At 40.3% G+C, this 71,885-nt stretch overlaps 2 protein-coding genes across 4 annotated transcripts; one reads left to right on the forward strand and one right to left on the reverse strand.

The window, feature by feature from the left end:
- The first annotated feature begins 1,209 nt into the window (after nucleotides 1–1,209).
- FBXO25 (F-box protein 25) lies at nucleotides 1,210–28,256 on the forward strand. 2 transcript variants are annotated; one of them, XM_065730781.1, is made up of 11 exons: nucleotides 1,210–1,262; nucleotides 5,298–5,441; nucleotides 10,529–10,638; nucleotides 11,721–11,770; nucleotides 12,604–12,696; nucleotides 15,610–15,703; nucleotides 16,310–16,494; nucleotides 18,171–18,353; nucleotides 20,147–20,290; nucleotides 24,728–24,754; nucleotides 27,259–28,256. In XM_065730781.1, exons 2-11 carry the CDS (start codon nucleotides 5,305–5,307, stop codon nucleotides 27,346–27,348), a joined length of 1,113 nt encoding a protein of 370 aa, XP_065586853.1. In that variant the 5' UTR covers nucleotides 1,210–1,262; nucleotides 5,298–5,304; the 3' UTR covers nucleotides 27,349–28,256. The 2 variants fall into 2 exon arrangements, with proteins under 2 accessions (XP_065586853.1, XP_065586854.1); XM_065730782.1 differs by lacking the exons at nucleotides 1,210–1,262; nucleotides 24,728–24,754 and adding an exon at nucleotides 4,744–4,803.
- Nucleotides 28,257–36,920: 8,664 nt separating this feature from the next.
- Nucleotides 36,921–59,689, reverse strand: TDRP (testis development related protein). Of its 2 annotated transcripts, XM_065730788.1 has the most exons (4): nucleotides 59,480–59,689; nucleotides 47,919–47,978; nucleotides 39,316–39,419; nucleotides 36,921–37,561 (listed from the first exon to the last, which is right to left on the reverse strand). In XM_065730788.1, the coding sequence occupies exons 1-4, from the start codon at nucleotides 59,588–59,590 to the stop codon at nucleotides 37,216–37,218; spliced, it is 621 nt and encodes a 206-aa protein (XP_065586860.1). In that variant the 5' UTR covers nucleotides 59,591–59,689; the 3' UTR covers nucleotides 36,921–37,215. The 2 variants fall into 2 exon arrangements, with proteins under 2 accessions (XP_065586860.1, XP_065586861.1); XM_065730789.1 differs by lacking the exon at nucleotides 47,919–47,978.
- Between the last annotated feature and the right edge of the window lie 12,196 nt (nucleotides 59,690–71,885).

The following is a 71,885-nucleotide window of genomic DNA, read 5'->3' on the forward strand; positions in this document are numbered from 1 at the left end:
GGGTGTGAGTACCAGTTCTGTGGGTGCCACATGAAAGATATGGCTTACAAATGGCTTGCATGTCCACATGTCCCAAAGTTTCTTCAGCCCTCAAAGGCTCTGCACAGTAACACAGTTCACTGCTTGGGCAACATTTAACTAAATCCTTCTCTTCTCCATGTTGAAATGGCAAGCAATGGGATTGGAAGGTGACAGACTTCTACACAGCAAAGTTTATTTAGTTAGCAGCAGTTAAGATGCACTTATGACAGTATTGTTCAGTCCAGTCATGGAAAGGATGACTGTGGGTGGGTTCACCTGTCCTGCTCGCTGTGTTAGGCTGAAGCTGACAAAAGCAGCCAGTGATATCAGCAAGATCATCGCAGCTATCAGAAATAAACAAGGAAATAAGAGACGGGGGTTAGTGAGGCTGATAGTTATGAGAGTGTGTGGCCCCAAAAATGGATTATTTAGGATAAAACTGCCAATATGCTCTCACATTCTCATTCAATGTGAGTCTGGGAAACTCTTTCCAATGATTGTATTGTGGCAAGCATGCTGACAGTGCTGCCTACAGCCTTCTGTGAGGAGCTACTGCCTTTGATACAGCTGTATTTGCATTTGGCACTGGAAGCGCGGCTGCGTTATGGTCCTGAGTGGCCTTCTACATAGTTAAGCTGTGCCTTATTGTTAAACTCTGAAAGGTAAAAGCCTTATTGTCTCTGCTGAGTGCTTTGTTTCTTGGGTTATGCACTACTGGAGCTTATTAGAAGCAAAGTGTTTATTGCCGAAGAGGTATTTGTGACAGTCACCACCGCACATCGCATCCCTGCAGACACCCGAGGCCAGGCTGGATGGGGCCGTGAGCCCCTGACCTAGCTTAGGCGTCCCAGTTCACTGCAGGAGATCGGAGCGGATGGCCTTTAAGGGTCCCTCCCAGCCCAAATCGCTCTGTGATCCTCTGATAAGCTCCCAGAAGCTAGAAGCTGCGTGGATAGGGCTTCCTAGGGCTTTCCCAGGGGCTTCCCGCGGCCCCGCCCCCTCAGCCCCCCCTCCCGCCGGCAAAACATTGACACGTGCACCCCGCTTCCCGCTCGCGCCCGGCCCCCGCCCGCCACTGCTGCCGCCGCCCCCATCGCACCAATGGAGGAGAGCGCTGCCGGGTAGCAACAAGCGCCGCTGCCGGCGGCCAATCAGCGCGGTGCGGGGGCGGGGCCAGCGGGGCCCCGTGTTACTTCCGTCAATAGTTCCGCGGCCTGTGTCCATCGCTCTGCCGCCGCTGGGTACGTGGGGGCACGGCTGGTGGGGGTGGGGGGGGGGAGGGTTTGGGGAGTGGAGCTGCGGTGGCATGGCGTGGGGCGAGGTGGGGAACGGGCCGGTGCTGGGCGTGGGGCTGAGGGTCGGGAGCTTGTCTGGGTCTGGAGTGAGCGTGGGGCTGCAGGAGGGTTGGGGTGAGCGAAGAACAGCAGCAGGGAAGAGGGGTGAGCTTAGGGTGGGAAGCCCAGTGTGAGGGAGGAGCGTTTATCTGTGTTTCTTGAGAAGCAGGTACTGGGTGTGCTTAAATGGTTGCGGGGGAAGTAAGAGGTGGCTTTGGGGTGGGCGAGAGGAGAAGCTGAGGGGTTGAGTTAGTGCTTTGCAAGGTCTGATTTGAGGCAGCCGTTTAACGTGGAGAAACATGGGCGGACAAGTTGGACTCCAACCTCTGAGTCATAGAGGCTGATAGGGCTGGTTTCTGGAAGAACATCACCTGCCTGCAGTGTGAGTTTGAAGGGCCAGTTCCTGCTGAGCTCCTGAAGAGGTAATGTTAGGGTTGTGAGTGAGGGTGTGCTGTTGGATTGTTAGGAAATGTAAGAGCCTTGACTTGTCCCATCGTAGAATCCCTTGAATTGAAAGGGGCCTTAAAATCATATGGTCTTGCTACTGAATAATAAGAGTGGTTTGAGTCATAATTATATGTTCCTAAGTATAGGAATCTATGCACAGGAGAGACTTACACTAGTAGGGTGGCTGAACAATACGATGCCTCACCACAATCATAAATGTCTTTGTGGTAGCATTTACTTTTGTGGTAAGTCACCAACCTTATATTAAACAGAGGTCCCTTATAGGTGGATGGGTGGCTAGGGCATTTAATCTCAGGCTGTACTAAGCCTGACCTACATAGGCTTCTGCGCTATTCTTTTCGTGCTTCTTTCTTGTGGTTCTTGTATCCTCTGTCTTTTTTGCCTCCCATCTGAGGAAGAGTTGTATGATGCAAAGTGAGGAACTCTTGCTCTTACTTGGCTTAGGGAGCAAGTTAAATGCAAGCAATGTCTTCTATTAAGCTCCTGTTGTTAGATAATAACAAAAGAATCATCTCGATTGAAAGAGATCTTCAGGATCCTCAAGCCCAACAGTCAGCCTGACCTACAGAGTCCTGTTACTAAGCCACATCCAGGTCAATAAGACCAGGTTATGTTTCATTAACACTTTTCTTTATGCAGCCTTAATTTTTTTTTTCTCCATGGTAGTTGCTTTGGGAAGATGAACAAATTGCTCAGGATGAAGAGCAGAAGTCCTTTAGAGTGGTGAAGGACCCACACTCCTTATCCATATAAATACTGTTCTGGTATTGCTACTTGGGACACACTCTTGGTTTGTGTGATAGTGAGACTGTGTCTTGGGCTGAGAATATCAGTGTTTTTGGGGGGTGATGAATAAATAGATCAATGTGTACCTGCCTCACAGAGTTGCTGACTTTCTGTAATCTCCCACAGATTGAAGTTTAAGGTAATCTGATCTTTTTAATAGCTTCTTACTTATGACTCTTAAAAAGATAATGTACTGAACATACTAGACACTAGTGATAGGATGAGAGGTAATAGCCATGATTTGTGCTAAGGAGGATCAAGTTGGACATTGAGGGAATGTATTTAGGAAGTGGTAGTCCCAGAGCAGGCTGGGAAGGAAAGTGATGGAGTCACCATCACTAGAGGTTTTTGAGAAAGATGCAGGTGTTGCACTAAATGGTGTGGTTTAGTGGTATGGTTGTGATGAGTGGGTGGTTGGACTGGGTGATCTTAGTGGTCTTTTCAACTGTCAGTGATTCCGTGTGGAAGAATTGTGGCTCCTTGATATCCATCTTAAGTATAGCTTTCCTAGATCTCTGGAGCAGGCACTGGAGATCTTTGTGGCTGTGCATGTGGCTATCACTATTTTGAAAGTGCTTAATGTCATTATTTGAAGACAGATGATAGAGAAGTTCTATTCTGCATTGAAACCTTCCAAAAATGACCATCAATTTTCCAAATCATCCTGAAGGACTGGAAAGTAGCCTGCTTTAGAGCATGTGTGTGCTGAAGCATGTTTTTTTGAATGCCTGAATGGCTCCATGGGAGGAAGTTATCATGCTGCTGGTAAAAGTGCTGTGTGTAATTTAAAAGTACCTTTTTCCAAAATTCAAGAACTTCCAAAACATACTAACAAGCCTCATCTGTTAACTGTGATTAGCTTTGGATTCCTGCTGCTGCCATCCTCTAGAACGAAGTTTTCTATGTTTTCTTGTGTTGTTTTCAGAAGTTTTTTTTTTAATCCTACCCATTAACTTGTAAGAACGTGCACTGCCCCTTGCTGCAAGTGTATTTAAGTGTTTATTTCCTTTGCCCAACAATCTTTCTTTTTATCATTCTTCAAAATTGTACATTTTTTCTTCAACCTATTATCTCTGTAGTGCTGAATTCACGCTATTTTTTTTAACTTTTTGGGGATGATGGGGTGTACCTATAGTAATGCTTAATATTTAGACCAGATCTGCTGATTATAAATGGTTCATTAGCTCTGTTTCTGTAGACATAAGTTCAAAATTCTGTTTGCTCTTCTGCTATTTTCTTGGAAAACCAACAGAAAGATACCATATTTTCAGGTGAAAAACACTTGCTTATGTTGCTGGGCATTGAATTACCTTAAGCTATGCTATTTTGAAATGTACTCATGGTCACCAGTTATTTAAACAGTTACTGTAGAAACAAAAAGGTCTTAATTTCAGTGTAAAAGGGAGGTGTTCTAAACAAGTGGGTAAAAAAGCAGTTTATGATGATTACTAAGTCACCAACAAGGTAGGGAAGAAAAAAAAACCACAGGAGTGAACAGTGTTTGTGGTTGGAGGGAAGGATGTGGTAAGCTTTGGAAAGGATTCCTGAGCGATTCAGAGGAAGGCTGAGATGTGAATAGCAAGAGGACTTTTATCAGTGCCAGGGGCTAGATAGCACACCTCATTTTGTGTAGTATGTTGTGGGGTGTTTCTTTGCTTTGTTTTTCTTTTAAAGAAAAAGGTCTCTCTCAGCTTGTATTTCATGAGGTTTTTTTAATCCTCCTGTTTCTTCTCTTACTTTAACTAGCATTTTGGGTGGGTGCTGGTAAGGGGTGCGAATGGGTATATAAATTCACAGTGATGTTTCACTGGTCTGGCCTTATATTTTTCAACTTGAAGAAATGCTAGAAAATGCCTTATGAATAAAGCTGTTGGTTCATATTTGAAACATCTGTTAACACAACATTTTTTGCCCTGAATGTTCTGCATGTAAAATCTGTACTTAAAATGAGTACAGCATGTATATGATGAATGGGGCGAAGATGGCAAAAGGTAGTCAGCTCAGATTCATTAAAGTGTAGAAAAATGCTTTCTTCAAATTCTTAGCATTCGTGTGCTAGAAGTATCTCTCTTTGAAAAAGGGTGATGAAGGACTGTATTATAATATATCTGCATTGACTTGCATTTCTTTCTAGGAAATTCAGTGGTTAAGAATTGGTGCTATACTGCAGTCTCCATTTGTCCTAAGTATCCAAGTAATAGCCTAGTTAGGGAGATAACCCCGTAAAAAGAAAAAAATACCTGAAAAAATACTTGAGGAAATGGAAATGTGCATCTTGGCATTTAGAAGTCTTACAGGAGAAACACTGGTTTGAGCTAATTAGACTTGAACACCCATTTAATAGTCAGGTCTGAAAGATTAGTAATTTGAGTCCTCTGTAATCTGCTCTGCCGTGGCTAATCTTGCTTGGTTATCATCTCTTCTCATTGACTACAGGAATTAATTCCCCTTATTCTTGAAAGAACTGTGAAGCCTACTTCAATCTAACAAATGCTGAAGTACAAGAGGAATGAGGTTAGGGAATCAAAAGTGTACTTGAACTGTTGAATCTGTTTAACAGCATGTTCAGCAGAGAACTGGATTTCCATGGTGTGACATCTATGGGTTTTTCAAAGTTAAGAGAACTGACATAAATATTGCACCTTTTGTTAATAGTTCAGTACTGCACCATCTTCTTGCTCCTCACAGTAAAGCCATGCCATTTTTGGGCCAAGACTGGAGATCCCCTGGATGGAGATGGATTAAAACAGAAGATGGATGGAAACGGTTTGAACCTTTTGGAGCTGCATTTCAGAGTGGGAACAGTCAGCTTAATGACATCAGTCATGCTGTGTAAGTTATAACTTCTACAGAATCACTTTTTAATTTAAGAGCAGGTAAGAAGGCAGCAATTGGCTTGTGGTAGGTGATCTCTTCATGTATGTGACACGTACAGATGCAGCTGTGTGGCTTGTTTATTCATTTCTCTTCTGGAGGCTGTCTATCTTTGTCACTACTTAATGAGTTGTTTATTTTAGGCAGCTGAATCTTGTTCTGTGTTGCTTAGTTGGGCCATTCTTTCTTTTTTAAGATTAAAGCAATATCATTAAGTTGCTTAATTCCTTTCAAGGTAATACTTCAATGCACTTGCTGCATTTGCATTTCTGTTGATTGTGTACTGGATCAGACCTATTTATGGTAGTCATATACTGCCTTTGTTGTAAAAGCATGACTCATGGTGGCTTTATGGCAGTCACCTATCGCTGTGTTTGTCCATATATGCCTATGCAGAATGCATGATAACTATATTAGGTAGATTGAGAGGGAAATAAAGTAATACCAATGGCAGATGCCCACAGGCTGGTGTGATAGAAATGGTTTTGTCCAAACAGATTACTGCTTTGTGTCTTTGCCAAGAAGTACTTTTTAGGGATAACATTCTTGGTTATAAATTCCAGCTTAATGTGCTCATAATGAGAAAAGGGAACATTCAGTATTTTGCTGTTAGTCCAGTAAATGATAAAGTGATCTGATCTAGTGGGAATTTACTGGCAAGCTAGAACTTGCTCTACTCATGCACCTGTGTTTTCTAAATTTGTAAAATGAACCTCAAGTGTAATCAAGCAGTGAAGAATTACTATTGAGCTTGTCTCACAGAACCACAGAGAAGCTGAGGTTGGAGGAGACCACCTGGGATCATCTAATCCAACTCTCCCTGCTTCAGGCAAGGTCACTGAGAGCACATTGCCCAGTATCACATCCAGGTGGCTTTTGAGTATCTCCAGAGCAGAGCAGACCACAGCCTCTCTGGGCAACCCATCCCCCAACACACACACGCAGTCTGGCTGCTGTGAATACAAAAAACATTGCCTGGAAGAACTTTCAGTAAATCTCTGAAGAGAAAGTTTCCTTAAATACACCTGGACAATTTTCTTCCTTTTTTTTCCAGAAATCTTTTATAGTTGGAGTAGAATGAAGTTGAATTTTGATGCTTACTTGTACAGTTAATAGTCACATTTTGTGGGCTGCTTTAATGAATGTTTGTCACATATGACATCAGTGATAGTCATTTTTGTGGATATCATTGTTAATGAAGATTTCTGCTTTTCTCATCTTGATAGTATGTTGATTTTTGTCTGTGTGTTCCTGAGTATTATATAGTGTGTGCATATACACACACATGCAGGATCTTTTCTCCAAAGAACTAAATTGAATTTCTTTAAGCAGAAATAATCAGTTTTTTTAATTTTGAAGGATCTTACTGTTAAACTCAATTGTATTGCTAGAAACATATTTAAATGAAGTGCTTGAGAAGTTACAAGATTACTGAAGTTCAGGATTAAGAAAAACCAACAAATTTGAAGGGACTGGCTATGAAGTTCTGTGGATAAAAGTGTTATAATCAGAGGTGTTGTGTAATTTGAATGTCTTAGGCTTGCTTGCCAACTTGTCAGAATCCCAAACTTGGGAACCACCCTAGTCTGCAACAGATGGCCTCATCTGTAGTAATTCCCTGGTTTTCCATCTTATGTGTCTCCTACTTAGCAAAGCCAAACCACACTATATTCTGTAGTCCTGTTTGTCACTTTGGTGTATGCAGCTTAAAATGTATCTTGCACAAAACTGTAGTGTTCAAGTTGGTACTTTTTGGCATAGTACCACTACTTTGGAGTAATCTATCTACAACTTGAGAGCTCTGGATCTGCAAGTTAACTTCTTTTGCTAAATGCTGATTAATATTTATACAAAATACTGGATAACTTAGGTAGGAAAGGGTTTCTGGAAATCATCTTTCAAAGGCTCAACTCAAAGCAGGGACAGCTGAGGTTGGATTGGATAGTCCTTGGTGTTTGTGGTAGTTCTCATCTGATTCTCTAAGTGATTTGTGATGTTTGTGAAAGTTCTGTTAGCACTGAAGTCCTTAGGTCTCAGTCAATCTCAGGTAACTTTATCATTTGATAAATACACTGTAACATTGTTTGGTACAGGCATTTAACTCAGGGATTTTCTATACCTAGACAGGCTTAGAGTGTCTCCATATATAAATGCATGACATGAAGGCATTCCTTCTTCTGTGAGAAAAGAAGCAATGGGATGAGGAAGAATAGCTGCTGCTTAGATAGCCTGCAAAGTCTTCTTCCAGCCCAGAAGTTTGTTAAAACAATGTCATGAAACTACATTATTTTTGAAAGAGATAATAAAGCATGCCAGAATTTTATGTGGAACATTGTGGTTTATGCTATATGTAGGACAGAAGGCACTTTGTTTTTAGGAAACAAACTAAGAATGATTTCTATGAAAAAGCTCTTCAAGACTTAAACATAAGAACATCTATAAACTACAGTATTAAGTATACATTTAAATCCTTTCATGTTCAGTCAAATGTTCTGTATGGTGGTATGGTGACAGTTTTAATTTAAGTTATCATACATGTAGTGGCATATGTAGCACTTGATAAAGTTTCTTTGATTTTTTTGCTTAGCTGTAGCTTGGTGGTTGGGGAAGCAGGAGTTGGTATTGGGAGTGGTGAAAAGGCTTTGTTGCTGAACAGCCAGCTCTGTCAAATTTCTTAAAGGAATGCAAAAAAAAAAAAGTAAGAAGTTGCTGGAGACATGCCTGTAGTTCTGTCCTGTTCTTTCTGATAGCTGTGGGACCCTTGCTCTCGTTCCAGTAAGAGCCTGGAAATGCACGAACCCCTTATATTTTGCCAGGAACGGTGATAGTTATGGATGCATAGAGCAGAACTCCGCACAAAGTGAACAATGATTCCTCCTTCACAAGGAGAGGAAGCCTCATACAAGAAAATCCTTGGAGACGCTCAAATTTTCATCTCTAAAATGACATGAATTCCTGGAATGTCAAGTGTGAATTTGAGTAACAGGCTAACATGCTTGAAATAGCCCTCTTTGTAATTCCTCGTGTTAATTGACTGCTCTTATTAGACTGACTGCCTTGCTTGTTTCTCTCATACTAGAGGAAGTGTCTAGGAAGGAGAGAGCCTTTAAATAACTTCAGATAGGTTACTGCTCTAAATTGCTTTCCAGGGGCTATTTCTCTCCAGGAACAGAAGTAGGAATTGTGCCAGATAGGCCATCTTTAGAACAGGAAGGTTTTTCTCAATGCTTCCTGCCCTGCTTGGCCCACTGCACTGGGTCAATGAGAGTGAGTGTGTTTCTGTTCTGCCTGAACTATATGGCAGAACACCAGCCTGGATCTCTATAGCTTGTATGTGATGTTAGGCTGATAAAGCTAGAGGCTTTACCAGGAGTGCTGGGTTCTATTTCTAATTCTGCAAACAACTTTTCACGTGATGCAGTGATACAGTCAGTGCTGAAACTTACTTGTTTTAGTGATCATAGAATCATAGGGGTTGGAAGGGACCTCAAGAGATCGAGTCCAACTCCCAGTCTTAAAGAGATTTCTGTTATGAAAGCTTTTCTTGGGGGGAGGGGGGGGGAGAAAACAACAAAACAATACAAAGCCCCCCAAACTAAAAATAAACAACAAAACAAAAGCCTGAAAGGTCAGAACACCATGTAATCCAGTGTCAGTGTTCTACTTGTATCGGTTGCCAGTTTCTTATCTCCAAACTCTTTCACTGTTTGACTAGTTGTGATATGTGGCAATGTTGCATAAAATATTGAAATACTGATATTTATGCTTGAAAAGCATCCAGACATGAACTAAGCTCTCCGTTTGAAGTGAGCTCTACCTGTATGTAGAGGCATGTTTATATTTACTTTTTCAGGGTATAAACTTCAGATGAAAATTCCTATTTCTGAGTCTCCTAAACTCACATATCACTTAACTGAACTGATTAATAAGAACAATTAATAAGAAGCTTTTTGTGTAGTGTTTAATCATTCTTAAAAGATTATTCAAACCTGAAAACTTCGACCCTACAAGCTAGTATCAATAGACTAATATAGCTTTTGCTATTTAATGCTTTAATACATGTTTCTTTCACATAAACCAGTGAACTTCACTTCATTAGGTTTTTGCTGGTGCATTTTGAACTTCAAACTGATGTTGCTAAATAAATTCAACAGGAAAATCCTGATCTTTTTGAATGGGAAAAGTGCTTTCCTGTCGAAAATGATGAAGAAAGAAGTCTTACAATTAAACTTCAATATGCTATGTCCTTACTTACAATTGTTATCTATGCAAGACTATTGCCTATATGTAAAATGCATGCTCATTATCTATATTGCTGTTTCATATCTATGAAAATGGAAAGGAAAGCCTTAACTGTACGTAGCACAGCTAGAATTTTTAATGCATATGAACATTAGAATGTAAGCTTATCCAGAAAATACAGTTGTCATAGTGAGCCCTCAGTGTCAGGCTACATAACTCACTCTCAGGAGTGGAAAAAGTATAGCTGATTGTCCCCTGGAGGATGTAGGGGTCACTGCACAGTTCTTGACGCCCTGTAAGTCAGTATGGTGATGCATACATCATGGACAGTGCTGTGGTCTGTGTGTTCATTAAGAGATTTTCATTATTTTTTCACTGAAATTGGTAGTTGTTAGAGATCTCTTTGCTGTCTTTTTGCCCTAGATTGGTTGTGTGGAAATTTTGTGCTGACTTTCACCTGTGTGCTGCAGTTTCATGTCTTGGTCCATGTCAAATTGTGACTTCTGTGTACTAGAACTTGGCAGGCATCCAATTGATCAGCTGTCTCCTCCTTAGTCCTTCCTAAGTACTTAGGAGGTAATAGCTTTGAAGAAAATACTTGTATCAAAGTGATTAAATGTATGCAAAGCTCAACACAATGGGAAGAAAACACAGCAGCATATACCTTGAGAGAATCTGCTTTAGACCTTCAGATAGAAAGACAGGACTTTTTATTTCTACCAGGCTTTTTAATGTAGAGAATTATAAGCTGCATGCAGATTAAGTATTCAGTTATTGCTGTTCTAATTATGTCTTTATTTCAGTATCATAACTGGTGGTGATGATGAAGAAGAAATGTATGCTTCTGAGGATTGTGAATTTGCAGCCAAGAAAAGGAAGAAAGATCACTGTAGGAATAACACAGATTCACAATGTAAGGCTGAGTTATTTTCTTTTATTTTAGATTGTTGTAGGTTCATTCGTATACATTCATCTGTAGGATAGTCTTCTAAATTATGTCTACCTCTGTACTGGCTACAAGTTCTTGTGTCAGGAGCGATGCATCTACATTGAACTGTGGCATTTGTCATCTACGATAGGATTTATGAAGGTTCAAAGGCAATTCCCACATAAATCTATGTCTGGTTACAGAAATAGCTCTAGAATTAGTTCAGGAGTAAATGTTTCATCATAATGCTTTTGATACGGATTTATTTTATTATTTTACTTACTGAAAATCTCTTGATTGAAGTGTCAGTTACTTTTGTTGATTACTGTTTTTTTTGACACAATTGTTTCGCATTGTGAGTCTATGTCCTCAACTCTTTGAAACAGTGAACTTGACAGAGTGAGCAGAAGGAAGAGAAATTGATAGCAAAACTTCCGGAGGCTTCCAGTGTGTTGATCTTGAAATGATTTTCATTATTTGTAGCTTCTGAAGTTAACAGATTGTCTTAGAGAAAGCTGAAAGCATCCTCCAGCTTGTCTGGGTTTAAAGTATTTCAGTATACTTTGGTGGTTATATGTAAGAGAACTTCTACTTGACAATGCATCTAGACTTCTGAAAGCTGAATGTCATTATAAATGGCTGTTGTGGGTCTTGCATAGTTGACTTCCCTGCAGGATTCTTCAAAAAGATAAGTTAGAGAAGTAGAGCATTCAGTAATAAAAGCTGTGTATTTCTATTCCTTCCTGTGCTAAGAAGCTTTGTGAACTGAAAAGTATTGGGGCTTGTAAGAGAAACTGACTGTTTTTGGTACATAGTGAGAAGTTGTGCTACATTTGCCAGTAGTCCCAACTTCTGTTTGATTTATAATGTTTTTTAACTTCAGTGTGTTTTTAAAGTATGTAACTTCTGAACATTTGTAGCCATTCTTTTCAGCTCTGGAAAAACTCCCTTCACCAAAATTGATGCACCTTCTCTCTTATTAAGCATTTTATTGAGAATGGTCTATTTTCTCCAAAGCCTTCCTAGAAGGCACTTCAAGTCTAAAAATGCTTATGTTCTTACTTCAGGTTTTTATCGTGAAAATTGGATTTATGTCCATAAGGAAAGCACCAGAGAAGTAAGTCTTGCATGCTCGGGGTCATCAGTCTGTACAGTCTTTGTGCTTAAATGGCAACTCTCACGTACTAAAAAGAAAGTTGTACTTGAAAGTTGCTCTCTCTTCATTGGTAGCATAGTAATTATGACAGAGAGACAAAGGCAGTAGCAAAGTCACTTAAGTGACTTAAGTGGGTCATTCTGGTAAATGTGTGGGAACTCAGGTATAGGTTTAGGATCGCTCATGCCAAAATAAACTGCCTTAAAAGCACTCTTTGCTATCCTTCATAACCTGCATGTTGGGATAGTTTCCCCTCCCTACTTGTGCAAGTGTTAATGTACTGGTAACATGTGACTATTTGCTTGTGTTTCTTGACAGTTCCTGGGGTGGACAAAATATTTTATTTGAATTAACTTATTCTTGTGTTCTGATGATTGACTATCCACTTTACCTGTTTTTCTTTTCATCCTTTTAGGGAATGATTACTTATTTTTCTTAAATCTTCTGCACAAATAGTTAGTGGCATACAGCCATCAGACATTATCAGCACTATGACCATGCAGGAACAGAATAGATTCCCAGAACTCTTGGTTAGAATAATGACTATGAATTTATTGTCTCACAGTAGAGTAATATTGCTAAGGTATCTGATAGTTCCAAATAACAGATCTGGTTTAATTCCTTCTACAAGAAATTAAAAAACCCTCTTCAGGCCAGATATATCACAGTTCTAGGAATGTGGTATATGTATCTTTCAGTTCCATGCAGTGTTTTTCTATGGATGGTGAGAGTTATTTGTTTGGGGGGTTGTTTTCCGCTGTTTGCTTTTTTCCACTTCTGGTGTTTTTCCTCAGAGACATGGCTATTGCACTTTGGGAGAAGCTTTTAATCGCCTAGATTTTTCAAGTGCAATTCAGGACATCAGAAGGTTCAATTACGTGGTCAAAGTAAGCTCTTCATCTTATACATTTTCCTTTACAAATGTACTTGCTGATATATGTACAAAAAAAAGCTGTGCTGACAAGCTTGTGTTAATATCCTGTATGTATATGTAACTTACACTGCATAGAACAACTGGACTTTTACTTTAAACTGGTATTTTTTCAACTGTGAAACTTGGTTTTATTATTCTGTGGAAGCCTGTAGCTTGAGAAGGATGATGATAGCCAGTGTTCTGCTGTTTATTTACAGTGAAACACTGGTAGATCCAGTTGCTCTGTCTTGGTAGTGAAATCTTTTTAAAGGAAAATAGTTCTTCTACAAACAGAAATAGGAAGACATTGTGCATCTTAAATATATGGACTGCTTTTAAAAGTAGCAGTTGCCAAAACAATATTTGATGTGTAAATATCCTGCAGTTTCTTCTACAGCTTCTTAATAGTGTGATTCCCTGTACTACTGTTTTGAGTGATAGACATGATATATATGTGTTCACCTTTGTATAAATCCCATATAACTTATTTGTATTCCTGTAATTTTATTGCAAATCAAAATCATCAACTTCAGGCCACTATGTTATTAGTAAAAGACAAGAATCATGACATGAACACAACATAAATATTCTTCCTCGTAAACACTCATCCTCCCTATCTCAATTCTTTCTTGGAAAGACAGGTGTAGTCTTGGTTTCAGATGCTTAGTTTTCAACTTAAGTTTAGATAAATCTTCTCCCTTAACTTTGTAGATGCCTGCCCACCAGAAAATACTTTTGTGAGATATTGATCCTTCTTAAGCCTTATTTTTTTCCATCTCACTTGAGGTAGTGAAGTGTCTCACACTGAGTTTCCTTAGGAGCTGGGATGGACATGAGGACTGGAGTTCAGCTCCGGGGTGTGCCGGCTTGTGAAAAAATGTAGCACTTGAAAAGTATTTAGAACTTGAAAGACACACAGCATCACTGAGTGAGCATATCAGGGGAACACTTAACTATAGGCAATGGCATATTTTGGGAGGGAACATGTTCTCTGCCTATACTTGTGAAAGCAATTGTATTATATCTCCAGAAAAACAGGAGCTGTGGAACTGAAGGACACAAAGCAAAAAGAAACTGCTTCTAGGCTAGTGGTTAGGATGCTTGCCTGTTTTATTCTCCTCCAGTTTTTTTTTTAAGACTGCTGTACTTTAATGCTGCTCTGGGAGCAAAGACAAGAACCTTTCTTTCCCAGGATTTTTCAGCAGCACAAGATAAGAAATGGGAGGTGAGGGGGAGGAACTGAAGATGAATCAGTTGTGAATGGTGACAACATACAACACAGCTATGTGTGTATCACAGGAATGAACTTGTTAGATCCTTGTAGTTGTGCACCTGCTAAAACCATCTTAATCCTTAAATATTAACCTTCACTGAAAATAGTATTTTCATTGAAATCAGCTGGGTGGGATCTTTCTTGTATTTGATCTGCAGTCTGAATAACGTTCTTTAAATTCAGAGGAATGTGTGTACTTGCTTGAATTGGCAAGCTGACAGAGATATGTCCTCTAAACTGTTAATTCAAATTAAAGGACCTTAAAAATACTGAGAAAGAGGTCCTGATGTCTAGTCTCAAAAACTATAAAAATAGATTGTGTTTAAATATCAGGGTATATTTTCTCCTTTCCCAGCACAATTTTTTGTCAGGGAACATGCAGGGAGGCCAGAAGGAGCCTTATTAAATTAGGGAGAGAACAGGTGTAGTCTCTCTTTCTCCAAAGAAAAATGAATGTTGAGTGTAGTGTCAAGTCAGTGTTTTGGAAGTGAAGATACAAAGATTAAGCCCGCCAGAAAATATTTTGTACATCCTCTGTGCTAGTAGTTGATGCTCTCCTATGGTGCATACCTCTGCAAGCTAGTGTTTAGAGTACGGTGTAGGGAACTGCAGTTTCTGCTCCCTACTTTCCATTTCTGATGCGCTGAGAAGTTTTATTCTGAGCAGTGTTATGAATTGCGATTGCAGAATTTGGTATTGCAATGTTTAGAAGCTCAGCACCATCCTAACATTGAGAGCTTTCTTATATTTGACCCTTGGACTTTTTTGTTGTTGAAGGGGCAATCCTTGTCAGCTATTAAACCAAGTCAGTGCAGATGTAAGAATGGAGAAGGGCCCTTCTCCAGGAGTTAGAGCTTGATATTCATGTGCTGCAAGAACTTCATCCACTCTGTTTTCTTTTTCCTCAGACTTTCCCCCTGTTCTTAATACTCCTCTGATTGCAGCATTGCTAGAGAATCAAGTGGGTGATTACAAAAAATCACATGGATGGTTTCTGTATGTTTAGGGAAAGTTACCAATGCAATATGAGTACTGTTCATTCTTAGATTACTGTGGTTTTCTCTACTAGAATGTATGACTTGAATGTAGGACTGATGCAGCAATCTCACTCCTCCCTTTAGGTAAAATAGTGCAATTCCCTCCACGAGCCCAAAGTAGTATAATAGGTCATCATGCCTGAGTTTAGTCAGTGTGATGGTTCACTCAAACTGGAAGTCTGGTACCTGAAATCAGTTCAGAGTGATATTCCTGGCCTCTGAATCTGTCAGGAGAATCAGTGCCCAGCTACTGTGTTGTTTTGGAAGTTCTTTGTGAAAAATTTTGTACAAATTTTCTCCATTGTTTCATTATTTATAAAGACCAGTTCTTACATGTATCATGTGCAAATACAAGTATGTCTCTAGTATTTTGAAAATACACTCAATAAGTTGCTCATGGGGTGCCAGTGGTAATGCCTGAAGTCTCTTGCATTTATCCTTTGTTTTCCCTACTTTGTAGTTCTATTTTTGTGGAATACAATTGCAGTGCTCAAGGCTGTTGTAAGCAAATATATGAGCTGAATGTGCCTGTGTCTTTTATTCCACCTGTCTCCTAACTTTTAATTCCTTGTCACAGCTTTTGCAGCTAATTGCAAAATCCCAGTTAACATCACTGAGTGGTGCAGCACAGAAGAACTACTTTAGCATCTTAGACAAAATAGTGCGGAAAGGTAAACTGAGGCTTTCATAATCTGATTGTTCCCGTGTCCTGGAAATACTTACCATCCAGTTTGAGTAAACTGGCTTCTCCATTACTGAATCACCTGTGTTGAAACATTAGTGAAGTAAAATGCCAGCTAAATTCTGTTCAGAAACTGTTGCTTGCTATTAAATTATGGTCTTTATGAAATGTGTAATCTGTTAGATGATTGCAATAAGTTCAGTAACATGATTGGTTTTCAGTTTGCATGACATGAAGATCTAAAGTACATAGCTGCTTTTGTGTATAGTTTATTTTAAAAGTTATTAAATATTGATCAGTTTTTTTGGCGAAAACCACACCAAATGGAGATATCATGCTGTCAGTTTTCAACAGAAGAAATTACTTCATAAGTTACTTGCTATTGAGTTTATTGAATGCATAATATGAAGTTTTAACCAGGTTTGCTTCTGATTTTTTTCAATTATTTTCCTTGCTCTTGTGGAACAGCGCTAATGAAAGTCAGAGGATGAGGGCAGCTACTTGCACACAAATAGTTATCTTGAGTTAGCTTGGTATTAGCTATACTGGCTTGATAACTGAGATAGCAAAGTTGTATTTGGCTTTGTTTTTCTAGTCATGGAAGACCACTATAATCCACGATTAATCAAAGATCTTCTACAAGATTTGAGTTCCACTCTCTGTATATTGATCAGCGGAGTAGGAAAATCTGTTCTGGTGGGAAACATTAATATTTGGATTTGCCGATTAGAAACTGTCCGCTTATGGCAACAGCAACTAAAGAATCTTCAGATGAACAAGGTATGTTGTTAAACTGTGCTTGTAGAGGGTAAAGAGTATGTTAAACATGGGTGTGTGAATTCAAGTGAACAACATTTCAAATAGATCATAAGTAGATGAACTTGGTAGAAAGCAGAAATTTCTCCAGCATGTGGCTCAAAGTGATAAAGTGATGTGAGTCACAAACACCATGAGAGCATGAGAGACAAGAGAAGCTCACTTTAGTTCACTGTTGTTTTTTCTCCTTGGTTTTGGAGAAGTAAGGAGAACTGAAATGGAAATAGTTTACTGGTATTTTAATGGATAGTTTCCAGTGAGGGCCGTTATAAAGGCTGTACTGCTGTTTTGTGGCAGATGTATAGCTGTAATGCTTTTCCTCATACAGAGAACTTTGTGCTTCTCTAGATGTTCAGGTAGAGCTGACAAAATAAGTTTTTGATTCCAAAGTAAATATTCTAGTAGTAAAAAATGCAAACTTAAAGTGACTTCTAAATATGGACCGGTAGAAAAAAAAACCAGAACATTAAAGTAACAATTCTATGGTGTTATTGGTTAGCACAGTTGCTTTTTGTGAAAGGGGATAATGATTTTAGCATCTGGACTGTGATCATGCAGCTTGATTCAAAGTATGTGGTATAAACTCTTCCAAGCTTTTGTTGGTTTTCTTTTTAAGTGGAAACTTCTGAAGATAAGCAGGAAACGTGTTTTCAGGCTTAACCTCTCTGGGGCACTTCTGGAAGAAATGCTCCAAGGTGTTGCATGTAGCAGCTTTCAGCTTTGGAACTGCTGCATGTGCTGAGCATCTGAATAAGTCAGCAACTTTAGAAAGAAATGAGGAGCCTGATCTCAGCAGTTCTCATATGCCAAGCAACCAAAGCAGGGTTTGAGATGCTGCAGTTGTGGCACTTTGTTCCAGCGTGCTGCTTGCATCTGAGCTGTTCTACATTGGTTGAAGTAACTGATGAGAGATCTTGCATCTGTCGTGTTCACATACTCCTGAACACGGTAGTCCCAGGAATGCTTATAACAGATAATAGCGTGGAAAACCTGGTCTGTGAGATGAATGGTGGTGAAGTAAACAGATGTAACCTAAAGCTTGCTGGAGTGCAGCTGCCGCTGTTCCCTGGCAGGGCAGCTCCACTAGGTGGGGCTGGCAGTCTCCATTGTTTGCCTGGCAGCTGGACCTCCACCAACGTAGGTTCCAGGCAAAAACTTGTCTTTCTTGTCAACAAGCTCATCCCTTAGATTCAATCATGTATGAGTTATGCTTGCCCCATTTAAGAAAGCCTCTAGTGGAGGTGTAGGCTCTTATGAAGAACTTTCTCAGTGCTCTAATCTATCTCTTCCAGAACTGCTTGTGTTATCAAGGGAGCTACCTCCAAACTTGAGAAATGAACTTACTATGAAAATCAGATGCAGAAAGAAGTTTTGTTTTCCTGCTCATCAGTTGTATATTTTGTACTGTGTTCTGTATTCCTTTTGAGAGAAAATGTGCTGTTTCTTAATGAGTGTTGAGAAACTTATCATATAAATCATAATCACTTCAAATTTAGTAATCAAATTATCACATGATTAACCAACGATGGTGCTCAATGGCTTTGTACAAACTAAACTAAGAGCCGAGGTATCTCTAAAGATTTTATTTGTAGTTTTATTGTCAAGTATTTTTTAGCTAAGTCTTCAACTCTTACTTCCAGCAAGTCAACAATGGTGTTACGCTCAGTGATCTTCCTGTGCATATGCTGAGCAACATCTTACACAGATTTTCTGATGGCTGGGACATCATTACATTGGGTCAAGTGACCCCAACTTTGTACATGCTCAGTGAAGACAGACAGTTGTGGAAAAAACTATGCCAGTACCATTTTGCAGAAAAACAGGTAATAATCATTTGCATAAATGCGAGCCTCGTTTGCTGTATGATATACAAATGAAGAAATGTGATCTCCCTTTTGAAGTGTGACAGCATGTGAAAATAGCAATTGTTTTGTTGTGGTTTTTTCTTGTGATTCATCTGAAAAGTTGTATTCAGTGTGTCTGACTTTAGGGTAGCTATTCAATCTATCCTAGGACTCTTTTGCTATACAGTCCCAACTGTGGGACTGCTGTTCTCAGTATCTAAAGTAGAATTTGCTCTACTTCATTGAGGTAGGTGGATGGAATTGATAGCTTTGACATGGAGGTATTCTGACACTAGCAGAGAGAAGTGTTTCCATGTGGTCAGTGATTAGCAAATTAATTATTAATTATTAGTGTAGTAGGAAAGGTAGTGGTAAAGAAACTCTTACAGTTGACTTTAGTAAGAATTTTAGTAAGAAGAAAGGCTTTAGAGTATAATGGAAAATGTGGCCAAAGGCAAATGGAGGGAGTGGGGGGAAGCTGAAGCGTAATGTAACAGTTGAATGTATTTTGTGGTTAAATGAAATGGGGTTGTTTGAACATTGGCAACAGTAGTCAGGGAGGAACCTGTTACACTAAGATAACACTGGGGGAAACAAATCATTTAAGATTTCAGCATAATGAATATAATGAAAAGTTCTGAGCAGTGTTTTCAGTGTGTTCCTAAATATTAGCTTTTTAATTAAGTTACTATTAAAATGAAAAAATATATTAAATCCTGCTTTCTCTGTTGAAGAATGTGGTACCTTAATAGCTACAGGGTAGCATTAGATTGCATAGGAGAGGAAAATCAGTACTTTTTGTTGAACCATTGAAACAACTGCAAAGACTTGTTTGGTATCTGAAAAGTGCTTTTGGGAAAAAGTAAGAATTTCACACAGAGAAACCATTAGGAAGCAAAGTACAACTGAAATCACAAAGGTGGTGCTGTTGTCCTCCATAAGACACTGTTCTTGTGAAAGAAAACTCAGTGTATTAGCAATAATCCAGGCTGAGTAGAATACAAAGTCTTTCACAAATACTGTTGTGCATTACCTACTTCCTGCATATGGATATGCCTTCAAGTAATCCATCAGTCACTTTGATCATTGCTGTGCTTCTGGAAACTTCATAAAATGTGGAAAAAGTACTCATTTACATCCTCTTAAAGATGAAAGGATTGTTTAATATTTACCATCTTAACAAAAAATCCCCAGTCTTTGATAAGAGAGGAAGGAATGGCCCTAAGCTGTGCCAGGGCAGGTTCAGGTTGGACATTAGACAGGATTTCTTCTCAGAGTGGTGGAGCATTGGAAGAGGTTGCCTGGGGAGGTGGCATGGTTGCTGTCTCTGGAGGTGTTAAGGAAAAATGTAATGCTTAAGAACGTGGTTTAGTGGGCAATATTGTTGGTAAGTGGGCAGCTGAACCAGATGATCTTAGAAGTCTTTATTTTTTTAACCTTAATGCTTCTCTGATTCTCTTTCCTGATGTGTTTAAGTATGAAATTAATTTGTGCCTCTAAATATTGTTATGCAGCTATTGTCAATAATTATAATCACTGAGTTAGATCAGCTGTACATGACCTACTTTTTCTTTGCAAATCTGTATTCCTATTTTTAGGTTAAACATTTTTGTGGCTAGATGTCTTGCTCCTTTTCAGAGATGTATGATGTCAGATTACTGACTTCAAAGAATTCCAATTATAACATTTCAGTCTAGCTTCTTTTCTTAGTCCTTTACCTGATGTGACTGTTCTTTAACTATTTTAAAGGAATGTTTTAATTTCATGTTCAGTTTTGTAGGCATTTGATTCTGTCAGAGAAGGGTCACATTGACTGGAAGCTGATGTACTTTGCACTTCAGAAATACTACCCAAAAAAGGAACAGTATGGAGACACCTTGCATTTCTGTCGACACTGTAGTATTCTGTTTTGGAAGGTAAGATCTTTTAAATAGATACACAGAAATTGGTTCAAACAATTACTGATGATTACCTGAAAATGAGTCTTAAGATCACCTTATCAACTTCATGTGAAATGTGATCAGACAATTCACATGTAACTTTAAGTAACACATAAAGCTTTCATATGAAATTAGTATTGAATTCCAGACTTACTTCTTTATTTAGCATTGTTCTCTTGATATCTGATATCTTTAGTACTAAAAAATTGCAAGGAAATCTGTCATGTGGAAAGAGCTGCAGTCAGTGTTGTCCTGAATTTCTTAATATTATGCAAAGTTGCTGAGAGATTGTATGATGTGACATTGTTTATGGCATCTCTTTCCTGATGATGGCATAGCAATCAATGCAAGTGTGGAATAACTTATTCCTATAGTGTTCCTGCCACGTTGATGTAAAACTTGAGTATCTTTTGTAGTCTTGCTGCTGTCCCATGTGGAAACCCTGAGGAATGTTTGGAACTTGATGCAGAGTGCGTTTCATGTTGATCTTGATGATGACTGAACTGTATATTCTGTCTTGCCCTACAAAAATGAAAATCATCGTGCATTTTCCTATTTTGCTCGTGTGAATTGACAGTTCTGCTTTTACTTTGTTGTACCATTATTTATCCTTTTCATCAGTCAGGTGTCTTTAATTCTGCAGCTCAAAGACCACATGCAGGTAGTGCAAGTGGGCAATAAGGAGTAAAAAATAGTTCAGGAATCTTAATCTTGAAATATTCATCTTCTAATTGCACAGGAATTAGTTACTCCTGTCCTCTTCCTGTTGCTTATCAGTGTTAAGCTTAATTTTCTGTATAAATAATGAGGCTGCTGAACAGGATAAGATGCACAGAAATAGCATGGTACTGAGTATGTTATTTTAAATTCTGGATATTAAAGGAGCCCTCCCAATACATTTTAACACATTGCTCCATGTGTAGGGCATGGGTGTCCAGCCTTTTAGCTTGCCTGGGCTGCATTGACTGAAGAGCAGTTGTCTAAGGCTGTGTATGTGTAGGTAACCCTGGAAGTTAGGTTTGATGGCAGTAGCCTCAGTTCTTAGTGAGTGATCAAGGTCCTCATCAGATTATTGGTGAAACTTTTCTTATCTTTTAAAAACAGTTGTTTACAAATGTACTGCCAGAAAGCAATGATGTGAATGATTGTGAAGCAAAGGATTTTTCTTAAGGCTTAGAACAACACATGTCAGCCAGAAAGACACAATCGGATTTTGAGTTAAATATCTGATTATATCTCTATATATTCCATTTGAAAATTCACAGATATATTTGTGTTAACTGAAAATGGAGTAGCAAAATACCAAAAAAAAACCTATTTTCAAACTGTTTTTTCACAATTGAAAGTATGGCTGCCTATTTTTTGCTCTTAATAGGAATGCATTCAGCCAGTGTACCAAAACCTGTAAACCTATTTGCCTTGAGCTGGCACTGCTCTGTGCCCTGCTTTCAGCTCAAATAGGGTTAACAACACAGTGCTGTTTGGCTGTTGCTGAATGATAGCTTTGCAGAGCTGCTGCTATGGTGGCATAGGGCAGGGTGTGGGACACTGTGAGCTGTGCAGGTCCACATGCAGCCCATGGGTTGGATGTGCCTGATGTAGGGTAAAGCCTTCTCTCTGAAAGTAAAAGCTGTAAAGGTTAGCATATGTTATAAATACAAATAGTGGGCATTTCTGGTATCAGATTTGTTTAGGTTGTCAGGCTTTGCTGTCTAATGCTTTCTACAGTACATCTGACTCATTCTGATCTTGGCATAATTGGGCATACAGGACTTCGTGGATCACCAAGTACTTGAAATTGTTTAACATCAGAAATCATGTGATAGTAAGAGGCAGTGAAACTTTGCAGACAGATCAGTTTACCTTGACTGTTTCAGTTCTTTGCTGGCATAGTAGCATTTTCTGTCACTCTGTATTTTTAATGAAACAGAGGAGTGAACTGTTAAAGGTACTTTAGTTTCAGGAGTACCTAATGATTGCCTTTGCAATACTGCCTGCCTCATCCTGGAGATCTGGACAATCTGGAGAGGTCTTAGTTACCATGTGGCTATAGATTGCTCCAGAATTATCCAAAACCAGGTAGGTTGGAATTGAATTATTACCCTGAGCATGGAAAGCCAATAGCTTTTTTTTTTTTTTGTGGGATTCACTGATCTGATTCATCAGCAGCTTAGAGGAGGCATTAAAAAGGAGAGTCCAAATGATTTGGGTGGACTGAGGATGTGCTGTGTGAGGAGAGGGTGGAGAAAACCACTTGAGAAGAATGTAAGACCCTGCCATGAGGACAGCCAAGCAAGAGAACAGTTTGTCCAGACAAGTCATGTGTTTTCCACCCTCAAATGTTTAAGCCCTGTCTGGATAGAAGCTCTGAACAGGCTGGTCTGATTGCAGAGCTGACTTTAAGAAGACTGGAGACCTTCAGGCCCAGTTGCTCTGTGAGCCTGCATTTGGTTTTTGCTTCCCTAGGTCTGGGATTCTAAGCCTCATCTCTGTCTTAAAATAAATACTTGATCAGGCTGGAAGATGGTTAAAAACTGATTTCTGCACAGTTGGCAAATTTATAGGAGTTGAAGAGGTTAAATCACTGGTCTGAAAACTAATCCTGTTCACAGTGAAAAGGCACTATGAGAAAAGCAGCACTAATTACACGGGATCGTATGGAGGGAAAAATAGTTCTGCTTCTTGAGTCTCTCTTCCCATGCTCTTTGAACAAGGATGAGAAGCAAAGTGCAGGTGGATGGCAATGACCTGTGTGGTCTGACTACTGTCAATCCCATCAGAATTCTGTGCTAGGTGACAGTATCTCTTAATTGTTCCTGGCTTTCATTCAAGCTTCAGTATCATACTTTATTATGTATATTGTGAAATGAAATATGCCCACCACTCACATGTACAGCTGTGATGTATGCACTGCTCAGCGAAGCTTTTATCTTTAAACACTACTAGATGCATAGCAAAAGAAAAAAAAATTATAAGAACCAGCCCTTCCTTGAAAGAGGGGAAAGTAGCAAGCTTTTGAATCATTAAATAAATGAAAACACTAGATTATTCAGCTTATAAGGTAAGAACTTAGATTCTTTGTTTCACTTCAAAAATCAGACAGTTTTTGCTTTCAAGGGCATTCAGAAGAACCTCAGGCAATGAACTGAACACTCCTCAGGATTGCAGTTGCTTCCCTCCTGATCAAGAACAAAGCAGTACGTTGGAACAGTTGCAGAGGAAAATTCTGCAGGATGAAGATTAGTAGAATTTCTTTTAACTTGGATGAATTAAAGCTAAGGAGGAAAATGAATGCTCTCCGTAAGTTCTTGGAGACAGAAGGGGTGAATAAGTATGGCTGCATAGGGAAATTATTTAAGCAAAGGGGCAGCCTTGACATAAGTTGTAGAAACTAACCATGGGTGAACTTACCCTTGAGAGCTGAGCTTAAGCAGAACCTAAGCAGGAAGATTGTGAATTAGCTATGGGTGGGCTTGTGCTTTGTTGCTGAGAAGAATTTTCATCAGTTTATGAAATTGATAATATAATACAGATTCTGGCAACAAGAGAAGGCTAACTAAGCAACTAAATTTGACCCAGGACATTCTTCTTGTCTTTTTTTTTTTGTGTCCTTTGAGGGGGAAAAGAAAAGCCTTGTGGAGAAAGGGACTGAAGAATAGCAAACTGAATTGGCAAGCAGTTGGATTAGGGAGTTATCTTTACTTTGTTTCAGTATGTTACAGTCATCTTCAAGAGTGCTCCAGAAGCAGCATTTTGAGGCATTTGAATTGCTGTGTTTAAATCTTTTGGCCGTTGTAATGCTTAAAACTGTAAGGAGACTCCTAAATTCATCATACAGAATGTTCTGTTGTAAAGGGGAAGGAATGACTATAAGAAGCACTTCATGTTAGCTTGGAGAAATGAGGATTTGTCCACACTCAAAGTGAACAAAATATGTAGTTTCAATACTCTGGAATTAAGAAGAAACTAATTATGACTGATAATGCCTCTGAGTGCTTTTTACATACACTACTTCTATAGGTGCTACTGTGTATACTATTTCATACTGTGCTATTTGGTTCCACTAGGCAACGTTGCCATTGTGAGTGATTTCTCTCCCTATCTTAGGCAACTCAGTTTATTATAGCTGTCTCTGAGGTAGCTATAGAAGTCAGTATACCTTTTGCTTTATAAATACTTGAAGCTAATACTTGAAGCTCTATGTAATACTGTAATTGTAAGTGATACGTTTCATGCTTGGATTTTAATCTTCCTTAGGGTTTGTGCTGATTCTTTTTCTTTTGGTTCTTCAACTGCTCGTGATTTATCACAAGACAATTTAAGTGGTACATAAACCTTTGCTTCAGTAAACTTTAACTCTGCTTCTTTTACTTTATGGCTCTCCTTCCTGCTTCCTTCTTCACGATCTCAAAGGACTACCATCTTGCTTTGTTACTCAAGGTATTTCTTTTATGTCTCATCTGTTTTCAGTGCTGACTGGTCTGTAACGTGAATAACATGTTCATTTCTGTTTGTTTGGTATTTGTTTTTGTTTCCTTGTATCAGCAGGAGAGCTTTTCTCATGCCTTATTAGATAAGGCAGTGGTGACTTCTCCATTTTTTTGATAATCTTCTTTTATTACTGCCATATGTCATTATTGCCATTAGAACTGGGGGCTGTTATTCAGTATCTAATGAAAGTACAATGTGCCACTGAAACCACTAAGAAACAGGTCTCTTGTTGGTATTGTTTGTACACTCCCTTATGTATTTAATTCAGTATTGAAGTGTGAAAGCAGTAACACAAACCTCAAGAACATTGTTTTAAGCAGAGGTACTAACATGGATTTTATTTTATGTGAAACACTGTAGTTACACATACTCTAATGAAACAGTCACTGTGAAAAGGAAATTCCTTGGATGGGCTAAACAAGATTGAGGAGGGTGAGAGGGGCAATTAACAATGTTGTTTTATCAATGAAGAGATGGTGGAAATAACTGCACAGAAAAGGACTAGCTCTGAAGTTGTCATGGGAGCATCATCATTTGCAGTTGTGATAAAATCTGAGGAAGAAAACAATTACACTTGACAGTAAACATTCTTCCTGGAGTTCTTCTGTTAAAGCTAAAACAGAATTCTAAATTAAGTAGATAAATTGAAAATCAATCTGACTTGAACTGTAGTGAACAGTAATTAGTAAATATATATTTCAAGGCAGAGTCTCTTGTAAAGAGAAATGTACATGAATACAGCACACTTGTGGTACTTCTTAATCCACATCGTTCTGCTACCATAGAATTGCAGTTTCCATTTTTAATAACATAGATCAGTTCCTTGCTTTTTTTACTGAGATTACTGGATCTAAAAAAAAAAACAAACCTTAGGAGTATATATAAGCTGTAAAGAAGGATAAATCCTAACTTTTCTTCCCAGAAATCTAATTCTTAGTGTTCTTTTCCTGGAATGGTAGAAATTTTCATTATAACCATGAAAATATATATTATTAGAGAAGACATTCTCAGCTACTTTGAGAATGTCTTCCTGCCATAGCGTTTCCCTTCCATGCATTCCTCGCTGATATCTTCCCTACGTAGATCAGTCTTCAGGTAGAACTGCCTGTTTCTGTTCTCTCTTTTTTCCCCATTAATGGAGTGAGCAGCTGGCTCTTAAATGATACTAAAGCAAGTATTAAAAGAACTGGAAGGCTGAGGAGATTTCACATGATGTTTTCATATAGTCATTGACATTTTTAATGAAAAAGCACAGATAATAAAATGCATGTGTAGAGTAATTGTTTCCATTGGAAAAGCTGAGTGTGGTTTAGAACTCAGGCTTGGCCTATGGCACTTCAGTATTGCAAAGTCCTTGGAAGGGAGTATGGCATCTTCCACAGAAACTTACATGAGGAAAATACTGAACAAGAAATGTTCAATTTCTGGGTTCTTTCCTTCTGTTATCTAAATTGTGCGTAATTTCATTTCCCATGGGAATAAAATAAATGGAGACTGCTGTGATCTGTGATCTTACTCCAGCTTTCTTGCCCGACGTGGTAAATCCTTTCCCATTGGAAAAGGGAGAGAAGCCTCTTAAAACCTGGAATGACAGTTTCTGAGCCTTAGTGTCATTAATCAAGATATCTGTTTAATCTCTATTTAACTTTGAACTGTCTGGGACCTTCTCATTACAACTTGATTGCTTTCTTGTAGGGGGTTCTGTTTAATGGAAAGTTCAGTTTTGCACTTCATGAATTATGATAATTTGAACTGTAAATAATCAGACAATTGTTTGGTTCAAGTTTCCAAGGTATTAAAGGAAACACAAGGTTTGGTGATTTTGTAATGAGAAAACCTTCTCATTTGACATCTTTAGTTCAGAAACTATTATAAAGAAGAGAATTGGCCTTTTGGTGTGCTACAGAACACAATCCACAGGCCTCAACTAATGCATGTACCTTTCCTAGGCTGTGTTAGGGAGGTGTAGTTGAAGTCATCATACCATGGGTTGAAGCTGAAGGCAGCTCCCTTTTTTTTTATTGTATGAGATTCCACATCTTTCCTTCATTTTTTTTTTATGGGTTTAATCGCTGTGCTCTGTAACAAAATGACACCAATGGGTGATGAATATGAGGCAGTTCCTTACTTTGCATGAATTTGTGCATCCTGTCCACCTTGTTACAGCTGCTTGGGTACAGACTGTGATGTCAGCTGGGGAAAGGTAGGAATGAGAGGGGAGGAAAAACCTGCTGGGAAGTAAATGACAGAGCTCCTGTTGGCAGTACTTCTGTTGTACTGCTCACTGAGGGAAGGTATCTGTTGCCCTTCACTTGAAAATTCCAGCCCCTATCACTTTGTTTATGGAGTAAATAGTTGCATGTAGCTGCATGTAAATTTATTTTTTTCTAATTTAAAAGAATAGAGAGATCTTGGCTATGAAGAGAGCTTACATATCCTCCTTCATTTTGCAGGACTCGGGACACCCCTGCACTGCCAGCGATCCTAACACCTGTCTGATGCCAGTATCTCCTCAGCATTTCATTGATCTCTTCAAATTTTGAGATGTTCAGTAACTGTTCTCCTGTGTTGTGCTCATCTTTGTGAGGAGTCGGGCCAGGTGTGTTATGCTCTTCATGCAATATATTTGTTTTGTCGTGGCTCCAAAAGAGGTGGGGAGCTTATCAGACAGGTGTGCTTGGAGTGGTGTTTTGCAGCAGAGGAGAGGACATTAAAAAGCCTTTGAGAAATCTGTATTGATCATTTTAATCTCAATTTTAAATCCATTTTGATGCCTTAATAATTGGTTAAAGTAATGTGAGGGGCACTTTGAAGATCTTGTGGAGTTAAAACTATACTGACAGGGACCAAATGACTTTCTGTTGTTGCTAATTCTTCCTTTCAGCCACTGTTTTCAGAACACTTCCGTATAATTTGCGGCATTACAGAGACTAGGCTAATAATCCCCTTGGACTCAAACCAGGTACCAACAAAGCATTAATCATTGTGAGATAGTGAGCAAAATATAGCTGTTGTTGGCCATATAAGTAGAGGACATTGACCAATTTTTTTACATATGTTATGCAAAAATATTTATTTTTCTTAAGAGGACTTTATTATGTACGTAACCCATCTCAGCATCCTCTGTAACTCAAGAGACATCTGGGGCTACTGGAAATTGACTTCTGTGGTTGTTGCTACAGCTTTCATTTATACCACTCAGTATGTCTACAAATGCAACTGCATCAATTCATCTTCTAAGGAGATGGCATTACTGGAATCTAATGAGAATGGATTGTGTGTTTCTAGACTGTGGCAGGACATGATGTGACAAACTGAGGTTCTAACCTGACTTTACAAGCTGTGGGAAATCCTGGAAACTGGTGTGAGCAGGAGGGCCTTCTGCTGGGTTAATCAGATAATAAATTCCCCAGGAAGCTATTTTATTTGAGTCTGTAATGCAAAAGGAAAAGAGCTTAAAGGTACAGGATAAAAATGGCAGGGATGTGGGTTTTCTTGATGAAATTTAACCAATAAAATGTACAGAAAAAATAAAACTTATTCTATTGTGGTTGCTTGTTCTGAATCTCGTTTTGTACCATGTAATAAATCATGGTTTTTATTACTCCTTCACATCTGTCTTGCGTAGAGATGAACCCATTTGAATTTTTATAATAGGCTCTTCTATAACCTGCTCTTGGTAGTAATTGGTAATGGAATGAGAAAAATGCAAGGAGTTCAAGCGCCATTGCTTTCCAGGGAAGATTGGATCAGCATTTCTTTGTCTAATGGGACAGGCTGCACAAGAAGGGAGTATTTATTTCCTTGGAAGATGATAGCTTTATTCACCAAAATTTCAGTCATACAGTACTCTTATCCACAGAGTTTGCTGAAATGTGAGGTTTTTCAACACAGGGATTTGTAGTTTATTTTCTTCCTATTAAGCCCTTTGCTGTGGTTATTGTAGCTTTAAATTGTGGAGCTGTGCCATTCATTCATAAGAGTGCTGTGAGCCTTGCAGCTGCTGAATGTGCTTAGGAAGTTGCAGCTCCTCTTTACTCTTGCAGATTGCTTTCTTGTTTACAGGAGCGTGTACCCTTGCGGAGTTGGTGAGTGCTATTCATTAATCATTTCTTGAAGATGGTTGGAGGTTTTGCTCTTCATGGACTGTATTGTAAAATCTTCTTTCATGTATCAGAAGCTGTTCCAGTCTCTCAATAATCATCTTCCCATTAGGCCCTTTCCAGTTATGTCTCTGCTTCTCTTGTATGGAGGAGCCCAGAACTGGATGCAGCAGTTAGGGGTGGGCTCACCAGTGCTGAACAAGGGCAGGATCACTGTGCTGGTGTGACTTGGCCTAATGCAGCCCTGGCTCCTGTTAGCTTTCTTTGCAGGTGTTAAAAGCTTTTAACACTGCAATACTGAGCTTTGGAAGTAGGTGCATGATCTAATTAAATATTTAGTGAACTATTTCTTAGACCGGGTGAATGATGATGATGAGCTTGAGTAAAAGTACATGCTGAGAGTTCATCAGCTGCATGAGAAGATGCCTTTTACTTAGGTGGCACAACTAAAAGGCAATGGCAGCAATTTTGATCAATAAAGTGCTTTACAAAGGGCTTTATTTAAAGCTTTTCATCAGATGGTAGGGCTTCACCTATGGTGTACTGATCTTGTTAATCCCTCACCTGTAGTGAAAGAAGATACTGTGACAACCTGAATTTCTCTCAGTCCTTCCCACCAACACTTCATCACATCATCACATAACCTTGAGTGCTGTAACCCAGGAGAACAGTTATGCCTTAAATTAAGACCTTAACTGATGACTTTTTGTCCTCCTCAGCTGCTCGAGAGCAGCTCTGCAGAGAAGAACGTGGGTGTCCTGATGGACAGCAGGTTGGCCATGAGCCAGCAGTGTGTCCTTGAGGCCAAGAAGGCCAATGGTGTCCTGGGGTGCATTAAAGAGTGGGGCCAGCAGGTTGAGGAAGTGATATTCCTCATCTACTCTGCCGTTGTGAGGCCACATTTAAAATACTGTGTGCAATTCTGGGCTCCCCAGTTCAAAAAGGACAGGGATCTCCTAGAAGGAATCCAATGGAGAGCTGCAAAGATGATGAAGGGCCTGGAGCATTTCCCATATGAGGAAACGCAGAGAGACCTGGGTCTGTTCAGCTCCTCTCATCCCCAGCCCTGGGAAATGCGTAAAATTTATTTTGATGAAGGAAGAAGTGAAAATGCAATTAAAATCCTCACTCACGGAAAGAGCTACGTGTGTCACCTGAACAATAAAGGGATTTTGTTGTCTGGAAGGTGGACATGGTGCAGGCAGAGGGTGGAAGGGGGAATGGCAGCACAAAGCTTTGGGACTGTGTGGAAAGCTACAGTATCAGCATTAAATAACCAATACCCAATGCTTGGATCTAGTTGTTAAATTACGGGTCGGAATATTCAGGTGTCAGCCAACTATGCCATTTGCTTTTGCTCACTGTGCTTTCAGCTGCAAGGCCCAGGTCCAGCCCCGTGAAAGATGGGAACACAAATCCTACCTTCTGCTAATTGCAGGAGGAAGGTGACACTGACAGCTTTTAGCACTGTACCTGAGGACAGAAATGGTTCAGAACGTGGCAGAGGTCAGTGCCACTAAGCCAGGGCTTCCTTTGATTCCCGTGGCCCGTTCCCTTTCAGGCACTAATCTGTCAGTGCTTGCTTCCTGCAGGTTCATGTGCCCGTTCCTCTGCAAGTATGAATGAAACATGTTCGGCTTGTCACTTGTTGTGCTTGGTGGGTAGTCATTGTGCCTTCAGCTCAGTGCTGTTCTAACAGTTTCCAGGGCACGCACAAGGAGCTGCTACTTAATTCTGAGTTTACTTGAATAGTTCAGCTTCAGTTTTCAGATGTGCTTTCCACCTGAAGGCTGTTTTTCAATAGTTTATAACAAAGTAATAAAGGAAGAATAATTCACTTGCTAAAGCTTGAGGTACTTCCCTCCCCACAGTGCTAGACCCCATTTGCTGTCAGACAAGGCACAGTTCTCCTTAGCCCATTTACAACCAGAGACTTTTCAAGCTGTAAAGCTGTAGTTCATTTCTTAACTTGACAGTATTCCTTTCCTAGTTTATCAAAGTAATACTGAGCCTGGCTCCATCCTCTTTGCACTCCCTCTGTGAGCATTGATGGGATCCCCGGAGCCTCCTCTCCTCCAGGCTGAACAGTCCCAGCTCTCCCCATAGTGCTCCAGTTCCTTGATCATCTTGGTAGCACTCTGTTGGACAAATTAAGTGTCATCCATAGGCACTGTAGTGCGGACTGAACCTGGAGAAGTCCTTGCTGTGGGTTATGCAGCATCAACCTTCAAGGCATCTCCATCCCTGAAAAGATATCCAAGATTGCAAGGCCTACGTCGTGTACCTGCGTCCAGGGGATACCAATGTTCACTGCAGCCAGGAATCATATCATTTAATGGGAAAACCAAGAAAAAAAATAATGCCAGAAGACTGCCACTGTCTCCACTGCAGGTCCCACTGGATGAGCCGGGAGCTCGGCTGTTGTAGCATAACTTCACTGCCATCCACGTTGGCGTAGCACTTGGCTCAGAAGGCAGCAGCATGACAGCCACGCCACACGGACACGGCAGAACGTGTCAGGAAATGTGAGACAGCCGTGGCTTATCTTTATGTTATAAAGAACCACGGGGATATTTCTTTCCCTCCTCCCAGCAGTGATTCATTAGAACTTCTTCAGCTGTACCAACAGACACGCTGTGATGGCAAAGGATTACAGGCAGCACAGGGCCCAGCTCCTGTTAAACCTCAGTAAAGGCCTGTGAACACACAAAGGACTTTTTTCTTTATATATATAAAGAAAAATAAGTGTCAGACACTAGAATTAGTTGTACCTTGGAAATTGAGTAACAATGAAAATAAGACCTTCATTTTCAGATTAATCCTACGTAAAGCATGACTGAATCTGCCGTATGACTTCTGGCAGTTTGGGAAACCTTGTGCTTCATCCTATCCAACAATAGTTTACTTCCTAATGGGAAGTGATGCTTGATTTGTTTGCCTTTGTTCGTCCTGTCAGATGTTGGCTGCCAAGATTCTGCCCAAATGTTCAAAAGATAAACTGTTTACAGGCATTCAACTGAGAGCAAGTCCGCTACAAATGGGCGCCCGTCAGGGGAAAAGCAGCGGCGATGCGGTCTTCACACCATCAGAGGGGTCATGGCATGTGTGACAAAGAAAGCCCCAGCTGCCAGCAAGGGACAGCTACAAGAACGGAGTAACACTTCACATTACGCTGCAATTTGGACTCAGCATAAGCAAGACTCCCTTCTTTCCTCCAGACAAGACGTTCTCCTCTGTCTTTCCAATACCAGGAGCATTCAGCAGTGTAATCCTGGGGAGAACAGCAAGATTCCGAGGCAAACAAGATGTTCCAAATAATACATGAGAGGTTTTAGGCTGTAAGCTCAGCTGCTCAGTCAGCCTTCCCAACACAGCACGTTGGAGGTACCGCAGAGCAAAGCAAACACCGCCATTCTTTTCAGTAGTTAACAAACAAGTCCTGCAGAGCACACACACGTTTTTCTCTGCAAAGAGTAATGCTTTTCTTTTTTTCCCTTTCCAATTGCAAGCTCGTATTTCAGAATGCATTACTGAACTTTCATTGGTGTTATTTAGTTCTCTGGAGCACAAAAAAAATGCAGGTGCTAGCCACGCTTGTTATGCACTTGATAACAATACAGTAGCTTTGCAGCAGCTCTTAGTAAACACTGGAGACAGGAGAGGAGAGTTTTCTTCCCAAATACAGCACGAATACTCCTTCATTCAGTATCAACAGTCAGAAGTTGTAAATACTGTATGGAAAACACTTCCTTATGTTTCATTTACTATTGTATATTTCATATCATTCTCTATTAATATTATTTTTATCCCCATTTTTTTTTCTTCAAACTCTTCATTGCTTTGCAACAACTGAGGTAGCACTTTCTTTTTTCAGTGTTGTTTTACTGCTGAGTGTGGCCACAATAAATGCAGCTCTGTTCTTTCAGTTCATCTTTGCAAGGTTGTCCTGCCTGCTCCATTCCACGTCTCAAATAGCACATAGCAGTCACACTGCAAGAGTAGATATATATTTTTAAGAGAGACGGACAAAGTAATGATAAAAGACTCTGTGAAGTACCACCAGTGACTAAAGCCTTTTAGGAACTTGTTTTTACTTCTTGACAGAGCTGGTCTTATTTCTCAGGCACTTTCCCATCAGCATCCAACTGGCAGGCATTCAGTCAGAAACGAGCACAAAAATAAACAAGAATGGTTTAGATGTAAAGAAAAAACATCTCGAGCGCATTCATGTTCTCATCAGACTTTCTGTACAGAGATGGGGCATAGTTTCATCAGCTGATGTTTGTGTGCATGAAGAGGCACTCAAAGTTTTGGAAGCTGAGAAACCTGTCAGGCAGAATTCACTTGGGCTGTGCTGACAGAATTTGGCGGCCTCCTTGGCCCACCACAGCCTGGAAACAAACATCTCTCTGCTCCCCCTTCTGCCCAAACATGCAGCTGACCTACCTGCGGACTGAGGTTTCCATGTGGAAGAATTTTTCACCCCAAGAATGACTAAATAAGACAGTCTCTTTCAACTAATTCACCCTCTTCACTAGGAACAGGGCAGGAGATAACGGCTTCAAGTGGTGCCAGGGGAGGTTCAGGTTGGATATAAGGAAACATTTCTTCACAGAAAGAGCAGTGAGGCAGGCTGCCTGGGGAGGTTTGGAATCATTGTCCCTGAAGGCATTCAGGAAATGTTTTACATGTGGCACTGAGGGTCGTGGTGGGGATGGGCTGGTGGTTGAACTGGATGGACTTAGAGGCCTTTTCCGGCCTATAATGATGCTATGAGTCTACAAGCACTTTGCCTCAACACAGAGAGGTGGTGGAGTCTCCTTCTCGGGAGATGTTCAAGACCCACCTGGATGCCTACCCGTGCAACCTGGGCTAGGGAGCTGCTTTGGCAGGGGGTTGGACTCGATGACCTCTAGAAGTCAACTTCCAACCCTACAATTCTGTGATTGTGTTTAGACTGGACTGGAAGGACGAGAAGTTGACATCTACTGGTATCAGCAGCTACACTTAACTTCTGTCACGGTGCAGGATTAGTGGTTCTCACCTCATAGAGCCAGCATATGCACAAGTATTCTGTGTCCTCCACTTTACAAGTGGACAGTAAAATATTAAGGAAGAATCCTGCTCTGCCCAAGCTTTCATAACAGCCAATAAACAAAACAAATACATCTTTTAAACTAATAAATACAGTTACGCAAAACATTTTTTTTTTATCAAAACTATTGAATTCTTCCCAGTACATCTAGGATGCTGTAGCTCTTTAAATGGTATGGCTCACTGGTTTACACAAAGGTCAATCCTTCCTTGGCCACACCCTACAGCAACGTAACTGAGTAACTGACGTCCATGCAGACGGCAACAAATCCGTTTGACAAAGTGGAACAAAAGATCAAAGAGTAACGCGTTTCAGTTCAAACTAAATCTTTATTCATATGGAAAATACTATTTTTCTTTTTGCAAATGATGCTAATAAATAAAAATACTCAGAAAACTTTGCTTAGAGTTAAGTGACTACTTACAGCCACGCAAAGCTTTTAATTCCCGTTAAAACCACGCCAACAATCATGCAGATTGGCTATGAGAAAGCAATATAAACTATATTTTATTTTGTGCAATCTTATTATACAATCTCAATGCTATCTTCTTCTAAACCATTTCACATTGATTGAAATGCAATTTCAAAAACAAATATTAAGGGACATATCTTACACTTATTCCACATATGGAGCTGTGTATATTTTAAGCCCGTAAATGTCAATGTAGTTAAGCATTTAAAGAAGGGAAAAGAAAAGAGGACCCCGTTCTGAGAATTCAGACAAGTTTATAAACACAAGAAAAGAAAAGCTCACACCAGTGAGTTCTCAAGACAAATACATTATCAAAACATAACAATAAATTATATTAAATTTAGTCACGTTCATCCTTAAAACGCTTCCTTTTATTTATTTATTTATTTTCTGAGGAAGTATCATTTGGAAAGCACACCACACCTTCCATCAGTTAAGTCATACCTGAAGTTTACGTATCTCAATTTCCCACTCGGATACAGTTTTGTTTTCTCCTAGATGTCAGCTCCATGAGCACAGTCTCTATCGTAAGTTTAAAAACAAATCAAAATGTTTTGCAGTGAAGCTGTGCATCGAACACATCATCAAGGTGAGAAACAGGCACTTGACAGTATAATGTGCAAGGCAAAATCTTTACTTGTCACAGTATAGTTTCTTCAGGAGGGAAATTAAAAGTTCTCAGCCCACCCTGGAGAGTAAAATACCAAGGGCTGCTAGCAGATCTCCTTCTGGTCTCTTGGGTCAGCACCAACAACCAAACTAAACACCAGCTCACGCCTTTGGCTTAGAGGGTATTCCATTACCTATAAAATGCAGCATACTTTACCAAGAACCCTAACGCTTTCCTATAATTAACCCCAGTGTAAGCACTTGCCAAAGGCAAACACGGGGTTTATTCACAGACTAAATAACTCAATATAAATGCTAACTCTTTCTCCTCTGTATTTTTTAATATATAATGCCGATTTTATAAATACATTTGCCAGTTACAAGATCCTGTTCTGTAGCACAACACTGATGTTCTTCTATACAAAATTAAGAGCAATATCTTCTAACGTTCTATTAAACTCAACCGAAAAGAAAAAAAAAGACAAAAATCCATTTTGCTACATCTCTCTCGAGGCACATCTCAACAGGAAACCCCAAAGAATACCTATGCAGGAACTGTAGGCTGGGAAACCGTTACGTGGATTGGAAGAGAGAGGAGAAACAGAGCACTAAGAAAGCAATAGCACTGCAGTAAGAGAAACAAGGTACAAGCTCAGAAGAGAACTGCATGCATCCCTTTTTGTAAGCATAAGCTTCTTGCAAAAATACGTTTGCAGGATATCTATTAAAGATAAAGGTATACATTTCCTTGTAAAAATGCTGATTTTCTCTCATGTACTAAGCTGATCCTCCCACTGCACTGGCCACACTGCGAGGCAGTCGACACAAGTTTTCAGTCCAGTAACACCAGTTTGACAAACAGGAGAGAAAAGGCTTCTGTTCATGTCTGCCACGAAACTTTTGGTTTGATTGGTTTCCCACGGATGTTAAAAGTAGTATTTATATAGGTCATATAAATGAAATGGAAACCAACTTTGGATCTGACAATGGCTGCACTGCTGATGAGACGATGCTAGAAAGAGGCACTTATCAGTATTCTATGTACATTTCAAATCTCCAGTTTAGCACTTTGCCCCCTTTTACCAAAACTGAAAGTATCAGTAGCAAGAAGACAGAGCTCTGTAACAAAAAATGCTTCAGAAACGGCGTGCATGCACAACCTCGTCATGGCTCAGTTATCCCACAAATGCCAGAGTCTGTTTCAATCACTACGTACAGAGGGAAGAGTAAGGGGCAGCTGACAAATGGTACAGAACAAAACAAAAAATTGTTTGTAGCACAGGGAATAGCTACTGTAAAAAGGAAAATGTTTATCCTTCCGTAAGAAGCAGGGTATCCTCTGATGCAGGATTACACATGCTGAATACTGAGATCTCATGCTGTACCCACTGCCACTTTCCAAACTTTCAGTCATTCCTATTTTTGGCACGACATGCATCTTAAGATCTGAGAAGTTCAGCTTTGTCAAATGACATTCAGTACAAAAAGCTCTGGAAGACCCATGTGACACTGACTACAGGTGAAGTTCTCGTGACGGAAGGAATCACATCGGAGTCGTACTTCCCCATTTCACACACAGTGCACTGTGACAGTTGAGCATCTCATGTGCGCGAGCTGAAGCATATGCTGAGGCTGAAGATTTGGAAAACAGTCTACAAAGTATAAGCATTCTTCCTGCAAGCTACAGATGAGTATTCTTAGTTTAAAAGGAACAGCATCAAAACTAAAATTTTGAGTGACCCTCAAACACTGGGGACAAAACCAGGACCTCAAGCTAGTGGAAGTTCCTACATAAGGCAGTCAAATTTACAACCAGTGTATACATTCACTAAGGAATTACTTTTTTTTTTGGTAAAACCAACAATTGAACAAACTGCAGTCTGAATGTGAAATATAGGCACAAAATAGATTCTCTACTTTTTTCTTTTTTTTTTTTAGTGTGGAAAACATAGCTATTTAACAATGTAATAAGAAAATTTACTATCAGGTGAGCAAAAATTTGTAACAATCTGAATAAAACAAAGTACTGTATAAAGGTGCAATATTGAGCAGATTTGATTTTGGTTTAAACATACAAGTAAATCATGGAACCTTTCTCTTCTTAGCTACGAAGTATTTCCCATCACCAGTATCATTCCAGTTCTTCCCAGTTGTCAGTAAGGTTACCTTTGCTCTGACGTCTAATGCTAACCAGCTTTCCAGCCGATTTGATACTCCACCTGGAACTGTTTCCTGAGCTGGCCAGGTTTGTGTATTTTGTGGAGCCTTTGGTTTCATCTTCCCAGCCCGACCAGGCTGAATAGTCACTTAAAGCAGCTGCTGCATCGCTGCTCGAGTCAGCAGCAGTAATCTGCGGTGGTTCCCAGCCCTCAATCTCATCTGGTTTCCTAGATTGGACATTCTGCTTTATCACCAAACTGTCCCAAAAACCTGGCTTCTTTTCTGACTTCATCTCTTCCTTTAATTTTAGGTTTGTTCTAGAAAATAACAATGATGAGGTGATTAATTTCTTCATTTAATGATGCACGTAACAGTTATTAATAGCATTCAATTAAATTATTACGTTTTATAGGAGTGAATTATTCAACAGAACCAAAGTATCTTGAATTGTATCCAATGCTAGCTCTGCATCTTCACTAAAGAAGTCACTGGTCGTTCTATGACAGCACAGCCATGGACTGTCATCTTCAGGAAAAAACACCTTCCTATCCGTATAAGACTAAGCACTGTAGACTTGCAGTGGGAAAACAGAACTGGATTGAGTATGACAACTTATGATAATAGAGCTCTCCACCCCAACCCATGAGCACAGGCCTCACGAGCAGTGGCTGAGGGAACATTATTTACTCTGGAGGAGACTCAGGGGAGACGTTATCACTCTCCAGAACTAGCTAAAAGTATATCCTCATGGTTTGACGAGCTAAGAAGAAAACTAAAAGGATTACCTACTACCAGCATACAAATTAGCCACAAATAAAACACCCACTGACATATTATGCATATTTCTATTAAAAGAGGTTTTTCCCCTCTAACAAAAGCTTAGCATAAGGAGCTCGATGCTGTCGTATTTAAGTGGAAGCAACAGAACCAATACCTTTAAAAGGGCTTTTCCTTCAGTGAACTTAGCATTTGCAGAACTGTCATCATGTTAAGGCCAAGCACAGACCCCAATCACTATTCTTATATTTCACCCCTAGAGCACCTGAAAAGTTGTATTTTCTCTGAAAGTATCAAAGTTGTGGCATATGGATACAGGAAGACATCCCCAAACTTACAATACATGCAGTTTTCATGGGGTACTAAAAATCCCTCTCCATATTTACCATATTTACCAATTTTCATACCATCTCTGCTCTCTTCACTGGGTTATTTCATTCACACCTTTGCATCTTAATACCAAGAAAACTATACACAAACTGGAGCTGGAAACTCTTACTGATGAGACTCAAAATGACACGAAAATGTACGCAACATAAATATGTTTACATATATTTATCACACATGTACGCATTTATATGCACATAAACACACAAACATACTGAAATGCATCTATTTCAGTGTCAGCTGGAAACAAAACACACTGTGACAAGTCCTAGCAAAACTTCCATGTGGCTGATGAACTGATGAACTGATGAGTGGCACACTTCCTCCTGTTTGTGACCAAGGCAATCAGTGTACAGAGGTAAACCCTACATGTGCTGTAATAGTGAAACTGTCAACCCTGGGATGAGGTCTGTCTGCTCAGACAAGGGCCCCAGCCACAACACAGTATAGAACTGCCCCGTGAGCATTTCAGCTCCAAAAGGGTAGATCTGCACAACCTGGCACAGCTATGTCACTTGGCCCTTCCAGGTGTACACAAGACTTCAAAGAAGGAAGCAGAGCATGTAAAAGGAATTCCTGAGCTCAACTGCAAATTAATCCATAAGAGGAAAGAGGGCCACGGATGCCTCTTTTACTTAGAAACCTTAACACAGCTGAATTCCCTTTTCTTCCTGACATGCCTAAATAGGTTATCAACAGTATCCATCCTTTCCTAGCACAGCATGTTTTTACGAGTGTTTAACTTACAATGAATAGTTCTGAAATGCACATAAGCCTTTCTTTGTGATTTAACTTCCAGGAGCTGAGCATTATTGCTTTTTAGCCCCTTCCTCCAATGTTTTGCAGAGCTATTTTCTGTTCCAGTTTGTGTATTTTTACAGCAGATAGAACAATCAGATTAACTCACCCTTTGGATTTTGGAGACTTGCATCCGGCCAGCAACTGCTGTTCATCATCTTTATTGAACATAGATGTCACCTCCTTCCAACCCCGGAAGCTTGCACCTTGAACCTATGCAGAGAAGTAAACACGCTCATAAATGTGTAGTAATGAATTTAAGCAAAGAGTGCGTGCCAGCACCAACTGCTTGGGTGGCTGATGGGCACCCACAGCCCCACTTCTCTCATGCTGTGCAGCTGGGAGCACGCAGGCTCTCTCCTTTTAAGACTAGACTGGATGACTGCAGAAAGAGCTGCTTCCTGCTGAGTATAGAGTATAGACCTTGCTGGTCTGCAGGAGCTGACAAGTGATGTCAAAGAGCGCAGCTGGGCTCCTGGATGCTCTCCTGTAGCCATGAGCTGCTGGCTGCATGTTCACCTATCACAGATAAGAAGGGTGATAGAGGGAATCTAGGTAGGAAGACATGGGGAATCTAGGCAGCTGAGCAAACACTTAAAGGGGTTTCAGTAGACAGAACTGAACAGTCATTGCTAGAAGGGGTCACAAAAGCCAGAACAGCTAGCTGAGTTATCAAACTCTAGATTTTACCTGCTTTCCACAATTGTTCCTGCTTTTAAACTCGCCCAAACTACACCTCACAGCCTTGCAACCAGAAGGGAGATGGTATGTGTATTGGTTCAGCATTGAGATGTGACACAAACACCACTGGGTGCATTACGGTGTGCTCTCTACATTTATGCCATAAGTTTAACCATCCCAGCAAAAAGATTTCCAACAGTACTAAGGGTTTAAATCCCTCAAAGAAAAAGTTACTGGTTGTTTTTTTTTTTTTGATAATACATTTAGTGACTACAAAATGCAAGCACCCGTGCCCAACAGAACCTAGAACCTGCCTGTCATTTCTTGCAGTCTAGTAAGAATGGCACAGTCTATTACTGATAACCTGATTACATAAAAAAATACAACAGTACATTATGAAATACATAAACAATCAAAAGAAAACTGTAGTTGTCAACACAAGTGAAGGCTAATTCATCACCTATTTTTATGCTTTATTCTTTCTGCAGAACTCACTGGTATAAATTATTATGAATTTGACATTTTAATCAATTACAGATTATAGCTGGTATGCCCACACAGGTGTTAAAAGATGCATGAGAATATAAGTTGAGTGCAAACCAGGTAGGAAAACACAGATACTGCCAACTCCTCTGCCTGCAGAAACCCACAGCTTCCACTATTTAGGAGAATAAAGCAGTGCCCTCTCTGTTGTATGTCAGCCACAGGGTATTGCCATCTCTTGCTCTCCCACCCAACCGTGCTTCTCACCCACCTCCATACTCACTCCTGAACAATCACCGACACTAAAGGCCAGAAGACAGAGCAGGCCCACTTGAGGATTAGCAGGAAGGTCTCATCTAGACTTTCCCACCACTCCATTTAATTTTGCTGGGATCTAAACAAGGATCCAGACTTAACCACAGCTCAGGGGAGCTCTAATGAGGGAGGGCTGAGCAAGAAGGGGACAGACTCTTTAGCAGGGTCTGTAGGGACAGAACAAGGGGAAATGTTTTCAAGCATAAAAAGGATCAATTTAGATTAGATATAAAGATAACAAGCTTTTACAGTGAGGGTGGTGAGGCACTGTTACAGGTTGTCCAGAGATGTGGTTGATGCCCTGTCCCTGGAGACTTTCAAGGTGAGGCTGGGTCAGGTCCTGTGCAACCTGATGCAGCTGTAAGTGCCCCTGTTCACTGCAGTGTGACTAGATGGCCTTCAGAGGTCCCTTCCAACTCTGAGGATTCTATGATTGCATGAATTCGAAGCTCTCACTCATGGGATATGGACATACCAGGCACAGGAAGATCATGTTCACCACAACCCACGGCTCTGCTACTGCTCTTCCCAAACCCACTCTGAAAGCCACAGCTTCCCTCACAGCTCCACAAGAAAAGCAGCTGCTTCTATGTATGCATTTTTTTCCACTTTGAGAACAGAGTACAGGTTATAAGAAAGCTGTCATACACAAACATATGCTATTTTTAATAATGTTAAAAATACATAGCAAACCTCAGCTCTTCAGCTTTCTACCCCTGCAGTAGACTAGCCCTACATACGCTGCCAACAACTGCCAATAGCATCAGACAAAACCAGGCAAGCTACAGATGGTGCCTTCAAACAGATACCTTACCTCACCATGCCAAGACCTTGCACTGAAGCTAGGAGCCTCTCCAAGTAATATATAATGCTTGGAAATGCCATGGTGTAAATAGAGGTCTCACTCCCAGCCTTTAAGGCTCAGCCCTGTTGTCAGCTTTTACTGTTGCTCTGTTAAACTTATAAGTTTAATATGATGATTTCGTTAATGCATTTTGGATTCCTGTCACTGCAATGTAGCTCATTCACAACAAATATTAAAAAAATGGGAATCTCCAAGATCTTAGATCTTGAAGTAGCCTTCATCTTCTGCTACCTTACTCAGGCTTTCCCATTGCAAGCCTCTATAGGCAGGATCCTTTGCTAACAGCTCTTACTGCCTTAACCTTTCAGGCTTGATAAAAGACCCAATAGCTCTCAGTGATCTAACTTATTCGTAAGCTTATCAATCCTCAAAAATAATGGTTCATCTAACATAATAAATCTGCAGATGAAATGATGAAAATAAAACAACCATCCCATTACAGTTTTCAGATGGCAATCTAATACAGAGACAGACAACTGGCCTAACTTAGACTGTATGTGCCTTTAAAGAACAGTGTTGACAAAAAGCCAATTGCAGAGAAACATCTATGCACGCCTATGTTTAATGTAAAAAGGTTATGCCTTTACACACTAACTTTGTAATAAAATCCTGTTAATATCAAGACACATTGTCCACGTTTTTTACCTCTGCATATTTTTACATCTAATTTCACTAAGCTTGATCTGCAGATGACTTCAAGAACAATTACCAGAAGAGGCCCATTCAACATCAAGCAGATGCCATATGCAGGTCTCTAGACAGAAATGTGCAGAAGGCCAGCTGGTTCTCTCTACCTGTGTGTGAATCAGTAACTACATATACCACGTTGTACTTCAGCATCTATCAACTTACACTGTAATGAAGTATGCCCATGACAGATACAGTAAACCTTTAAGATATCCTTCCATCATTTCATTTATTTTTCTAGCTGCTGAACTATTTAAGACAGGGATCTTTCTTTTTGACCACGACTGTGATATAACTGTCACATACTAAAAAAATTCCCTACAACAGCAAGACACAGTTGCTTACTTCTTTACAATTCCCTTTGAAGAATTTAACCTACAGGGTAGAGCTACTCCCAGTACAGCTGGAGTCATTACAATTGTGCCTCCTAGTAAGTAATATTCAGTAAAGATATCCTGAAGTCACTGTTGTCCGAAACTGTGAGTTTGAAAGACATGCAGCAGCTTCAACAACTTTGCAAAGTTATGCACTATATGAAAATAAACTACCGATGCGGTCTTCAAGCATCAAGCCATCTGCAGAAGTTCTGTATTTTGTTTTTATGATGTATCAGTCTACACAAAACTCAAAAGTATTACTCCTAAAGTTTTCAAATATGTCACAGAATTGTAGAATTGCCGAGGTTGGAAAAGACAAGCCCACATTTATAACTGACTAGTTCGTATTCACAAGCTTTTAAAGAACTTTCTCCATGCCCCAATGGAAAAAGAAATAAATCAATATCCAAAGTTCAAAGAAACAGAGAGTCCATAGGGCTGGAAGAGACCTCTGAGAGATGTACCCACCCACGCTGCTCAAAGCAGGGACACCCAGAGCAGCTTGCTTGTGTCCAGCTGGAATGTTGTTCTTTATTTCCCTCACCAGATTAAACTCTACGCAGGCTCTGGCTCTCCTAACCTCATCGTTGCACACTCAGAGAGTGTCTTTATGTTCCCTTTCCATCACTTGACCCTGTTTTCACCTCCTGTATGCTTCTATTGTATGGGTTTTTTTCAGAAACATCTTGCTTATCCACACAGGCCTCCCATCACCTCTGCTCGCTTCCCTGTTTAGCAGGACAGACTATTCTTGAGCTCGGAGGAGGAGATCTCTGGAAATCAAAGCTGACAACACTAGAAAAGAACTGTGTGTACAGTCAAAACTCTAGGTTTAAAACAAAATAAAAACGTAAAAACAAAAGACAAGTGAAATGCCCAGAGGGGACTGCTAAGGACACAGATTACAACTAAGTACCAGCATTGTAACATCAGATGTTAGAAAGCCTAAGCCTTTAGAAGACCAACTTGGATGCTGTGGTCTACTATTTTTCAAAAATGCCCATGAGGAGCAAAGTAGAAACCTCTCAAGATGTCATTTCAGTGCTCCGTGAAATAGGATCACAGGCTGCTCTCATGCTAGTTTGACAGCACGGAGTGCTCCCATCACAACACCCATTCATAAATACTTTCCCCCCAACGTCCATTTTAGGCGTTGAAAATATGCATCACAACGCTCTGTGCAATCTCTTAAAAGGATCAGCAGAAGTGAAATGTAGATCTAAAGTGATCCATCAAAAGGCAAACTACTGAAAAACCATCATCTTCTTCCCGGGCGTTCAGTAGGGTGAATTCCTGCTTATGAAGGCTTCTCTACACTGAGAAAGCTGCCATTTAATTAGTGTATGTACTGACACCGGGAGTACAAGCAGCCACTCCAAGAACATCATGCAAAGGATGCAGTCTGTCCATCCCTAGTCTAACTGCCTGCAATTTTCTCCCCCTCACTGCTATTCCCTCTGCTTTGCCGAACCTTTAGTATTGGTGCCCATCTGTTGGACAGATTCCTGGAGAGAATTTTCACAAGATCTGGTTTATCAGATGCTGCTGCTGAAAAAGGCAGACCCAGCTCATTACCTACTGACATTTATACCGCCTTCCTTATCCCATGGCTTTGTACCCACTTGACACCGTGAAAATCAGGTGAAATTACTAAGCAACCAGAAAACTAAGTCATTTGTTTTTTGCATTCTTTTGGTTAATGATAAGAACCAGCTCAATAAGAGATGCCAGCATCAGATAATCACCAAAGAACATAGAGGTTAGGGGTAACAGAACATTTTCTATAGCAGAAACTACCCTATGAATTCAAGCAATAAAAATCACAGCCATCCATCTTTCATAGAGCCTTGTAGGTACAACATGGCTTCCCTGAACTCACCCCTCTAAGGTTCATTCTGTAATCCCAGCCCTTACAGGAAGGTTTTTCTGTTTTGCTGCCCATATTGATCCAAGTGAATCAGTTATATAGAAACTACATATGTTGACCAGATTTTTTTTCCATCCTTAAACCAAAAAACAGTGAAGAAACATCTATCAACAGCTAACTTGATACATGAAGTACACCAGAAAGGGTCCGCTCCTCTTAGTCGGAAGTCTCCTATAATCTTGAGAAGTATCACTACAAATTAAATACTTTAAGTATACCGGTTTTCACCACACCAACAAATTCAGATGATTGACATGACCCTCAGCTTCCCATACAAGGTAGGCAGGCAATGAGTAATAAACGTGCCATCAAATAGTCTACTGGGAAACAGCAAAGAACTGCTAAAATGACTTTTCAGTTAATTTTACTGTCAAAGGTACATCATTTATAATTAGAGCTCTATATAACGTTAAGAAGGTTCATGAAAAATTAGGCTAAATAGTAATAAATAATACTAGCAGTTATGTACTAAAGAAACAGAACACTCCTAAAAGTAAACTAAAGCAAGTATGTTGCAGAAATATATGTATGCACATATAGATGAATACATACTGAAGAAGAGTAAATTTAACTTAAAATAGTTAACTGTACATGAATGCTGCATTATGGTGGGGAGGGGAGAAGCACAGCCTCAATCAAGTTTAAGAACTATAGTAAGGATTTGGGACATTTCATTAGAGGTACATGATAAACAGCTAACATTTGAAGTGAGCAATTCGAGTATGTTTGAATATCACTGTGACTAAAACAGTATCACTTTGTGAATGGGTAGTAGTACTTGCAATATATTCTCGTTAGACTTTTCTATCTCTTGACTGCTAACCAGCAGGGCTCCAGGGAACAGAAGTCATTCTCTGTGGGCTACAAGAAACCACATAACAAGAGTCTTAGCAACCAAAAAGAGCAATTTTGTGCTCTGTACACCTGCAGTGAGAATCAGCATGTTCAGTGCTGTTGTGTAGTTAAGCAGCTAATCCCTAAAAAGCCTTAACTCAGCATGTATGAAATGAGATTTCCAGTAATGTATGTTTTGGCCAAGTTTGAGTAGACCATCACAAGTATTTTCACACAGGATTGACAACTGGTGAATCAAAATCCTCCAGCAATGTAGAAGCACTCCACAAAAAGCGTGCTCTTTTTTTTTTTTAATGGAAACAAAAATGTATTTTCCTCTCAAACATGACTGAGAAGAAACAACTGTTTGTTCTGCAGCTTTCCTCCCTCCTCTGCTGCTCTGGCAAGATGAGGCTAAAATAAAAAGCCAGGGAGGAATTTTCCATATAAGTACTTTACAGGTCAATAAAGTTACAACAAAGTGTTTTATAATAAAAAAATGTCAATCAGCTTTAACTAAAGAAGTGTTGTTCCCACATCACAGGAAGCCTATTCAGAACATGCAAGAATTCCAACAACAAGGAGTTCAAAATTAAAGAAACAATCCCCTTCCAAATTTGTCTCCCAGATATCAAAGCATTTTCAGGGAGAAATTTCCCAACTTTCTTGGCCTGCAGAGCAAAAATTACTCTGTCCATGAGTGAAATTCCAGAATCTGGCCCTAATGGATTTCCCAACATCTCTAGTATCATTACTAAGATAATATATCTTGTTTTTCCAAACCATTTGTGCCTTTTCAAAAGCTGGCCTGGTAACAATTACAGATGATGCCTCCACTGTACTTCTAATGCTGAAGTTCAGCACTGGGATCAGTCCACTGAGATGTGCTTAGTTGAGGCCAAAGAGTGATTTCCAGCTTCTGCCATTCCCAGTGCACCACCAGAGTGTTCACAGCTCCTCCAATGGAGATGGCACATGGCTTTCAGAACAGCTACACCTGCCTGCTTGGTGAACCACAAAAAGGGAACCAGAAAACTCCAGCATAAAAGCCTCTCACTTTGGGGAGGGCACCTTCTTGCACGAGCACAATGTGAGATCACATTGCAGCCCATGGCTCCAGTCACTAGGACCAGCTTCTGCTCGTGCACCTTCAAGTCCAGGCCAAAGGCTTTTCTGTCAGACTGGAAGTAAGGACTGGCCTAAAACTTGGGGTTTATAATACCATAAAGGGTATCTCCCTAAAGGGCATGCATAACAAATTTGGATTCTTTTTCTTCAAGAACTTCACTGTTCTTCATTATACTGCTTCAACATGGAGACCCATTCATGAAACGCATACACGGAAAAGGCCACACATATAAAAAGCCTTCTATATTAAGGACTCTGGAACTCAGGGGATACCGCTTTACTGACAGCTTCTAAGAAGTCAGAAGAACCAAATAAAACTCAGAAGTGCTTTCAGAAACAATAAAGAAAAATAAGATGAGAAGAATAAGGGGCAGTTTTAGTGAATACATTTTTAAGACAAGGAGATTTTGCTTTGCAACAGAAAAATACTGCAGCTCAGTGGTTTGCCCCCGGGCCTTTTTTTTCCCCTGAAAGCAAGACACACTTAGCAAGTCTTCCTGAATGACTACAAAATGGACAAAAAAGTTTCAATATAAAATAATGTCAAGATTCTTTTCCTAAACATTTATCACCTGGCATAAAATAAATAGCAGTTTATGTCTCCAGAATGAGGAATTACTTTTTTTTTTTTTCTAAAAAGAAGGAAGATATAGCACAATTGCACTTCTATTTTCAGTGAAAATCATGCTGCACCTCAAGGAGAACAAAAAAGAAGTAACAGAAGCAGATGTTCAGCTTATACATGTTAATGTGAAGTATTCTATTACGCTAATGACACTGTTTTTAAATGCTTTTCTCTATACCTATGGAATTTCAAAACAAGCTCTAGCATATCATAGCGACTTTCAGTTCTTTCATCTTCTATCAATGTAGTTTAAGAACATTAAAAAAAAATCTTGGACACATATCAAGGTAAAAAAAAAAAATATAACTCAAAGGCCGACTTTCCTGAAAGAGATGCAAGATAAAGTCCTTGTGGTCACAGAGCCAGCTGTGTTACATATATAATGGAAACTATGGAAAAATCTCTTGTACTACTTGTATTTCCAGCATAGGTAATATTTAATTCTTCTATACTTCAGATTTCACTTCTGTTATTCCTGTGGATTCTTATTTTCATTTTAATATACTTATGTTTTAATACGTACTACATGAAAAAATAAAAATAAAGGAACTTTTCTTTCAAAAAATAATAAGAACACTCCTTTTATTTCCTTTCAACTGCTACGCTGCTAATATTACTTCAACGAGAAATCAGGACAGTATGAGGAGGGACCATAAGTAACTATAAAGTACATAAATATCCTCCTTAATTCAGACTGCACATGATAAGCAGCCACGTTCCTAACAGACACCGTGTGAAATACATATATATGACATAAAACATGTTATACTTCCAAAGAACGGGTATTTACCTTTGTTGCAAGTTGAGACACTGAAGACGGAACTTCATCATGAAGAAACTGGTCTTTATTCTCAAAAAAGAAAAGAATAAAGATAAAAAAAAAAAAAGCTCGTGGTCAGTTCAGTTTGACAATCAGTAGCAACATTTCAGAATAGTCATAAATGCTTTTATCCCACTCAAAACATCGTGACAGAAAATTGACAAAATGTGATCACATTGCAGAACTGAGCAAACATCACAGCTAACGCTGCATCAGAAGCAAAAACAAAATCAACCCCCTACAAAACAGAAAACCCCACACCAAAAAGAGAGCTCAAAAACTCTCGTTCAGAAGGATGCCCACACAATTAAAATGAAAAAGTTCAACTTGGATCTTAAATTAATGGTCACGTCTGCATTTTTTTTTTTGTAGATGGTGGTCTGTGCAGTGTCCATAACCTGGAGTAGGTGATGTCCAAAGATTCTTTCTCCTTTCACATCAAAAAGCACTACACTTCCACTTCATTACAAACTTTTGCCTGCATTCCTTTCTTTGCTATTTTCAAGATTTCTGATGAAAACTGGAGTGCGGAGGATGCTAGCAAAGGTAACTTAACAGGGTGGCATTTTTTGTACATCTCTGAACCAAGCTGGTATCTCTGCACACTCAAGGAAGCTATCGACAGCATCCCCAAGACAGGACAAGTAAAATCAGTACCAGGAAGAGTTTACAGGCCAAAGAAGGAGATGAGAAGTGAACCACAGGAACTGTGGGATTTTCACTTTCTTCAGTCTGTGTTTTAACGATTTTTTTTTCCTCTGCACATAGCTCCAAATACCAGTAGCCCCTAAATATAAAATAGAAACAGAAACCTACAATTTACATAATTTAAGAGCAATTCCAAAACAAACCAAAAGAAAAAAAAACCTTCACAAAAATTACAGGAGAATGATTTACAGCAAGCACCTTTGAAGTGACAGTTTCACAGAACTCCCAGTATCTACTCTGGTCCATTTTATTCTTATGTCAGACAGCTATCACTTCAAAATCAAAATTGTTGACTCCTTCTCTTTTCAACTGAAAGATGTTAACAAGTTTATGTGCTTAGGATTGTTTCTGTTTTGTTCTTTGCGTTTTTGTTTATTTTTTAAGGTAACTCCATGTAAATAAATCTACACATCTCTACACAAAAAAGACCCGTCACTTTGCTAACAGCATTAGGAAGAGGTGAGAAAGCTTACAAGAGAAGTATGATGTGTTTCTAGTCACGGGAGACCCCAGAAGTATCAGCCTCCTCTGGGAGATGGCACCTCCTCAGCCTATACATCCTTTTTTAATTACATTTATTTTAATTCCCTAGTAATGTTTCCACGTACAGGCAATCCTTCATATTGTACAAGACACAAAGATGGCATTACGAGCATTTCTAGAGCCAGTATGAAGACCACCACACTGTAGTTCAACAACTGTATGTTGGAAACAGCAATTTGCAGACAGAGAGGTGTACTTGTGGAGGCAGAATACAAAGTCAGGAACTTCTGTCATCACCAAAAATGAGACTACTGCTTCCTGTGAATCTCATAAGTTTCTAAACTAATGGATTTTGGTCAACTGTCTTGACAGTGCAGGATATCAATTGTAGATGGGATACCAAAGATTGCAAAGTTAACATCTGTGCAATACTCCAGACCAAAATTCAATTACTTTTTCTCACCTCCAGTTTAAAGAGAATTATGGAATCATTGGCAATATTTTAAACAGAAATGCCATGCAGAGTTCCAGGGTAGGAGCTAGACAGCACTTATCTGACTTATCCAAATTTTCTACCCAAAAGAAAAAAAATAATCATTCAAGTACTAGCAAAGCCTCCAGGAAAAATAAGGTAAGAGGAAAAGTGATTTCAGCCACCCAGAGCTGTCAGTGCCGCCAGGTACAACAAGCACAATGCTGTCTCCAGAACAAACTAGTACCTCCCACAGGAACAACACCTCTCATTTTCATTCTTCCAGCTCTCCAAACATACTAAGAAGGATTATAAAAATATGACGATGCGTAAAGAAAAGATGGAAGGGTGAAGGCATACATTCTCTAACAAGCCAGAGCATACAGAAACAAAAGTGCAAAGCAACTTTCACAGTGCAAGGTTTTAGGGAAAAGCTGAGAGACGCGATGAGCATCTCACAGGGCTGGGGAGCCAGGTAACACGCACAGTAAAATCGGAACACCATCTTTGATAAAAGAGGTCATTCACACTGAACAGCTGTTCATGTTGTTTGTGTTGTTGTTAATACATTCACATGTTACTACTCACAGGCATACACTGTGATCCTAATAACAAATGAGGCAGTAGGTCCCAGGAGCACACTACAGTGTGTACACATACTACAGTGGAGGACTGACAGTCAGAAGGCAACACAAAGTTAGAGGATACACAATACAAAGCCAAAAAGGCATTAATCCTTCAGAAAAGCAACTGGAGAGAATCCACAGCTCAAAACACATTTTTCAGGAGTAGAAGACCTACCAAGAGCCCCTGTGCAGGACAGGACTCTTTAAAGATCTCAGAGCGATAAGAGAAGGAGAAACAGTTTTAAACTACCACACTCAGGTTAGATGTTAGGGGGAAATTATTTACTCAGTGGGTGGTAAGGCATTGACACAGGCTGCCCAGAGAAGATGCAGATGTCCCATCCCTGGACGTGCCCAAGGCCATGCTGGATGGGGGTCTGGGCAGCCTGAGCTGGTGGGTGGCAACACAGCCCATGGCAGGGGGATTGGAACTGGATGGTCTTTAAGGCCCTTTCCAATCCAAGGCACTCTATGATCCTGTGATTCTAAAAGAGCTAAGAGATGAAGAGTTGGTCAACTGTTATGCATGTCTGACACCCATCTGTATGTCCTACATGCTTTCAGTACCTTGTGACTGACACCAATCAGGTTTCAACCAACCAACACCAGCAGTCTGAATTTATCAGTGTCAGGCAAACGTGATTTCTACACATTTGCTGGAAAACCAATGGCTAGGGAGTGTAGAGTAAAGCAAGGCAGGAAAAAAGCACTGACTCACGTGGCTTGGGGAGGGACACACCCGCTGGGTGACAGGAGAAGTGACAGGGACTGGAGCACCATTAGAAAGGTCCAAGAAGAGACAGAAAGGCACATACAGCCCCCAGGGAATCACTTTTTTCCCCCTCTTCTCATAGATACAGTCTACTTTCATCACTGATTAAAGACAAAGGAACCTTTGATTTCATTTTTCTTTTTTTATTCTCCTCTACCACACAGCTATCTGTAAAAAGTGAAGATATGCTTGCTTTATCACACTGCATAAGAAACACCTAACTGTGAACATTTACACATTATCCCAGTTTACTTTAGTATAAGTGGTTTACAGTTACTTTAACTTAAAAGAAAAACATGGAGTACATTATAGCATTTAGTAATGAAACAGACAACTAAATGCTAAGGCAAGTGGGAAATGCAGATCAACATGAATAGTCTTTCAGTTCTGGCACGGGAATGTTGGTATGCACAGTGTGTTTTCGTAAGGAAACAAGTGCCCTTTTGTTGGACATACTGCAAACCATAGGGTACTCAAGGGATTAATTCAACTAGCACATAAACCTTTTTGTACAGAGATCAAAATTGTAATCTACTTCCCTCAGCTTCCTTTGTGGTGAAGTAATTAATTAGACACTTTAGATCATTCAGTCCATGCTGAGAAACACTGGACACCAAAGAGTTAAAGCAAATATTAGCATCATCTCGCCCCACATGTCTCTCTCCTGCTTTAGTACATTAAATGGTATATTATCGATTTTCTCTACTCAGTTATGGAGCATGCACAGTTGTGTATCACACATGCACCAGTTGTCAAAGCAGAACGTACGCAAGAAAAAGCCATTATTTTAGTCATAGGTCTTACTGGTGCAAATTGCTGCCCTTCCACTGACCTGTTACACCTCCTCTGCCTATTGACATGCCTCATCAACAACTAAAAAGTCGAGGTCATCATTCCTGTAAGTGCAAATTAGATTTGAACCACGAATGTATAAGTTAAGTGGAACTAAAAACAACCACCACCACCTGAGGAGATATTTGCAATGCAGAAATTGAAGACAACTCCCAGCCCTCCACGAACCCCCAAAGTAATCCAGAGATAGGAGATGGAGAAAAATAAAATAAAAATTGCTCAGAAGATTGCAGACCTCCAAGTTAACCTCTGAAGTTGGAAAGATTCCCAAAACGCTGATTACAAACCAAACAGGAGAACAGCTCTATATACACATCCCAACCGGAGACGGCCAGCTCACGCTCAGACGAGATCCCGCTGTCAGATCACTATCTTCAACCACAGCTGACAAAAGAACCTGCTTCCTTCAGTTTGAGCAGGATTTTGCTATAACATCAAATGAAAGAAATAAAGACTACAACAGATTAATAAAGCAAAAGTCACTCTGTTTATCTGGATTTAGATCTGAAACAAAAACAGCGCAAAATGCATTCCTTGCTGGAGTAAGGAGAATGCTAGCAGCAGGTAACTTTGGTCTTAGGCCTCACATTCTTGGTAACACACAGAAATACTTGGAAAATTCAATGCGTGGATACAAATATGCTTTCCAAATAATCAGCTTGAAGCAACTGTGATTAAATGGAGATGGACGCAGCTGGGAAAAAAACAGAACTGCACCTAACGCTGATCAAAATGGAACGTGGCCTTGAAGGACACAAGGCCTCTGCAGTCTGCACAGCCAGGGGTGCACTGCTCAGTCACACAGCTTGCTTTCACACAAGGCCAGGTGTTCAACAGATGCAACTCCGTGTTGAACTGCGGATTTCCCTTCTCCTTGATAGTGGAGAAGGACTAGATTAAATCCAAGACCATTTCTAGTCTTGTCCATACTTCATCTACGGCTAAGTCTCAGTCATTCAGTGCTGTTTCCTAAAGCAAGCAAACAAACCAAACCAACCATTGGAACAGCAGGTGTTCACTGAAAACTTACTAATATCACCAATGAAAAATATTAAACTAGAAACTTCCCAAGCCTGTTCATGCTCAAGAGTTGTTTTGCATTTTAAACTGGTTTGTAAAAAAACTACATGAAGATCATTCCAGTACTTTAAATTGCTCACTAGCATTAGAAAAGCATCTCCATTATAACAGTAACTCAGTTCAGATGCCACTGTGACTGAACAGCGACAGTGACTGCCACCCTGACAGCCTCCTCTGACACTCTGTGGCAAACTGGAAAATAATTTGTTCACAAAAAAAAAACAAATTTGTGCTTTCCTCTTATATTCTTATACTTCCATCATCCAACTCACCAGACCATGTGCAGAAGAGCTTGATACACCCTGGTGCCTTTGAGAAGAAGTGACTACATCAGATGCAGCCAAGAACCCACCCAACATACATAAAATTGCTTTCATCTTCTAGGTCCCCATCTTCAGCAATTAACTGTTATTCTGCAGATTGACCAGATGATGAAAAGCAGTTTTCCTACCTTTTCACCCCTTAAAATGTTATGAAGACTGAATAAATCAAAACAAAGATGATGGTTTTTCCATCAGCATTCACAGCCATCAAAAACTTGTTTAGTATTTTGAAAAACTTTCACTCAACCGTTTCTTCTTCAGTTATTGCTTTGCATTCTTTTACATTTTAAAATAGAATATCTAAATTATTTCCATATTTTTACTGTCAATCGATATAAATGGCAAGAGCTACTGGAGAAGATTAATTTCCAAATGTAAGTATTCACACAAGAATACTTTTGTAGCTCTGCATTTTATTGGCATTATGAAAAGAAATATCAGAGCAACACATTCCTATGCTCTGTGTTCTCACATCAATGCAGGAGGTTATTTTATTAATTGCTCACATTATTGGGCCTGTCTGTAATAAATCATAATAATACATCTTACTCAGATTTTGGTTCTCATAATATTTTTGGAAGAATGTTACTTAACACCTCAAAAAAACTTTGAAAATTGAGCTCATTAAGAATATGCTTTTGCCCAATTCTTAAAAGTATGCTGCAAGCACTGGAAACAACTATATTAAGAGGGAAATAATGTCAGCACTAAAAATAAGGTCAGGCAGTCAGTTTGACTTGAATTGCTGCAATAACGTAAATATTCCAATAAAGTTTTTGATTTTGATGATGTTTCTGACTGAAAATTTCTCTGACAATTATTTGTAGTGACTTATCCATACCAGAAAATAGACCAACCAATGACAGTTCAAAAGATGGTAAATGACTTATGATTTTTTTTTTATTCAGTCACGCATGGCATTTGAAATCAAATTACACATCCCCCAGAAAAAAAAAAGCCTCTTGCATGAGTAATGGTAATATTTTCGCAGAGTAGCTTCTGCAAAACAGGTTGAACACTTTATTTTTGGTTACGGTATTCAGCACCAAACACACCACTTCCTTTTGAGATGCTGCTTTCATCTCCATGTGCAGTGCTACCTTCACAGCCCAGCCTGGCCCCTCGCAATGAGCAGGTGGTGAATGGCATCTGTGCTGATCCATGCCTTCCACAATGACTGTAAACTGCTCTACCTGGCAAGGGATCCATCTAACTGCTAATAACTGCACGCATGTTATGGATGCTTTTATGCAATCTGACAAAAAGTTTCTAGAAAAACAAGGACAGAAATCAAAGTTTTATTTCAGTAGTGAAGAATTAAGTACATGAACAATATTCTTTCTCAAAAAGTGCTATGTTTGTTCACATGTTGATGATATGCAATCTCCACACTGCTGGGAAAGCACAGTTCTATTAACTTTGCAAAAGCATATCACAGAATGGTAGAATGGCTTAGGTTAGGAGGGACCTTAAAAACCAGTTCCAACCCCATTGCTGTGGGCAGAGCTGCCACCCACCAGACCAGGCTGCCCGGGGCTCCATGTGGCACAGCTCTGAGCACCTCCAGGGATGGAGCTCCCAAAGCTTCTCCCAGCAGCCTGTGCCTCACCACCCTCTGAGTAAGAATTTCTGCTTAAACTAGAGAAGATTTAGGTGAAATGTTAAAACCACTCCTTCTTATCTCATCATTATACGCCTGAGAAAATAATCGGCCTACCTCTATGAAGATAAAGCGAAGCGATTAGAGATGGATCTCCAGAAATGATTTTGAGAAGAATGGGATTTTGGATCAGCTAAAGGGAATAATTCTGCATGGTGCTCACAGGGATGCAGTCAGTACAGAGAACAGAGGCTGTCACAGCTGGCAAAGAAGAACTGACACGAGAAAACATACAAGTGTTAGAAGTGACAAATGGGAAAGAGGAAGGGGATACTGAGAGAAGCCTTGAAAGCAAGGCCAGAAATCCAAATGTAAATGTCCTGAAACAAAGGGAAGCCAGCTGAAGAATCTAAACCAGAAAGATAAGGACGACTTAACCTTTATACCATAAGCAACAACAGTAATACCAGCAAGAAGACACACTAAGACACTAACAGCTCTGCAGGGCTCCACGGAGGCTGAGAAAGAAGGCACCACTGAAGAAGCTGCTGCAGGATGGATGTGATGAAAAAAGCAGGAAAGGCAAGTCAAGGGTTGCTTCAGGAGTTTCTGATGTCAGTCCCCCCAGACCGATGTTCAGGAACGACAACAGAATACAGGTGATGGATGCCAGCCAGGAAAATGTCATGAAATGTCACAAGAACAACTCTGATGAAAAAGCAGGCTAGAACAGAGAAATATGCATAAAGGAATTATAAGAGTACCGCATGCAAAGCCTGGGACACAATTAAATGTTTAGAAAGTGAAGGAAAGACATTAGCTGGGTTAACATTTACTACTTCTTTTTAATTAAAAAATAATTTCATTCAGTGCATTAGTAGACCATCCAAAATGCAGTGCAGCTCCCACCCATTCCTTCAGGGCCTGTCTGAGTTCAGCTCAGCCAAAGATGAAAGCTAGTCCCAAAATTGTACCGGAGATTTAAACATCTTAATTAAAATAGATAACTAGAAATCCGTATACCCAACTTTAAACACATTCAGAGAGCAAGCCTAAACAAAACTCAGCATTAAACATGTTTCTGCACATATTCCCTGTGAATATAACCAAAAATACCATCAGAGAGGAACACGTCAAGCAAGACTAGGGATCTGGAACATTTTACATGAAAGACAAAGTTGCAAAATGTAATGCAGTTTAGCTGGATACTCATCAGCTACCCTGATATATTCCAAAGCTGAGCACCATTTTACGTAAGGCTTGCATGAAATATTGACACATCATTGACATCTCTGAAGCCTGATTAGATTACAGCAGACTTTAATCAAGGAGAATACAGCATGACTGCCAAAACACTGCCTTGCTGAAGTCAAAACCAAACATTTTTCCCATTCCAAAAATACAGCTCCAGTTTGAAACATAATGAGTATATTACAAACTGAATGCAGGTTTGGCAAGCATCACTGTATGTTTCAAGCACAGTTTGAGAGAGAGACATTAATTTCATTTTACACACTTGCACTATTCACACGTATTAAGTTGCCTTCATGCATTAATTGTAACTCTAGCCAATAAAGAACCTTCACTGCATAAACGTAAAATATTTATGCTTTGAAGAGTAAACTAAAATGAACCTTTATGATCCAGCCTACAACTGCCTGATCTAAAAAAAAAACCAATATACAACAATTCACACAGGTACACAAATCGTTTCAGAATGTACTTCTTTCTTATTTAAAACAATAAGCTGTTTCCTGCGATACGTGTTAACAATTCAGTATACTTCAACGTATGCAGAAACATTTGCTAAGAAGTGGCTAAAGGCTGTCACTTCCCTCCCACTGCCATTCTCATGCTCTGAAATTTGTTTTTCTTCGCCCTGGAAAAAAAAAATAAAATCAAACCACTCTTCACAAAAACAGAATCATCAAAACTTGTGTTTAGATAAATCTAAGCTTTTCAATTTTAGCAAGTGAGACCACGAACTTCTGCAAATCCAAACGTCTGCTGGTGTAAGCCCAGATCAGCCTTCCATATCTAAATAGGATGATTAAAATTTCTGTAGAGCCACAAAGGTTTTTTTCTTTTTTAATTCCAGCAGCCTAATTCTTTGCTGCTGTCTGCTCCTGAATGTCCTAATTACTAGGTTCTACAGCAAGAGCTCCTTCACTCTTTCACAGCTTTGAAAAAACCACATACAGCAGCATAAATCAAATGCGATGATGATGATCAATCTTCCATTTTACCAAATGGCCTATCAGGAAAGAACCTAGAGGAAATGAAATCTAATAGTAAACTTCTGCCCAAAATCCAATGATGGGCTCTTTTAATCTACTAAAGATCATTCCAATCAATTATTTAGAGCTTAGCCCTCGAGACAGAAAATGAGGGGAGCTCTGGATTCTCTTCTTGATAAGAACATTCTTCATTCTCAGTTCAGACAGGCTGCGCCATGACAACTCCAACAGATCAGAGGCAAACTGAGTTTCTCCTGCACAGTCACCATATCAGAACCACATCTCCTCAAATACATGGCCCTCCTGCAGCTCAGGACACAGCCACAAAGCACAGCTCCCTGCTGAACCCCCCCTGCACACTGCTGCACTCTGCTCCCTCATGACAACACTACTGGGAGCAAAGCAGGTTCTGATGAAATGTCAGAAATCACAAAGGCTAAAAGCAAGGCCCTTGAGCCTTATCAGATCTAACAAGCTGAACAAGTGCATTTTGTTACCTCCCACTTTTTCCTTGAGGCCCACCTGAGTCACGTTTCAGAAACACTTGCACAGCTGATCTAGGTGCTACCTTAGATGGATCATGAGAATTAAAACATTAATCAGATGATCATAGTTCTCCATGCAGTCTATCATTCCTGAAACCTTACATGAAATCGAAAATAACTACTTTAAAACAGCTTTTTTCCCCCAAAATTTAAAAATCAAGACTCAACACTAACAACAGTAGTTTCTGGGCTATCCTAAACTAGAGCCCTGCTATCTTTCCTAAATCATTTGTCTTCAAGAATACTTCACCTCGTGTTTTGGAATGATTTATTCTTCCCCTGCCATCTCCTACACCAAAAAGTATATTTTACCCTAGTGCCACTGGTAACAGACACTGTGGGAGAAGGAATGGAATTTTATTGAAATTGATGGAAAGGGCAAACCACCCACAACAGAAGTAGTTGTCAGTAGCATTTTAACTTGAAATCCCCTACTAAGGAAACAAGCTGATGGTGGTGAAGACAAAGAACAGGACAAAAACAAACACACACAAGAAAAACAAATCTCTACTGCTCAAGTTGAAAAAAATTATGTGAGAATTGTGAGGAAGACTGAAGAACCACCTTCTGATTTTGGGAGCATGAGGGTCAGGAGCCTCAGAGGCTTGGGAGTACTTGTCAGTACAAAAGAAAAGCACGTGGTGACTCTGGATGTTCGTGGTGGGTTCCAGGAGGTAAGCAAGCTTACCAGGGCTGTGGACAGCAAACCAGAAGCTTAGTGAAAACAGCACAAGTTTCCAAACATCTGAGGACAGGAACCATGGAAGGAGATGCTAGGTGTGGGATGGGAAGCTGCAGGAGAGATTTGGGGTTCCCTCTAATCCCACAATCCCTTTCATCCCTTGAAAGATTCTCCAAAATAAGTAACTGCTTCTCCTCTTACAGGAGATCCCATTTATCCATAGGCATTTTCACAGCTGGGGACACGGCTCTTGCAGTCACCAAGCAGGAGAAAAGCTGAGCTGAAGCTGCACTGGAGACCAGAGCAGTGATTTCGGCTCCCGGGAGAGGGAGGGAATATCTGCTGTGACTAGGGGAAGCTCCTTGTCAGCAGCAGCCACGTGTTGACAACCCATTGCAGTTACCAACCAGAAACTCAATCACCGGTAGGTTGTCCAGACACACGCCAGCTCTTCCAGCAAGGCAGGCAGCAACCACAGGGCAGGCAGCGGGGTGAGTGTCTGGAATACCGACCTCACCAGCCCTCAGCCCTGGGTAGCTGCCTGCTTGGGCTACACCTAATCCCAGCTTGATGGCAACGCAAGATCAGATCAGCAAGAAAGCTGAACGGGCTGCTGAGCTGGGCTGATGCCGAATCGCTATCAAGTTCTTGAAAGCAAGTCAGCAAACATTCTTGCAGTTGGTTTGCCTGGTGCTCGACCGATGCCCTTCCTTTCCAATTGTGTCCGTTCGGTGACAGTTCATTGGGAAGGTCGCTGCTGGCATGCAACTTACCATTTAACAGCACGAGCCTTCCGTAACACTGCAGCTATTTAAAGATAACCAACCGCTACGATCCAAAAAACTCCAGAAGAAGGCACCCTGACAGAACTTAGCACCGCACAGCCATCCGCAGACGCAGGCAAGGATGGCCGCCTAATTCATCGCGCCGGGCTGAGGCACGGGAAGGAAGGGAGAGCCGGGCAGGAAGGAGAGGAGAGGAGAGGCGGCGAACGAGGACCCCGACCCGCTGACAGCCGCACGCACGGCGCCGGCACCGCCACCGCCACCTTCGCCCATCGCGGCGCGCACCACGGCGTGGAAAAGTGATTACTCATGTCGCCGGCAGGAGAGCAGGGGGGCGAGCCCCGCGGCCCCCGGCCCCGCTCTTACCTGGGGGGCCGCGAAGGCGGAGGCGGGCGGCAGCGGGCCGCGGGGCCGCGTCTCCTCCTCCTCGGGGGAGTCGTCCAGGAGAACTTTGCTGCTCTTGTTGAGCTTCCACATGGCGGGCGAGGGGAGGCGGCTGTCGCCTCGCTGGCGGCGAGCGGGCCGAGGCCGGGCGAGGCGGCTGGGCTGGGCTAGGCTGGGCTGTCACCCCGCCGGGGGCTCCCGGGGCGGGAGGGAGGAGCGCTGCCTGCCGGGGCCGGGAGCCCGCCCCCCGCGCCCGCCTCGCCTCTCCCGCCGGCCTGCGGCGGCCCCAGCCCGAGCCGCCACGGCGGACCCTCCGCCGCCACGCCTGAGCGGAGCCGGGTGCCGAGCCCGAACGGCGCAGCACGGCTGCTGCGGCCCGGGGCGACGCCTCCCCCGCCGCCGCTCCTCACCTGCCGCCGCTCCCCGCCGGAGCCGCTCGCGGCCGCCGCGCCGCCGCTGCCATGTTGGCGGGGGCGGGGGCGCGGGCTTTCCCATCACCGCGGCAACCGGCGAGGCGCCGGCCGGGCCGTGACAGCGCCCGCGGATCCCGGGGAGCGTGGTGCCCCGGCCGGGCCCACCGCCGCGGCCGTCTCCCCGCGGCACGCGGAATGCCGCTGCCCTCAGAACGAGAGCTGTGCGTCCGGCCGAGCAGCACCGCTCGGTGCCCGAGTGGCCCTCTCCGGTTTTAACACTGTTGGTGTTTCCTGCAGTCCTCATTTTATTTTGAGCTTGTCTGTAAAAATCCTCACCCAAGCACTCATTTTCCATCATTCTGAACTGTGAGCTAGGGTCAGGTGTCCAAAGAGCTGTGACAGCGCTTTGAAATGCCTTTTTTGTTGTTGGTGGTTTTTTTTCTACTTCTCCAGCAAAAAAGGCTGTAATGCTTGAGGGCTCCTCATGCATCACGGGAAGACCTGCAAGTCTGCGTGTGGCTGCCTCAGCTTTTTGTAGTATCATAGAATCACCGAGGCCACAACGACCACTAAGACGATCTCGCCCAACCATCAGCTCATGCCTGTGAGCGCTCTCGTCCATGTCCCAAAGAGGGGTAAAGCGGCAGCAATTAGGCAGCAGCAATGCATTTGGGGCCCCTGTGCGCTCAGACCTGCTGGGCTGGAACAGGGCTGGCCCAGGGAGCGCCGGCTGCTCCGGGCCGGTTGCTCCGCATGCTCTGCGTGCTAAGAGAACGCACCTCCGCTTCATCCAGGTGCTGTGCCTGCACCTATAGAGCCAGAGTTCACGGAGCACTGAAATAGCATTGCTCCTTCCACCACAGGCATCCTCATCCTGAACAACCAGCGCTGTAAGTTCAGAAGTGTCATCCTTGATCAGCGCACAAGTGAGCTTACGGTGCTGACAAAGTATTCCTGTAATGACTTAGGAATGCTGTAATGCTAACTCTAATTTATTACTTAACCACACAAAAGACACATTCCCTTGAACCTGAAGTCATAGAACTTACATCAGTGCTGCTCCAGCCTGCTCTACTGAAAATGAACTTAGCAAAGCAATATTTGCATTTCTAAAGCAAGTGCACAAATGTTAGAAGGGCTGGGAAAGCTGGGAAGTTTTACAGTGCATTTCCAAACAAAACCTTTATCTCATTTTCAGTCCCTTCTTTTGTAAGATGAAAAGTTCTTAAAAGCAAAGCCCAGAATTCCGTTGCCCGTCTTTCTTTAATATTAACCAAATCCAAAGGGAGTAGAAGACGAAACACATTCCCAGTTGTTAAAGAGAGATCAGGTTTAGCATGAGTTTCCTCTAGAAGGCTAGGTCCATGTATAACTAGTTCTTCATCTGCTCACTCCTTGATCAAATTCACAAACAAAAATACTGAGAAGGCAGAGTGCAGTATTTCTAATTTACATTGACTCATATTTGGGCAACCTTAAGTAGTAAAAGAGCATCTCCTATTATTTAAGTTCTGCATTTAGACTCTTAAAAAGATCGCATAAGTTATCAGTCTCCAGATGACTGTAATATCTTAATCCTCTGCCTTCCATATGCTGTTTTTCTTATCCTTATCTAAAACATCAGCTCTACCATTAAGCTTAAATCCTTCAAGTACTTACAACTGTGCCCATGAAGAAATCCACCCTGTGTTCCCAATACAACTATGCACACAAAACTAACTATATGCCTTCTTGGGGGTCTTTTTTAGTTCTGTCAATGGTATCTGTTTTTAATTTGTGACCTTTCTTTTAAGCTCTTAGACACTGGTGTGAAATTGTGGCTGAAAATAGGACCAGTTGCCTTTGAGAGAGCACTAGTCCAGATTTTCCTATTTGTCTTTGAGACATCAAGGCAGAGTTGAGCACTAAAATGGTCTTCTGTCTTTTTTTTTTTCTGTTGATCTGTTCTACAGACTTCATGCTCACACATTTATTATTTCCTTTTAAAAGTAATTACACATATCTAATCATATTTTCCAGAGTAAAAAGTTGACATCTACAGAATTGCCCAGGATGGTAAAACAACAACAAACCAAACCACTCAAATAGGAAGTTTCTTCCTCTACGCAGCTGCTTTGCCATGTTTCCTTATGCTGTACGAAGGGGAGGGCTGTGAAATCCTGTTTGAGAATCTTCTTGGATGGTATTTAACATGTTACTAACATCTTTATAGATATCATTATGAGGAAGATTTGATTATTTTGCTTCTGAGCTCTGATCCCATCTTCCTTAAGGGAAACAAATATGAGGAAGACAAAAAAAAATAAAAACCAACAACCAACATGAGAGAATTAATAGAAAATGCAACCTTTGTCTCTGACTCTGATAGAAGCCGGAGCTGTTTTGAAAGCAAAAGCCAGACAACATAGCTTTAGCAGCTATTTCATCAGCTGGCAAAATATCATGCCACTGGAAATGTCATTTCTCCTGTGCTCTTTTCATCCGGGCTCTCACTTGGTGGAGGACTGGGTGGAGTTGCTTTGACTGACTGAACCAGACTCTCAGGAGACAGAAGGCAGAAATGAGAAAGGTAAGAAGCAGGGAGGTGACCTGCCGTGTCATACCACAGTAACTGCTGGAGATTACTGCCACCCAGGTAAGGTTCACCAATTCTCAGTAAAGTTAGGCATGCATCATGAGCCTTGAAAGCATCCTTCTACAGCATTGGCTCATACTTGGTCATTTTATGGTGAAGGCTGTCTTCATGGCTCCCTGCCAGCGCATAGCACAGGCGCTAGAGTATCCATGTAGCCTTCCCTGGATTCTTATTCCAGGTTAGAAGCGTTTTTTTTTTGCTTTCCAGAAGGTGGTTGTGCCGCAGTCCTAGGCTGGAGTTCATCTCATGAAGTGTTGAACATCCAGATGTGTAATCTGTTATTCTCCATTTCTAATCGCTGTGGAGAAATACGGTGTATTTTTCCCATTTTCACCTTTCTTTTCTTATCTGTTCACTGTAGGCATCTAGCTACAACCATAGCAAAGCTCATAGAAGTGAGCATTGCCAGTGTTGCGTGCTCAGAACTGTAGAGGGAGGGGCAAGTTCAGCAACTAGTAGGAACAGCTCTGGGATGGCAAGACTTGAAACTTCATGTTTTCCCCCATACACTTTCTAGTGGCTCCCTGGCAATATTTTAAGCTAAAACATATGTAATATGTATGAGAGAATGCATGTTGTGATATAATACAGTTTTCTGGATGACTACAGTACTTGAGTTCTGCAAGTCATCAGAGTGTCCAATCTTATTGAAATAAAATATTTATGTTGCCCTCTCCTGTACACACACATTAGTCACATTTATCAAGCAAAAACTGTTCCAAAGCAGATTGCCAATGATTGCATTTTTAATTTTTTGGAACTGAAGTGTAACTCCTAATTAAAGCAAATTGTAAAAAACATGCCAGAAAACCACCTAAAATGGTCTAGCTTTATTTTTTGCACTCTTAAATGTCTATTTTAAGCCTTTTCATTATGAAAGTGAGGTCCAACCTTACAAGGGGCATGAAGAAGTCTTCTGTTTCTAGCCAAACTCAGTCCTTATTGATAGAAACAAGGCTTGGAAAGAAAACCAATTCGATTTAAAATACTGACATGTAAAGGAAAGCTGTTTGTGGCTTGGCATATTACTTATTCAGTCTGGCCCTTTGTCCAAAGAAAATGTGTGAGGGAAAAAAAGCAAATGCTTCTGAAAAATCCACTTATTAAAAAAAATAAATAAATTGACAGCCAGTTGAAATACCAAAAGTCTTATAGGAAGCAGATTCAGTGCATGGAAATGCATACTAAATTAATATGTACTCTTTCCTTGCAATTTATTATAGAGATTTTGTGTCCCCGGGGTGGCATAGCAAAACCAGAAGAGTAGAATTGATGACAAAGATTGTTAGACATAGAAACACATTTTTATGAAGATCGATTAATACTATACTTTAAAATGGAAATAAATAAGAGGAAATTGAATAAATGCATACAGAAAAATACTGAAAAGGTGCTGAAATAGAATTGCCTTTTCTCACCAGAAATAAACAAGTAAACATTCAGAAGATAACCCATTCATAACTGTCAAAAGGAAACATATTTTTCAATTGTATAAGTGCACACTGTGATCTCATTTCCAAAGAACGTCATTCCTTCCAGAAACAGGAAGTTTATGAGGGCAAGAAGAACATCAGGTAACACAAGTAGAAACCAAAATATCTAACACGATGCATAAACTTTGTATTTCAGGGAATATGCAATTTTTAAGGAGCTCTATGATAATAGAAGAGTTTTCGTATGAGAGTACATTCCACTATTTTCTACTGCAGGGTTTCCTGCTGTAGTGTAAATAAAATTGACATTAACCTCTATCAGAAATAGGAAATTAGGGTATAGACTGATGTAGTATATGACTACCTGACCTCTCTGTTACTCTTTTTAAAAGGTTTTCCTAAGCACAAAGGAGTTAACATATGGTGACCTGAAATAGTTCTCTGCAGTACATGCGTTGGATAGAAAGTACACTCAGAGGACTGCAAGTGCTAAAACTTCAGTGTCTACAGGAAACGAATGTCATGGCCTTAAAAAGGTGCATTTCATCATTTTTGAGGTATTGTATTTTTGTATTATTTCACTCAGAGTTTTTCAAATAATCTAGTTCATTTACAATTTTGAATAATCAAAAGCTGTTGAGAATGGGAATGGTAAGACTCTCAAATATTGAAGCCACAGGACACAGTACTCACAAGAGATAATATCTCACACCAGAACAGCAAAAATAAACTAGACATGCATCATCCTCTAGATGACTCAGATAAGTTGGCAATAGAATTACTAGAGTTAAAGAAACTTCCCCAGCACATTATTTAGTTGACAGTAAGACTTTGGCTGCGGAGTTAGGCCTGTCCACCTGGATGCCTACCTGCATGACTTGTAGGGATACTGCTTTCACAGGGTGTTGGACTCAGTGATCTCTTGAGGTCCCTTCCAACCCCTACAGTTCTGTGATCCTGTGATCCTGTTCTACCTGACATGTTTTCATTATATCACAGAATCATAGAATCATAGAATAGACACACCAGCAATCCATAGAGGCAAGGCATTTTCTGACAAATAGAGCTTTCCACCATTATCTGACAAAACGAGTCACACTCTGATTTGCCTACGAACAATTTGCCTGTTTACCAATATAGCTGCTTTGGCCATAATTGACATCTCTGCATTATGAGGCTATGCTAAAATACAGAATCATGCAATTGTAGAAACGTTTAGTTTGGAATGATTACCTCAAGATCATCAAGTTGAACCACTGACCTGACACTACCAAATCCATTACTGTTCCACGTCACTTAGCATCACATCCACATGTCTCTTAAATATTTCCATGCACGGTGACTCCATCACTTCCCTGGGCCAGACTTGAATGCCACATACAAACGGATGATCCCTTCACTGATTCTGCTGGCCACACCATTTCTGATGCAGCCCAAAATTCCATTGGCCTCCTCAGCCACCTGGACACATTGCTGGCTCATGTCAGCTGCCTGCTGACACCCCCAGGTCCTTTCCTGCCAGACATCTTTCCAATCACTCTTCCCAAAGCCTATAGGACTGCTTGGGTTTTTATGACCCATCTGACAGAGGTGACCTCCTCTTCCTTTGGAGAACTGTTGGTCCAAATCAGAGGTACAAGGCTTCTGACGAATGCAGAGCCCACCTCCACGTTCTCTCATTCGAAGCATTGTGAGGCCAGTTCTCAAAAAATATCTGAGAAGACAGACAGAACAAAAGTGATTGGCAAAGAATAATACTCCAGCTCAACATTTCTTTTGCCAATTGACATCAGCAGTGAATAACAAAGAAAGCTACTCTTTGTAGAAGGAGAATCTCGAGGCACCGGCAAATGACTCTCCTGGGGCCAATTATTCTGCAAGTATTTCTCAGTGATGCAGTGAGCATATAAGTTCTCACTAGACCATGCAGGAAGGAGCTAAAAATTTTTAATTAAGTCTTGCTTAAATTCTGGTAGCTGTCATTCTGCTTTTTAGATCCAGGTGTTAGCCCAACCATAACCAAACCCTCAAGCCCCCTAAGCAGAGAAAGGGCTAGGGGAAAAAAGTATGAGAAACAAAAGCAATTCCAAGGGACAAGAAGGATTACAGACTCAAAAAGAGACAAGGCAGCAGAGCAGAGCACCTCTCACCATCCATCATTCCTGGAATGTGCCTGGGCAAGCAATGGGTGCTGTTCACAAAATCTCTCCCAGTTGACATGAGAAAATGGGGCACTGGAAGTAGATAATAGAGTTGGCGGGGTCCCCTCCACTATGCTTACTTCTGGTGTCTTGAGTGGTCACTTGGGAGAGTGCTTACTGTTCTTTCTATTACAAACATCTCCGGTGATCATTACTGAAAATGTACTTGAAAAGTAAGTATTCTTTAATCTAGAAGGAACTGAAATGCTGTTGGGCATCAAGAAAGCCTGCTTTTTTCTGTCAAATGTGATTTAATGCAGAATTTTGTTTACTTTTAACTTCTATTCTTTCCTGACATTTAAAATGTTCCTCATTCACTGTAGTAGTAATGGGCTTCTGATGTGAGAAAACAAATTACACGCTTCCTTTATGGAGCAGCTTCAGTGCAACGATCTGAAAGTACTCACATATATTAGTGAATTAATCCTGACAATGTACTTCTCAGACAACATTCTCAGACAACATCTTCATAACTGGAAACTGCATCTTAAATTTTTTGCTTCTTTTGCGAAGTTTACTATTACTGGAATCAAACAACAAATCATGATTAATAATAAATATGCTGTATATGCTGGAAGGCAAAATACACAGATTTTTTCCAGCAAGCTTTGTCAAATTGTCTACAAACAGGAATTTCCTAACTTCGCATTCTTGATTTTATTTACTAAACCTACTTCTTTTCCAATACTGCCTCCACTTGCAAGTATTGTTTCAGAACTGTCGATAAGTAATCATGGGTTGTATATCCAATCCAGAAATACATTCATTTCAATGATTGAAAACACAAATTATTCCCACAATGCAACCTCCCACAGTTACAGAAGTTTTTATCTAACCTACAGCAGAGGAGGAGCATGACATTATCTCATTTATGTTTTTCCTAACACTCTCCCTGTTCCACAGTGTTTTTCTCCTTTGAAGCAATTGTCCCATTGGATCAATGTGATACAAAACCTTCATATTTGAGAAATCTTTCTTACTCTCTCCAGTCCTAGCTCAGATTGCAGGCAGGCAGACATTGCCTCTCATAAATTGAGAAGACGCTTAAATACTGTGCTTCTGTCTGGAAGGAAAGATAGAGCATGAATCTCCTCACCCTGGAGAGCAGGGAATGTGTGAGGCTTTTTATGGTGCATCTGTAGGAATAACCACATTTATGAGCAAAACACAATAGATGAAAACCCAGGGAATGAGAAGCAATATTGCTGAAAGACAAGTTTCTTGAACAGTAAAGGGATACTTACATTAGGAGGTCTGAATTAGGACAAAAGTCCATTTGCCCCAGCATCCTGTCTCTGACAATTGTGTTTACCTAAAGAAAAACAGAGCAAGTTCAAGGTGATACTTCCCCTGGCATGTTCTGCCAGCATCAACTTCCAGTGCTAATGGCCATACCAGCATCTTTAGTTTTAATAAAATCTGATGGACTTCTATTGTTTTATTCAGCTTCTTACAGCAATGCATAAGAAATGTTTTGTTGTTATTCTTTTTGTTTGTTTGTTTTTTTATTAATGGGGAAAGATGTAATAAAATATTTAAGCAACAGAACAAAATAATGTTAATAACATGGTGGAGAAGATAATATGGGACAGCAGTACTTAACAGATCTAGTCACAGTCCCATTGGTGGTGTAATGCCATCTGCTGCAAAAAGTCCCACTGTGTTGCTGTAGACAGCCCACAGACAGCCCTCCAGGTTCCTCTGAGCTCCCCATGCAGTCAGAGTGCCCAGCACTCAGGTGTGCCTTTGCTCTATCTGCATAGCAAGGCGTTCAGAGATTTAACTTCCTATTGCTGGCAGAGGTTAAAAGTCTAGCACAAACTCTAGAAAGCATTTCAAGTTTTATTGTCATTGTAAAATATGGATATGTAATCCCTTTTCTTTCAAACACTCGATAGTCTATGACTATGAGAATGCCAGAGGAATATCAAGTCCAGAACTGAAGATAAATACTCAGTTTCTAATTTATGACAGTACAGAATTATACACAATATAGAGGCATATTTGAAGGTATAGAATTTTTGTTAAATAAAACAATGCAATGAAAAAATGTACTGATAAAAAATACATAAGAAAATGATACAAAATCCTTCCTAAGCAGCAGCACTGAGGCAGTTGTGACAGATGTAGTTACAGATATGGCTTATAAAATTATACCCATATGATTTTCACTTCATTCTGTAACATAAGACTTGTCACTCACAATGGTTCAAAATTCACAATTGTTTTAAATCAAGTTATTATAACCTCAGTAAAACTGCATGTGAAGCTCCTATTCTGAATCAAGCATTTAAATTGGTTTTGCTTACTATATTTTTAAAGTCTTTGAAAACTTGATGAAATTTTATTTATCCTCAGATACATAGACTTACTATTAATTTAACTTTATTTAGTTCCCTTAGCTTCATAACAGAAGTATGCAAAATTAAAGAGTACTTTAAGAGTACAAGAGTAAAGGGAGTTTTATTAATGCACTTCAAAGACACAACTGTAGTTAATTCAAATCACTTTCCTGAATGCTCCTACATAATCAAGGCTAGAGTGACACCCAAACGTGGGAAACTGTGCTATAGCCTTAGATAAGGACAGAGTAAGGAAGAGAGCTATAAATATTTCTACAAAAGTCATTACCCAACTTTGATTATTAATTAGTTTTCTAATAAAGTGTGCAGGAACCAGTGGCATTTTCCTAATTTTTCTTCAAGTAAGTGCCATTCATATTTTTTTCTAATTCTAGTGAACTAGAATGAAAAAGTAAGTTAGCATGCATAGGTAGAGCTTATTTTAACTTCTGTCTTAGACTGACTTACTGAAATCTTGGCCTCATTGAAATGGTTGATGAAAGTTGTCACCAACTTTAGCAGAGGTGTATTTAAATTCACAATAACACAGTACAAAAGGGAGACTAAAAGAAATTATACAGTATAGGAACATCAACTTAATGTAAACAAATATTTTAGCAGATTAGCTCTTGGTAAAAATTTCTCTGTGGATAAATCTAGTAGTTTTCAATTTGAGGTTTCCTAATCTGCTAATAAAAATACTGATTCAAGTATTTTTATTGTCCCTTATACTTTTGAGATCAATATAAAAAATGAGTTTTTGTTACTTAGCATTCACTGTAGGAAGATTCACTTCATCTGCTTCACAAACTAGTTAAAAGAGTGATTTTTTTTCCCTCTCCATTCCCTCTCAATCATAGCAGTGATATCAGATACATAATACAAAAGCAGACTTGGCTTTTTTCCCATTTCTTCTGGCAGTCTTACTAAAATGGTTCTGAATGAGTAATTGAAGGGAAGGACATCAAAATCAACAGGTGTTGGGCCAGGTGCCTACATTCTATTATGCTAAAAGTCAGGTTATTTGAACTTATGTCCACCTGAACAATTTGAAAGACTCTGTAATAGAGGAGGGGTATTGAAAAAAAAAAAAATCCTGTTCAAACTGTGAGGTGCCTCATACCTGAGCACAAGTTGAGTTCCAGAGCTGGAGCTCCAGCCCTCAAAAAAGTCCTGGTCCAGTCTGCCTGGCAGATTCAGGTTTTGTGTATAGTGCTGTAGATGTGGAAAGTACAGGCATAGAGTTTGAAGTTGAACATTCTAGTCGTGTCATCTTCATTTAACTTAGTCCTTGGAGACCAGTTTATACAAGGAATTCAACCAATTTTCTACATACTTTATCCAACTGTGTTGATAATCTACCCTTAGAAAATCTAGATGGCAGTTTATGTGGCTTAATCCTAGCAGATTTGCCTGCCTCTAACTTCATCTTCATTGAAAATAGTTTTATTACAGTTTATTTTTTCCAAAGTCAAGACTCAAATACAAAGTGCTCCCAAAACTTTAAAATTTTCAGCAGTTACTATTCATCACTGCTCTCAGTGCATTAGCATGTAAATCAAGTGTAGATCACCAAGTAAATTGGAAGTCTGATTCCTTACACCTTTCTTGGTATATCTCCAGCAAGACATAGGTCTACAAAAATCTAGATTTTCCACTTTTTTAATGTCACTTAAAATATGAGCTCCAAATAAATTTTCCCCCAAGTGTTTGCTAATAATATGCTGTCATACTTAAAATAAAGGTCTGCTGTAGGACTGGTGCATACAAGTGAGCTGTAGTTACTTTCTGTGACTGTCTTACTCTGAATGAATGTCAGCCATTCCTTATGTTTAGAGTTAAGGGAAGCTTGCTTCAGCCACAGGGGTTTATGCCAATCTATGAATTCAGTTTAGGTTATTTATGCTGGCTGGGAATTTGCTTATGTGTAAGAAGTCTGTTTTGATTTAGAGAGTTCAAAGATTTCAGTGAATGCTTCAGTTAAAAGAATGTATCTTCTGTGGAGAAATTTGCATACTAGTACTCTTTTCTCATAAGAACTGTTTAACTTAAACTTGCATACTTTTCACTGAATTTAAAATAATGTAATTCTTTAATCTGTAGATCTTCCATTCTTTCCACTTTTGATGAATCTGTGTATTCACGTGTCACACTTTCTTGTAAAGTCACTTGATTCTTTGAAAACCCACTGTATTCTTGTCCTGGCTTTAGTAGTCCCAGTGCATACTTGGCATGCAACCTTTTGCTTTCAAAATCGCAATAATTTACCACAGTTTTCATTTGGTCAGTAACCTACATCTGCTGTTAGCAACAAAAAGAAAAATTCCTGTCAGTTACTTGGGACTAAGACATTAAAATACTTCAGAGAATTGTGGATCAATGTAAAAACTAGTAAGCTTACATTTTCTATGAGGCCAAATGTTTAGATGTACAAATGCCATTGTAAATAATTCCCCATTGTCTGTAATGCTATTGCATAGTGCCATAATCTTATAATCCTGCTTCTGCAAGCATGGTTTTAAATCTTCACACTAGGTTTGGCAATTGGTCTGTTGGGCTTGAGGGTAAGCAGCATAGTTATCCTACATTTTGCTCCTAAGAAATACCAAGTAAATAAAGTTTCCTTTGAATTTCAAAGCAAATATCTGGTTTAGTCATCGTGTGCAGGAATGAGTTCAGCAGCACAGGAGCCTGCACCTGATCAGTTCTGCCACTGCCTTTAAAGGCAAATATTGAACTGTTTCAGATGGTATAGGATAACTCAACTATCAAGTCACCAAATTATTCAATTTATACGTAATAGATCATAACACTCTTCTTTTGCTTTATTCTCAAAGAAGGGCTTGGCACTTTAATGTAATACTGCACCACATCCTCCTTGTGTAAGCTGATGAAGCCCAGCAGTGAGGTCATTTCAGCGGGAATCGAGCATATCTCATTGACCTAGATTGCAAACTGAATACCTGTTGCACAGCTGAAACCTACTGTATGATCCAGAAGATCATGTACATTAAGCACTGAACTCCCTACCCACAGGACCTGGAAGCTCCCTGTGCTGCAGGCATCCCGCTTCCCCAGATTTGACAGCCACCAGATGAGAGGAGGTGCAGCAGCCAGGTGGTGAGAAGGAAATCATCTTGTTTCTGCTGAGCTTCCTCAAGAAAGCTTTGGCTGTCTGGCTCACAGTAGGTTTTTTCAGGCTGCAGTGATGCAGCAAGGGTGATGGCATCTCCTGTTTATCAAGTGGCCCACAGCAGAGGCGTTTCTGTGGCTGGGATCCTGGGCCTGGCAGCAGGCTGCAGATAGCGCTGGGCTTCTTGCTGAAGCAGGCCATAGACCAGCTGGAAGGAGGGCAGCTGGAGGA

Source organism: Cyrtonyx montezumae, unplaced genomic scaffold (genome assembly GCF_038088225.1).
Source record: "Cyrtonyx montezumae isolate F1298 unplaced genomic scaffold, pur_monq_1.0 scaffold_13, whole genome shotgun sequence".
In the NCBI taxonomy this organism is placed as follows: Eukaryota; Metazoa; Chordata; class Aves; order Galliformes; family Odontophoridae; genus Cyrtonyx; species Cyrtonyx montezumae.

What these genes read in the sequence shown, in the direction of transcription:
- TDRP (XM_065730788.1), bottom strand. Translation starts at nt 59,590, where the DNA reads ATGTGGAAGCTCAACAAGAGCAGCAAAGTTCTCCTGGACGACTCCCCC. An exon ending in CCGCCTTCGCGGCCCCCCAG is followed by an intron (nt 47,979 to 59,479) that starts GTAAGAGCGGGG and finishes TTCTTTTTTGAG; the next exon opens with AATAAAGACCAGTTTCTTCA. An exon ending in TGTCTCAACTTGCAACAAAG is followed by an intron (nt 39,420 to 47,918) that starts GTAAATACCCGT and finishes TTCTCTGCATAG; the next exon opens with GTTCAAGGTGCAAGCTTCCG.
- FBXO25 (XM_065730781.1), top strand. Translation starts at nt 5,305, where the DNA reads ATGCCATTTTTGGGCCAAGACTGGAGATCCCCTGGATGGAGATGGATT. An exon ending in GGTTCAATTACGTGGTCAAA is followed by an intron (nt 12,697 to 15,609) that starts GTAAGCTCTTCA and finishes TCCTTGTCACAG; the next exon opens with CTTTTGCAGCTAATTGCAAA. An exon ending in AGACAAAATAGTGCGGAAAG is followed by an intron (nt 15,704 to 16,309) that starts GTAAACTGAGGC and finishes TTGTTTTTCTAG; the next exon opens with TCATGGAAGACCACTATAAT.